Genomic DNA, 72089 nt, shown 5'->3' with positions numbered 1-72089 from the left:
GTCAGACACAACTGATGTGACTTAGCATGCATGCACAGCAGCATGATATAGCAGGTAAGGGTACTGGTGCTAGTGTCAGACTCTCCAGGTTTGAATCTGCCACTAAATTGTTATGTGATCCTTTGCAAGTTACTGAACATTTCTGAACATCATTTTTACCTCTCTCCTTTAAATGATGATAATGGTACTTAACCTCATAGGGCTGTTGTGAAAGGTGCTTATTGGAGTATCTGTCATATACTTACTGAGTAACTCTAAAAACATTGGTTGTTACACTGGGATCTTGATTCTGGATCACCTATTGCCCAGGTTGGTTTGTCTCATCTCTTTTCAACTCTCTCACCTGATCCACCTACATCTGTCACAGTTAATGGAAATGTCACACTTTTCCTTTTTTCTTAAGGCACTGGGAAAGAAGTGAAAGGATAAAGATCTAACTCAGCCTCTGCTTGGTTGTGGGCACCTGGCGAAGCTGTCATCCTGCACCAAGTGATTTTTCTCCTCAATTTGAGGAGAACAAAGCCTGCTTCTTCTGGGAATTGGAATGACTTCTCTAAAAGGCACAGTAAAGGAAGATATCAATTCTTTTTCACTGGAAATCTTTCAAATCTCCACAGTAAGGTAGAGAGGGAGAAACCCATAACTTCTCTGCTGGGTGCTGGATAGAGACTATTCTCGGTACTAGGGAAGAAGGGATAAAGAAAGCACCTGGTATAGTGTTAAAGTGCAGGATGAACCTATGGAAAAGAACTTGGTCACAGGCTAGGCCTAGGATTCATTCAGAGAAGGCTTTTGCCATGGTATCAGGTGGCCTAGAAACCTGCTAAGAGTCCAACATTATGGATTCTGGAGTGCTCTAGGGCTCCAGGTAAGGTGATGTGCCAGAGGTCCAGAGCACTGAGTCTTTTCTCACCTGTAGCCTAGAAGTCTACCCTGCCCAGCACAGAAGCCCACACTTTTAGGATGAGTTAAGTTCTCCATATAGCTTCTGTTTCAATCTTGAAGCTATTGTCTAAAATTGCTACCATTAATTATTTCTTAGGGGGTTTTAGAGGTATTCATTGTAGCCTGATTAAGCTAATATATTTTGTGGGCAAGATAACACATTAATAGGAATTATTCAATGACTAATCCATTAGCATCCACTGACTCACCAGCAGAGAATGGAGATCTGGGAGACTTGTATGTACTTTGGACCTGAGATAGGTAGAGTTTGGTGCAGGTGGTGGTACAGAGTGGGGAGAATCAGGCAGGGACAGCTTTGACAATGTGGGCTTAGAAAATGGAACCTCGTTTTAACATCGGATGAGCAGAACGTAATTAGGGAAGTTAAATCTGCTGGTGAAAAAAAAGAGAAAATATATACACGATACCTTCCAAAGACGAAATAATTCTTGGATCACTCACAGTTTGAGATGAGCTGTACATTGGCTGTGCCTTCTTTGATTTTGAGCCCAGGGAGTAGAGTCTATCAGTGGGGAGAGCTGCGCAGGGAGCCAATAAAGACTAGAAGAAGAAGTGCTTGGGATTCCCTGCCTCTGCCTGCTCTTCAGTGAGATTTCAAACAGAACAGAAGTGGCTTCCTAGCCTACTCAGATCTTTCCTTATCTTCAGAGTTCAGCTCAGCAACCACGTCTTCCTTGAGGCCTTCCCCGCTTCTATAGCGCTCTCTCCTTCTGTCAATGCCATATTGGGTGTGGATGGGTATTTCACTTTGGAGGCTCTTTTATGTTTAATTTATTTTTGGCTGTGCTGGGTCTTTGTTGCTTTGAGAACTTCGTTCTCGGGCTGTGGTGGGCTGGGACTGCACTCTACGTGCAGTGCATGGGCTTCTCGTTGTGGTGGCTTCTCTTTGCAGAGCTCAGGCTCCACGTGTACAGGCTTCAGTAGTTGAGCAGCTGTCGTTAGCAGGCTCTAGAGCTCAGGCTCAGTAGTTTTGGTGCACAGGCTTAGTTATCCTGTGGTATGTGGAATATTCCCAGACCAGGAATCAAACCTGTGTCCCCTGCATTGGCAGGCAGATTCTTATCTACTGCACCAACAGGGAAGTCCTAGAGAATCTTCACGTGTTCACCTCACATCTTTCTGCCAGGAAGAGAAGCCCTTGGAAGACAGGGTCCATGGCTCATTCATGTTTCACATCCCACAGCATCTGCCACAGAGTCTACTCTCAGTAGATAGTTGAAATTTTGTCTAGGACAACCTGCAATTTTGTCTTTGCCCCTGAAAATGCATGCAGGGCTTTCCTTTCTTGTAACATTTACACTGTCATTGTAAAATTCAAATGATCCAGATGATGCTAAATTCTCTTTCACTTAACCACCCTCCTCATCCAGTCCTCTTTCAGGAGATAATCACAATTTATAGGTAGGGATCTTTCAAATATTTTTCTCAGCATTCACATCCATGTATATGCGTATATTGAGATACAGTAGTCTTCCCCAGTTCCCCTATCCATGGTTTTGCTTTCTTGCAGTTTCAGTGATGTATCGTCAACTGCAGTGCAAAAATATTAAATAGAAAATTCCAGAAATAAGCAATTTATAAATTTCAAACTGCATGCTGTTCAGAGTAGCATGATGAAATCTTGTACAGTCCTGCTTAGCTGCCTGGTCCCTTCCTGCTGCCCAGCCATTGACATCATCTGCTCCTGACATCCCACCATCAACACTGTCCTGGATCAATAATTCAGGACACCCAAAGCAGATAATCCTCCTTCTGCTGTATTGTCAGAAGGTCAATAGGAGCCTAATGCTATATCACAACACCTATGTCATTCACCTCACTTCATCTCATCATATAGGCATTTTATCATCTCACTTCAGAAGAGGGAGGGTGAGTATAGTACAAGAGATATTTAGAAAGAGGGAGAGGGAGAATGAGACCACACTCATATAACTTTTATTAAGTATATTTTAAATAATTTTTCTATTTTATTAGCTATTGTTAATTTCTCCCTGTGCATAATTCATAATTTAAACTTTATCGTAAGTATGTGTATAGAAGGGGAACGCAGTATATTTAGGACTTGGTACTGTCTGTGGTTTCAGACATCAACTGACAGTCTTGGAGCATATCCCCTGTGTAGAGATTTGTGTTTTCTGACAAATGTGTGTCACGTTGTATTCTGCAGCTTGCTTTTTAAATTTAACAACATGTTTTGGGGATCTTTCCAGGTAAAGACCAATTTCTTCATTCTTTTAAACTGCTGCGCTATATTTCTGCTCTATTAACACATGTTTAGTGTTTTCCCAATTTTGGATTTAATTATTACAAACAACAGTATAATGAAAAATCCTTATACACAGTTCCTTGAACACACACATAAGTGTTTCTCTAGAGAAAATGTCTAAAAGTAGAATTTCTGGGTCATAGGGTATTTGTTTAAAAAAAACTTTTTTTAAAATAAAGCTTTCTAGTGTGGATCATTGTAGGCCTTTCTGGCCCATGTGGAAGGAGCTGAGAGTGTCTTTTCCTAAGATGCACCAATTACAGCATCAATGGGATTATTTAAAAATAAATTTTTTTTGGCCGCACCCCAGGGCATGCAGGATCTTAGTTTTCCAACCAGGCTTTGAGCCCTCGCTCACGCAATGAGGCTTCCCTGGTGGCTCAGGTGGTTAAGAATCTGCCAGCAATGCAGGAGACCTGGGTTCGATCCCTGGGTTGGAAAGATCCCCTGGAGAAGGGAATGGCTACCCACTCCAGTATTCGTACCTGGAGAATTCCATGGACAGAGGAGCTTGGAGGGCTATAGTCCACTGGGGTTGCAAAGAGTCAACACGACTGAGTGAATAACACTTTCACTTCCACACCCCTGCAGTGGAAGTGCTGAGTCTTAACCGGTGGACTGCCAGGGAAGTCCCTCAGTGGGATTATTATTATTTTTTTTTACTCTTGTCACTTCAGTTCAGTTCAGTTCAGTTCAGTTGCTCAGTCGTGTCTGACTCTTCGCGACCCCATGAATCACAACAAGCCAGGCCTCCCTGTCCATCACCAACTCCAGGAGTTCACTCAGACTCACGTCCATCGAGTCAGTGATGCCATCCAGCCATCTCATCCTCTGTCGTCCCCTTCTCCTCCTGCCCCCAATCCCTCCCAGCATCAGAGTCTTTTCCAATGAGTCAACTCTTCGCATGAGGTGGCCAAAGTACCGGAGTTTCAGCTTCAGCATCATTCCTTCCAAAGAAATCTTGTCAATTAGGAGATAGTAAAACATTTCCTCACCTTTATGGCTGTTATTTGGAGACTCCTAAGCAGTGTATTTTACTGCCACTGTACAACTCTAGGTAGAATTCAGAGTGGTTTGGGGCTTGCAAGGCAACACAGCAGCTAGAGCAGTAGCAGGCAAGGCAAGGCTGCTACCCAGTGAAACTTCTTATGGGCTTTACTACCATGAGGCTCCGGTTGCTTTAATCTGTGCTTCAGAAAACCACCTGGTAGACAGGTTATTGTTAGCCTTGACAGGCAGTAAGAGAATGTATTTAGAAGGTTTAGGGACACATTTCTCTGCACTTGGGAAAAACAGTTGAAAGCTAAGCTTTGATGTCTGAAGGATGGTAAGCCATCTCAAAATATAGAGTCTGGCCCCAAACAGTGAACATTCAGCAGTAGTTTAAAAATAAATGCAGTTCAATTAAAATAATTATAAAATTAAATTTTGAAGCAATCTTGGAAATATGAACATGTGCTAGGTATTAGATGACACCAAGGGATTGTTAATTTTTGGAGTTTGATGCCATAATATGGGTGATGTGTAATAAAAATGTCTATACTATTTAGAGATGCATACTGAAGTATGTAGGGGCTAAATGATATGTTTGAAATTCGTTTTGAAACACTCTAAGTAGAGGAAAAAGTGATAGCTAAAGTGGCGGTTGTGCCATTTTGCTACTTGTTGTTTTGGGGGATAGCTTTACATGTGGTTCATTACATTATTCTTTACATCTTTGTACATTACAAAATGTTCATAATGCCTGTTTATAGAGAAAGCATGATAAAGGTTCACTTAGAGAGAAGACATGTCCAAAGCAACCTACCAAAGGAGACTGTGGATTCACCTAAGATAATTTGTAATGTACAGCCAGATATTCTGTTCTCTGATGGGATTTTCAGGTGTGTCAAAAAACCTGGGGTTTCATTATGTTGAAAGAGTGGGGGAAGGAGAGGGTAGGATGGACTTAGAGAGTAGCACTGACATATATACACAGCCATGTGTAACGACTGAGTGACTGAACTGAACTGAACTGATGTGTAAAACAGATCGCAGTGAAAAGCTGCTGTATAACACAGAGAGCTCAACCTGGTGCTCTGTGACAACCCCTAGGGTGGGATGAGGCGGGGGTGGGAGTGAGGTTTAGGAGGGAAGGGACGTATGTGTGCTTGCAGCTGATTCACGTTGTTGTATGGCAGAAGCTAACACAATATCACAAAGCAATTTTCCTCCAATTAGAATTTTTTTTAAAAAGACTGGGGGCCAGATTAGATGACCTTTGAATGTCTACTCTGGCATTACTGTTCTATGATACTTGAGGTATAGGTATCTGTAGTGAAACCTAAGGTAAGAAAATCTGAATTCTTGCAGATGTAAGAATTATTACATTTAAGACATTTTTCCTTTTTTTTTAAATCAGATGTATTTGACATATTGTATAATATTGTATTGGAGAAGGAAATGGCAGCCCACTCCAGTATTCTTGCCTGGAAAATCACATGGACAGAGGAGCCTGGTGGACTACAGCCATGGGGTCACAAAGAGTCGGACACGACTGAGCAACTTCACTTTCACTTTCACTTTTTCTTTCATTAACAGACTGCTAGTGACTGAGTGACTTCACTTTCATTTTTCACTTTCATGCATTGGAGAAGGAAATGGCAACCCACTCCAGTGTATAAAGGTCATTTTTAAACATTTAAGATTTATTTCAGAAGTCCTTTAAGTAGACAGTTGCCATTATGTTTTTTTGTTGATTGGATTTAAAACATTTTTAATAGTCAAATACTTATAAGAACATAGATAACATCCATGTGCTTAGTACATTAGCATGTGATCTTAGTTCCCTGACCAAGGATTAAACCCATGCCCCCTGCAGTAGAAGCATGGAGTTTTAACCACTGGACCGCTAGGGAATTCCCTTAACAAAGTAGCATATATTAAAATATACAACCTGATCGTTTGATATACACATATTTTTGAAATGATTACTATAATCAGGTTGATTAACATCCATCATTTTACAGGTTTTTTTTTGTGTGTGTGTGTGGCAAGAATGCTTAGGATCTAGTCTCCTAGCTAATTTCAAGTATGCTATACAGTATCATTTCCTATAGTCACCATGCCGTACACTGAATCTCCAGAACTTTTTCATCTAATGGCTGAAGACTTGTGCTCTTGACCACCGTATCTCCCCATTTTTCCCACTCCTCCAGCTCCTGGCAACCACCATTCTATACTTTGCTTCTATGAGTTTAACTTTTTTAGTTTTCATGTATATTTTTGAAACATATTATTTGGTTTTCTTTGCTATTAAGATTTAGAAATTCTTTATATACATATTGGATAATAGCCTCTTATCAGATAGATGGTTGCATATATTTTGTTCCAGTCAGTAGTTGCCTTTTCATTTTGCTGATTGTTTCCTTTGCTGTATGGATGATTTTTAGTTTGACATAGTTCTATCTGTTTATTTTTGCTTTGCTTTTGTTTCTCATGCTTTTGGCGTCATATCTGAAATATCTTTGCCAACACCCTTGTCAAGAAGTTTTTCCGCTGTTTTCTTCTAGCAGTTTTACATTTTCGGGTACATTTTAAGTTAATTTGGGGAGTGCTTTAAGATGGTGTCCTTTTTCTTTTTCTGTCTGGGGCTATCCAGTTTTCTGAACATAATTTGTTGAAGAGATTATCCTTTCCATGTTTTCTGTTGTTGGCACCCTTGCCAAAGATTAGCTGACCATACATGTGTGGCTTTACTTCTGGCTCTCTATTTTGTCCCTTGGGTCTAGGAGTCTGATTTATGCTAGTATTACCCTGTTTTGATTACTATAGTTTTGTAATATAGTTTGAAATCAGAAAGCGTGATGCCTATTCAGTTCAGTTCATTGCTCAGTCATGTCCGACTCTTTGCGACCCCATGAATCGCAGCACGCCAGGCCTCCCTGTCCGTCAGCAACTCCCAGAGTCCACTCAAACTCACGTCCATCCAGTCGGTGATGCCATCCAGCCATCTCATCCTCTGTCGTCCCCTTCTCCTCCTGCCCCCAATCCCTCCCAGCATCAGAGTATTTTCCAATGAGTCAACTCTTCTCATGAGGTGGCCAAAGTATTGGAGTTTCAGCTTTAGCATCAGTCCCTCCAAAGAAATCCCAGGGCTGATCTCCTTCAGAATGGACTAGTTGGATTTCCTTGCAGTCCAAGGGACTCTCAACAGTCTTCTCCAACACCACAGTTCAAAAGCATCAGTTCATCAGTGCTCAGCTTTCTTGATACTCCAACTCTCACAGCTATATGTGACTAGTGGAAAAACTATAGCCTTGACTAGACGGACCTTTGTTGACAAAGTAATGTCTCTGCTTTTGAATATGCTATCTAGGTTGGTCATAACTTTCCTTCCAAGGAGTAAGTGTCTTTTAATTTCATGGCTGCAGTCACCATCTGCAGTGATTTTGGAGCCCCCCAGAATAAAGTCTGACACTGTTTCCTCTGTTTCCCCATCTATTTCCCATGAAGTGAAGGGACCAGATGCCATGATCTTCGTTTTCTGAATGTTGAACGTTAAGCCAACTTTTTCACTCTCCTCTTTCACTTTCATCAAGAGGCTTTTTAGTTCCTCTTCACTTTCTGCCACAAGGGTGGTGTCATCTGCATATCTGAGGTTATTGATATTTCTCCCAGCAATCTTGATTCCAGCTTGTGCTTCTTCCAGCCCAGGGTTTCTCATGATGTACTCTGCATGTAAGTTAAATAAGCAGGGTGACAATATACAGCCTTGACGTACTCCTTTTCCTATTTGGAACCAGTCTGTTGTTCCATGTCCAGTTCTAAGTGTTGCTTCCTGACCTGCATATAGGTTTCTCAAGAGGCAAGTCATGTGGTCTGGTATTCCCATCTCTTTCAGAATTTTCCACAGTTTATTGTGATCCACACAGGCAAAGGCTTTGGCATAGTCAATAAAGCAGAAATAGATGTTTTCTGGAACTCTCTTGCTTTTTCCATGATCCAGTGGATGTTGGCAATTTGATCTCTGGTTCCTCTGCCTTTTCTAAAACCAGCTTGAACATCTGGAAGTTTATGGTTCACGTATTGCTGAAGCCTGGCTTGGAGAATTTTGAGCATTACTTTGCTAGCATGTGAGATGAGTGCAATTGTGCAGTAGTTTGAGCATTCTTTGGCATTGTGTTTCTTTGGGATTGGAATGAAAACTGACCTTTTCCAGTCCTGTGGCCACTGCTGAGTTTTCCAAATTTGCTGGCATATTGAGTGAAGTACTTTCACAGCATCATCTTTCAGGATTTGAAACAGCTCAACTGGAATTCCATCACCTCCACTAGCTTTGTTCGTAGTGATGCTTTCTAAGGCCCACTTGACTTCACATTCCAAGATGTCTGGCTCTAGATGAGTGATCACACCATCGTAATTATCTGGATCCTGAAGATCTTTTTTGTATAGTTCTTCTGTGTATTCTTGCCACCTCTTCTTAATATCTTCTGCTTCTGTTATGTCCATACCATTTCTGTCCTTTATTGTACCCATATTTGCATGAAATGTTCCCTTGGTATCTCTAATTTTCTTGAAGAGTTTTCCAGTCTTTCCCATTCTATTGTTTTCCTCTATTTCTTTGCACTGATCACTGAGGAATGATTTCTTCTCTCTCCTTGTTATTCTTTGGAACTCTGCATTCAAATAGGTATATCATTCCTTTTTGCTTCTCTTCTTTTCACAGCTATTTCTAAGCCCTCCTCAGACAGCCATTTTCCTTTTTTGCATTTCTTCTTCTTGGGGATGGTCTTGATCCCTGTCTCCTGTACAATGTCATGAACCTCTGTCCATGGTTCATCAGGCACTCTATCTATAAGATCTTGTCCCTTAAATCTATTCCTCACTTCTACTGTATAATCATAAAGGATTTGATTTAAGTCACACCTGAATGGTCTTGTGGTTTTCCCTACTTTCTTCAATTTAAGTCTGAATTTGGCAATAAGGAGTTCATGATCTGAGCCACAGTCAGCTCCCAGTCTTGTTTTTGCTGACTGTATCGAGATTCTCCATCTTTGGCTACAAAGAATATAATCAATCTGATTTCGGTGTCGACCATCTGGTGATGCCCATGTGTAGAGTCTTCTCTTGCATTGTTGGAAGAGGGTGTTTGCAATAAGCAGTGCATTCTTTTGGCAAAACTCTATTAGCCTTTGCCCTGCTTCATTCTGTATTCCAAGGCCAAATTTGCCTGTTACTCCAGGTGTTTCTTGACTTCCTACTTTTGCATTCCAGCCCCCTATAATGAAAAGGACATCTTTTGGGGGTATTAGTTCTTGAAGGTCTTGTACGTCTTCATAGAACTGTTCAACTTTAGCTTCTTCAGCATTACTGGCCGGGGCATAGTCTTGGATTACCATAATATTGAATGGTTTGCATCAGAAACGAACAGAGATCATTCTGTCGTTTTTAGATTGCATCTAAGTACTGCATTTCAGACTCTTTTGTTAACTATGATGGCTACCCCACTTCTTATAAGGGACTCTTGCCCACAGTAGTAGATATAATGGTCATCTGAGTTAGATTCCCCCATTCCAGTCCATTTTAGTTTGCTGATTCCTAAATTGTCAACGTTCACTCTTGCCATGTCCTGTTTGACCACTTCCTATTTGCCTTGATTTACGGACCTAACATTCTAGTTTCCTATGCAATATTGTTCTTTACAGCATCGGACCTTGCTTCTATCACCAGTCACATCCATAACTGGGTGTTGTTTTTGCTTTGGCTCTGTCTCTTCATTCTTTCTGGAGTTATTTCTCCACTGATCTCCAGTAACATATTGGGCACCTACCGACCTGGGCAGTTCATCTTTCAGTATCCTAACTTGGCTCTCAGGTAGTGGTTTATTTGTGTTTTGTTTCGGAGTTTATCATTATTATATGCAGGAGGGTAGGTTTGTTAAGAGCTTATTTCTCCATGATGTCTATGACATATTGGGGAGTGAAATAATTTAAGGTACAAAATAGCGTAAATGAAATGATTCTATAGGTTTTAATAAAATCTGGACGATTATACACAACTTTTTCTCTATGGAGATGTAACACCACCAGGTGGCGCTAGTGGTAAAGAATCTGCCTGCCAAGCAAGAGACGGGGGTTCAGTCCCTGGGTTGGAAAGATCCCCTGGGGGAGCAGAAAATGCAAACCAGCTCCAGTATTCTTGCCTGGAAAATACCCTGGACAGAGGAGCCTGGCAGGCTACAGTCCATAGGATCCCACAGAGTGGGGCACAAGTGAAGCAACTTAGTGCATGCATGCGTGCATATACACATACACATACACACACACACGTTTGTATTATATGAGTGTTTACAGAGAACATGTATTACTTCTATAATCACAGGAACAATATATTTCTATTTTTTGTACATACCAAATGGCATGTGGAATATTAGTTCCCCAACCAGGGATTGAACTCTTGTCCCTTGCAGTGGAAGTTCAGAGTCTTAACCCACTGGACCACTAGGGAAGTCCTCCAGAAAGACTTCTAGTAACTTCCCGCTTGACTTCACTGATTAACCAGGGAAGTTCCAAGATATTTCCATTTTGAAAAAAAGAAAACAATGCTCCCAGAATAGGCTTTCATCTCAATCATTAAAATCACAACATATGGTGAAGTAAGTGTGTTCCCCCTGCCAGGTGTATATGCATCCTAAGGCATCTACTTACTCCATTGGAAAGTGACAGGTCTTATCCAGGGAGAAAATGATCTTTGTCATCGTGGGTCAGGGCAAGAACTTTTGGCAGTGAACCTTCCCTGGCCTTCTGAACCTCTCTTTGGGCCTGAGCCTGAATTGAGGTAGTTTTGGGTTGAGACTTTTGAACTAACTGATCTTTCTCCATGGAGCTATCACAGCATTGCTTTGCTTCCATTCAAACAGTAACCTGAAATATGTTAGTGACAGCAGGAGCATGAATCATTTTCCATGTGCTCTCATAGAAATAACATTCTGCAAGACCTCATAATGGACCTAGGAAAAATATATAATGGGTAAAAGTTGTCTTCTAGAGGGCCACTAAACCCTTTTTCCGACACTCTAGATGAGAGCTACTTCAGAATCCAGTGCCCTGATTTTCCCACATTGTATTGCCACTTTCTAATCTGGGTTCCTGGCAGCACATCGTGTCCTACTTCTTCCATACCTCTGTGGTGCTTCATTTTCTTAAGGTCCATGCTCCCAAGGTAATAGCAAACTAATCTGACACTGAGCGCCATACAAATGTATTGAAGAAGGAAATGGCACCCCACTCCAGTACTCTTGCCTGGAAAATCCCATGGACAGAGGAGCCTGGTAGGTTATAGTCCATGGGGTCACAAAAAGTCAGACATGACTGAGTGACTTCACTTTTACTTTCACTTTCTTTCACTTAGTACCCATGTATTGCTAGGTGATCCCTCTCATTTTGATCTATGTTTATAAAGCATAGCCTTAACCCAAATAAGTGGTTAAACTTGGAAATTCAGACAGAGTGGCTGTCTGTAGAGGAGAATTTTCTAAGTAAACAGGTAGGGAGGCGACATAGTCCAAACACAGTGGTAAGGCTTTAGAATATGGGGCAAGAGACAGGGAATTTGGAATGATCTGAGCCTGGCTTTAAAACTTTCCAGGAAGCCAGAGAAAGCTTTTTTTTTGGCCACAGCAACAGGGTGCATCTTGCGGGATATCAATTCCCTCATCAGGGATTGAACCCAGGGCCCCAGCAGTGAGAGTGCCAAGTTCTAACCACTGGACCACCAGAGAATTCCCCCAGAGAGACTTCTAATAACTTCCCACTCGACCTCACTTATTAATCAGGATTTACTCTTCATGTAAATCAGGCAGACCCTTCCCTCTCCACTGACAGGAAGACAGTTTTAGAACTGATGAGCCTCATGGGCTAAAACATATTCTTCTAGTTTTTCCTGCAAAACATAGGCAGGTAAGCTGCTTGCTCCACCAGGTCATTTATCTCTATAGAGGCGCTTGCAGCCTAAACTTGGAGAATGGAGTCTGGTCAGATAGCATTTGCTTTCATTAGAGGCTAGAGCCTTACTCTTACTGGTACCAGTGGTTAAGAAAAGACTTCAAGTGCCCCCTTGAGAAGGCCTTTTGTTCGCTACTAGTCACCACTGTTGCCAAACCATTGAGCTCACAGCCCGTCTCTTCTTTCAGTCCTGAATCCTTTGACTATATCCTTAACACATCCACGTCACTGCCTCTACCTCTCAACATTTCTCTGAAAGTGAAAGTGAAAGTCGCTCAGTCATGTCCAGCTCTTTGCGATTCCGTGGACTATACTGGAGTGGGTAGCCTTTCCTTTCTCCAGGGAATCTTTCCAACCCAGGGATCGAACCGGGATCTCCTGAGCATCACAGGTGGATTCTTTACCATCTGAGCCACAAGGGAAGCCCAAAAATACTGGAGTGGGTAGCCTATCCCTTCCCCAGTGGATCTTCCCAACCTAGGGAAACTGGGGTCTCCTGCATCGCAGGCAGATTCTTTACCAACTGAGCTATCAGGGAAGCCAACATTTCTCTGGGTTCCAACGTATTCTTTCCTCATCTGTATCCCCGCAAAGGATGATGTGCGCCTCACTCTTGCCTCCAAGGACAAGACTAGCCTTCAACCGCTCTTTGGAACCACCTTCTGATTTTATTTGTTCTTTTTCCTGTATCCACAGCCTTTCTGATTCCATAACTGATTTACCCTTGGCGAAGAAATCACAGAAATTTGTCCAAATAAACTAAATGCCTTCCCTAAAAACACCCTTGTCTCTTAGGGAGATTATGGGGAATAGTTATCCCCCTAAAGCTGTTATTCTCTGTCTCCGTCCTTCCATTTGCCAGCAAATTTCTCAAAAGAGTGGCCTACATTTCTTGCCTCTGTTGCCTTCCCACCCACTTGCCTCACCCCACTGCAGGGTGGTTTCTGCCTTCACCACTCCACTGGAGCTGCTCTTTTCAAAGTAACCAGTGGTCTCTGACATGTTCAATCCAGTGGCATCTTTTTAAGCCTTTAGTTTGATTGCATGCATGCGTGCTAAGTGGCTTCAATCATGTCCTACTCTTTGTGACCCTGTGGACTATAGTCCCACAGGCTCCTCTGTACATGGAATTCTCCAGGCAAGAATACTGGACTGAGTTGTCGTTTCCTTCTCCAGGGGATCTTCTTGACCCAGGAATAGAACCAGTATCTCTTACCGCTCCTGCATTGGCAGATGGGTTCTTTACCACTATCACCACCTGGGTAGACTTCCCTGGTGGCTCAGGAGGTAAAGAATCTGCCTGCAATGCAGGAGATCTGAGTTCCACTCTAGTATTCTTACCTGGAGTGTTCCATGGACTGAAAAGCCTGGTGGGCTACAGTCCATGGGGTCACAAAGAGTCAGACAGGACTGAATGACTAACACTTTCACTTTCTTTCACTTTCAGCACCACCTGGGAAGCCTTTAATTTGATTAAGGTTTCCTAAATACACTGATGTTTTCAGTCACTGGGCGCATACAGTCCCTCTTTCTGAGGAATAAATGAGAACTCATGACGACAGTGTTTGTTTCTGGAGTGGCACCAAGGCATGTGGAGGGGAGGTAGGGGGGAGTTGTGGGCTTTTTTTCTTTGATGTGACTAAAAACAAAATAGGCATTCATTTTTTTCATTGATTATTTGACATAGACTTTCATGTACCTACCGTATAGTGAGATACTGGCCCCCAACTCTCTGGGGTGCAGTGGAACTTCCTTCTGCTTCTGTAAGGAGCAAGAGATGAGCAAACCCTCAAATTGCCTTAGTATCTGAGTTACCAATGCCTGGTACTCTCTGTAGGCTTAGCAGCCAGTTGCCACACCTACTTGCTACTCATCAAGAGCAATGCTCACTTACCTGAGGCTGAATTTTAAAAGCCTCACCATTAGATATGAAATTATCCACATTGCATCATTTTTTAAATACCACTAAGATGAGGTGGGAGGAATGATCTGAGCGTAATTTATTTGAAAACTTGGTTCTGGCAGAGGGAATTTAAGTTAATGTTAGTAACAGAAACTCTTGAAAAGAGGTCAAGGGGGTAACATAGCTTTAAAAAATTCTGTTTCATAATCCTGTCCATTTAGAAGGAGGAGGAGTGCAGTTTGTCTGAAGGAGGCAAGGGGGAGCCATGGCCTCCGGTCCTTGCTTTGAACTTTTGAGCTTATTAGCAAAGGGACTCAATATTCAGAAAGATTTCACCACAAGTTGCAAAAACTTGGACTGTTCGTTCAATGTGATTACTTCCTACCCTCTAGCTGTCCTTAAGAGAAGCTCTTAAACACGCTGTTCAGACCTGATCAAAACATTAGCCAAGCCTTATGATGCTTGGACATGCTAGGCAACACTGGAGTCATTAATCACAGGGTTACTGACAGATGCTAAGTACAAGCATCTGTATGTTAAGATTTTTTTTAAACTGATCAACATTTAACAGGGCTCAAGTACTGAGAAAAAAAAAAAAAAAAAGATAAAGCACATTTGGAGATGCACAGTGCATGCAGATTTGACCTAGATTCAGAAACCAGAAAATAAAGTGCAAAACGAGAATCTTGACATTGCTAACTACATTTAAAGAGTACTAAACATTTTAATTCTCTTAATGATCCTGAACATTTTAAGGATAATTAACATTAGCTAAAATAAAAGGATCCGCTCTTCAAAATACACATGGTGAACATATTCTGAGAATATGAAATTATGCATTTCTCTTTCCCAGGTAAGGATTAATTGGTATAAAGAATCTACCAGTAGAAAAATGTTTATTTAATACTCTTATTTTAGACAGTACCTATTCCTTAGAAAACTTCTCAGTAACCAAGAAGAAGCTGCCTATATTATTATACCAGTCTAATAGATCAGCGTGTTCGTCACTTAAGCCTACAGGAAATGCATTTATTAGGGTGTAATCTATGTTATTAAGTACTCGAGGGAATCACTATTAAGTTATAAATCAGTGTCACTACTGATTCAGGAGAAAAACAAAAAACACAACAGTGAGTCTTCACAGATTTTTCTCACTGATCTCCAGGCATCTAAATCAAATGAAGAAAGCCTCAACCTTGGTGTTTAAAAGTGTGCATGAAATATGACTCTTCTAAAAGGAAGAATAAAAGTCCCTTCGGGGTTGGCATATTTTAACTCCAACTACATATATGAAATCATGAAAAATCTATTGTATAACTGTATTTGAGAAAAAATGGTTTGAAATGTCTTAAGAGGTTCACAGTGAAGAAAGGACAAAATTCTTTACAGAACTCAAGTTCAAAAACCAAACAAGTATGAGAATCAATTATTGGTAGCTGCTGCTGCTGCTGCTAAGTCGCTTCAGTCGTGTCCCACTCTATGCGACCCCATAGACGGCAGCCCACCAGGCTCTGCCATCCCTGGGATTCTCCAGGCAAGAACACTGGAGTGGGTTGCCATTTCCTTCTCCAGTGCAGGAAAGTGAAAAGGGAAAGTGAAGTCGCTCAGTCGTGTCCGAGTCTTAGCGACCCCATGGACTGCAGCCTACCAGGCTCCTCCATCCATGGGACTTTGCAGGCGAGAGTACTGGAGTGGGGTGCCATTGCCTTCTCTGGTAGCAACAGTTGTCAAACATGCTGGATTGGACAATGTAATTATTTAATACTTGCCTGTGTAACTGAGGTAAACAAAGAGAATCACAGGTGACACTAGATGGGTACTTCTGTGGTCCTCATTGAACTGTTTAATTATCCTTGTGACATTAAAGCAAATGGGCTCATGAAGAATAATTAGTTAAGAAGTATTGAGAGCTTAATGGTGTCAGGTTTCTCTCCTACATGTACTACCTCATTTAAGCCTTAAAAAAACTTTATATTTTAAGTACTATTATACTTCCCACTTTATGTTATCATTCACATTTTACAGAAGAGGTAACTAAGGCTCATAAAAACTTACCCAGGGTTACATATAATTAGCAAGAGGTGGAGCTGGGATTCAAACTCGGCACTCTAATTCTGTATTTATAACCATCCATGCGAATAGGGGTTCCCATGAATAGTGATGCTACTGCTCTTCATATTCTCCCGAAGGGAACCTTATAGATAATTTATACCAAGCCTATAAAACTCTCCCTGTATTGTGAGGATAGTGAGTCTGAGGCCCAGAGTGGAGAAATCGGGAGCCTAAGGGCTGTGGCTCCTGCTGACATATGAATTGCTAAGCTTTATTTGTTGCCAAAACAAGAAAATCAATAAAGCAGCTCCTGGCCACTTGGGTAGAATGCTATGGCTCTAGTTTTAATGACCTGTATGTCACGGTACTTCTGGGGCTCTGTGGTTAGCGAGTAAAGAGTGGAAGCAGCTTTGCCTTCAAGTCAGGGGACGCAGCCAGTGTGGGGCCACTGCGGACGGGAGGCTGCCTGATGTGTCTTTCTTGACTGGAAGTGAAAGTGAAAGTCACTCAGTTGTGTCCGACTCTTTGTGACCCCATGGACTATACATACAGTCCATGGGATTCTCCAGGCCAGAATACTGGAGTGGGTAGCCTTTCCCTTCTCCAGGGGATCTTCCCAACCCAGGGATCGAACCTAGGTCTCCCACATTGCAGGCGGATTCTTTACCAGCCTGATTCCAAGTTCCAGTGAGGCTGACAGCTCACGTTCAAATGGATTCTAAGAGGTCCCTGCTCATTGCTCAGGCTCCAAAGTTAGTGGATAGATGGAAGCATCTTTACCCTCCACCATCCCTCAGAGCCTCCCACTCTGATTCGCCCTTCTTCCCTTGTCACCGTGGAACTTGAAGAACCAGTTCAGAAGGAAAAGGCAAATTAATCTGCAATTGGAACAATTAGTCTTCGTTGACACCCCCACTCGTCTTTGGGCATTAAGAGAAAAGAAAAGAAGTGGTGAGCCCTGAGCTTGAAATCTTTTTTGCAACCAGGCTGCTTTTAAAAAAAGGAAGCCATTATTTTTAGGTTTGTCATGTTTGTCTCACCATGATAAAGCAAACCATCTAATTCGAACTGAGGCCAGAGAAACGAGCCCAGTGCAGCTGTCAAAGAAGCTTGGGAGAAAAGGAAAAAAAATCGTTTTCACGTGCTGTTCCTTCTGTCGCAATGCTCTTCTTGTGAGACTGCAACTCAATTGTCACTTCTTCAGAGAAGGATTCCCAGTGGTGGGTCACTGCCTCCTTCAAGGTCATGATCCCCTTCTACCTGTTTTCAAAGAACCAGATATTCCTTGGTGTCACCTGTCACAGTTGTGGTTTACTGGTGTAATTTTTTAAAGACGAATGTCTGTTTCCCATTTTAGACTCACAGTTTCATTAGGGCAGAAATATTTCCCCTGACTTTGAGGCTCCTCATTATTGGCATAATTCTTCATTCACATTAGGTGCTCAGGAGTGGTTTGATGGATACGTGGATACGTGAATGACACATCAAACAAGATCCAGTATATGAAAGTAGAATATTTCTCACCATTTACTCTGTCAAGAGAGGCAGTATAGCTATGAATGCAGATCTGGAGCCTGACTGCTGCTGCTGCTGCTAAGTCGCTTCAGTTGTGTCCAACTCTGTGCGACCCCATAGACGGCAGCCCACTAGGCTCCCCCGTCCCTGGGATTCTCCAGGCAAGAACACTGGAGTGGGTTGCCATTGCCTTCTCCAATGCATGAAAGTGAAAAGTGAAAGTGAAGTCACTCGGTCGTGTCCGACACTTCACGACCCCATGGACTGCAGCCCACCAGGCTCCTCTGTCCGTGGGATTTTTCCAGGCGAGAGTACTGGAGTGGGGTGCCATTGCCTTCTCCTCACTCTCAGGAGCACTAAATTTACTCTTTCATTTTTAAAACATAGCTTCCTAATTTTTCTTATATTGTTTCTCCACTTTATGTTGGGGGAGGGGAACTTATGAATACTCACATACAAAGGGCGATTCCTTCTTTCAGAATAGTACTGTTGGGCTCATAACTCACCTCTCATTTTCAGACACAAGAGCAGGAGAGTAACTTGGAATTTGTGGTCTTTTCTAAAGCCATCAAAGAAACTCTGAAGAATAGCTCTGATGTTTCCAGGCATGAGAAGGATTATTTTATGTGAATTGGGTGCCTCCAGTAAGCTAGTCACTAGTGGAAAAGTAGCTGCAAACTGCCTTCCAAAAGCTTGAACTCATAATGAACTCATGTGTGATCTGGGACAACTAAAACGGTCTATGTGAGATGTGGTTACCCGTGTGCACTTTGAAACCTCCTCTTCTTATTCACTGTGTGACCTTAGGTGGTTCCTTTCACCTCTCTGATTCAGCTTCTGGATCTGGCAGAGGGTGCATGAGTCCTGATCCTATAGGGCTGCTGTGAGAACTGAAGGAGATAATGCATGTGTGTTTATCTCTGTTCTTGGTATATGGATGTGTGTGTGTGTGTGTGTGTGTGTGTGTGTGTGTGTGTGTGAGAGAGAGAGAGAGAGTCGCTCAGTTTTGTCCAACGCTTTTGTGACCCCATGGACTGTAGCCCTCCAGGCCCCTCTGTCCATGGGACTCTCCAGGCAAGAATACTGGAGTGGCTTGCCATGCCTTTCTCCAGGGAATCTTCCTGACTCAGGGATCAAACCCAGGTCTCCTGCATTGCAGGCAGATTCTTCACCTTCTGAGCCACCAGAGAACTTTAGCACTTGGCAAATGTTAGCCATGATTATGCCAGATCTGGTAATAGTGTAAAGCAAGCTACATCCCTGACTTCTGGGGGCTTGTACTCAAAATGAGGTAAGATATAGAAGAACAACTAACCTTAACGTGGGGAGAAGGGCCAGGGCAGTGCCTTAGGCCATTGCTCATTCGTGGTAATTTCACTGAATTTTCCTGCCTTGCTACCCCCTCCTACCCAAATTGCTGACCTTTACCCACAGAACGAGGCATTCCTTCAGCTGCTTAGAAACCACTTTTCCTTTAATTTTCCCCCTAAGTGTAGTGAAGGGGGAGGGAAAGGGAGAGGGAATAAACACCAGCTGGGATGAGAATATGAAGAAAAGACAGGTTTCTTTTTTTTCCTTATTGAAAAAAAGGGTAGGGTAGTGGGGACAGGGAGAAAAATGTGTGGAGGAGGGGCTTCTGGGAGGTGCTGCACAGGCAGTTTCACCAAAGCATTGCTTCTTCTAATCATCTCGTCGCAGGCAACACTCTGGCCCTAGCCAATCATTTATTTACACCAAAAGGTGCAGACGCCAGAAGCAGGTGTCACAGCAATTAATAACACTCCTGGAAATGAATAGTTTCTCCCTAACTCTGCCAGCCTGAGGGGAGTTTGCTTCTTGGGAGAGCTTCTCATGAAACTGCTTCCACCCAGAGCAGTGGGGAGGGGCCCCTCTGAAAACATTTCTTACTGATCTGCAGCCACCCTCCAAAGCCCAGTTGAAAATGGGGGTAAAGCTTTGTCTTTTCAACAAAGTTGGTCTCAGCCTTCCTTGCAGCACCTGGCACCCCCACAAAGCAAAATCTTTGCTTAGAAATCTTAGAGCTTTTGTGCCCAGAGAAACTCAGAGGCAGATAGGGGACTTAAAATGGTGTCAGCTGCTGTTCTTTGGAGATAAATAAGAAATAAAGATGAATTCTAGAGTTGAGGATTTAAAATTTTTTTAAAAATATATCAGTTGAAACTAAGACTCAGGAAGTGTCTTGCTAAGTGATTCGCTCAAGTCAGTGGCCCAGCCACAATTTGAACCCAAGCAGTCTGGCTCCAGTACATGACACACACTGCTTTGCTGTCTCACGTTCAGTTCAGAGAAAGGGTTTTCTTTTCTTCACCCTACAGCCAATGGGTCCTGATTATAGCATGTAAATATCCTTTCTACAGCTGTATGTGTATTGATATTTATTTATCATTTCAGTCAAGAGTCTCTTGATGCTTTGAATACTTTCTCACCTGTCCTGTGAACAATGGCACATACTCTCAAATAATTAAAATGTTTTTCCTCTTGATTTAGTAAGCAGACATTGCTGTTCTTTTTGGAGCTGGGGTGTCTTAGTGCACTAGAATCAGAATTACAACTAAAATCAGGGGAGATGAATTCAGTTTTCACAGAATGCCTTTCCATTCTAGCTTTGGAATAGTGGGAAGGTATTTCCCAGGGACCCAACCTAGAAATTCTGTACCTGAGCTCTCCAGACTCATGATGATTCCTTCAGAATCATGGAATCATGTAAGCATCTGAATCTTGGGATTTTCAGCCTCTTGGAGAGTTCTTTTTCTTTTTCTTTTTTTCATTACCCTCTCTAATCTTGCTCAGAGAAAGCTGAGACTTGGGGAGTGGGGGCTTGAGCTAATTAGTTGTACTTAGTCAGTTCTTGTTAGGAGATTGATTTCTGGAATCTGCTCCAGAAAAAAAAAAAAATTGGAACCTCCAGGGCAAAAGACTTTGTGCTTCAGATCTCAGGGCCAGGTTCAATGTCTTCATAGGATTTAGGAGGTCAGAATTTCCTAGGCAAAATCCGCATTGAGCAGCCTTCCAAGAAGTTCCCATCACCTGCAAGATAGAATCACATTCTCCACGGAAGGTAATAGGTACTTGTTTCACATCTTGGCTTTCATTACAGACAGAAGCAGCAGCAACAGCAGTAACACAACTTTGGACCAACTGAGCATTTAATTGAACTTCACTTGATGGAGTGACATTTTGTTTCTCAGGCAAATCTGGTTGCTATTAAGTGGGAGACAGTTACCGTGGTTAAATATACTCTCACTGCAACGGAGTACTAGGGGAGCTTTTTAACATTTATGTGACAATAATTGATCTCTTACTACTGTCAAGTACTGCTAAAGACTTATCAGCTTGCTGCTTCAGCACCATATGTTGTAGCCAAGATGCGCTCCATGTGTCCTTCCTGTGCCTTGGGGAGACAACATTTGCAATAGATCAGAATAGAAAATAGTATGGGCTTCAGTAAAGTTCCTTGCTCTTTGTTTTCTCCTCAGTGACCGGGTATATGAGTTCTGACTGTAAAGTAATGAGATCGCCTCCCCAAACCACCTGTGAAATGAAGCCTGGGTCCTTAATTGTCCCCTTTCCCAGGTACGGGCCAAGAAAGGGGATGACCCAATTAAAGAGGATTCCTTGTTAGTTCACCTTGTAGTGCATATAACTTCTTTTTAATAGGCCATTTTGTGAAACCTGAAAGCCCACCCACAATTAGAATGTTCACATCTATCCCATTTGGTTTTTCTTAATGAGCCGTGTGCTGATTTTACTTGTCTTCAGGAAAAACAAAATTTAGCACACACATACCATAAAACCCCCAGGAACCTAACGAGTGGGCCTTTTACAAATTTTATTTGAGCCAAATTTTCATTAGGAATTGGTTTATGGGGATGAGTAAGCTATTTGGGGACAGATAGCTTAATTGCTTACAGCTATGAGGGTCCTCTTAGGTGAACTGCATCAGAGAATCACAGTGAGGGTCAAGGAGCCTGAAACATTGTCAGCGTCCCACAGCCAGATGCCCAGGGAGAGTGGTCCAGCAACTCTTCCTTCCTTTTGATTTGAGGTTATCCTGACTCGGATTCCTGTGACTGGAGGGTCACAGTTCCAGTGGATGAGGTTAAATAAGGCAAGTCTTCTGGTACATGCTCATGATAATATTTATATATTAGAAGCATCCTGACATAGTGGAAAATATCTTAAAGAACTGACATTCATAAGTCTTTCCTCAAACACATTATGGTATCACTTATAAAATGAGATCTTTCTGTTACAAAATCTAAACACAGCAAACATTTGGGGAAAAGAAAACTGGACATGCCAAACATATTAGAATGGTTTTTCCAAAAATCGGTGTGCCATCTTTTCTGGGATGAAGAATCTTCTTTTCTGTTCATCGCTTTGCTTGCTTTTAGGGAGGTAAGGGCAAGGGTGTTTTCCAAGTTATTTGAATGACAATTGAAGAATAATATGGACATTTAGCTCTTCTTCATGGGCTTACCCAGTGGCTCCGTAGTAAAGAATCCACCTGCGATGCAGGAGATGTGGGTTCGATCCCTGTGTCAGGAAGATCCCATGGAGGAGGATGTGGAAACCCACTGCCGTATTTTTGCTTGAGAAATCCCATGGACAGAGAATCCTGATGGGCTACACTCCACGGGGTCACAAAGAGTCAGACATGACTGAAGTGAGCTAGCAGGCACACATGAACCCCTTTTTCATAATTACTGATGCAAGCCTAAGAGAATAATTTCCTCTATTTATCTGGAGAATTAACCTTTGGGGAATTCTGGAAATAGGTTGCATGTGGTCATCAGGGACCGTGGGCAAATGATGTCTGTATATTTCTTAGACAATTTTCCAAATATTTGGAAAATCCTATACATAGCTCTAATGCCACACTCCAAGTGAATTATTTCTGTATTTCCAAGTGAATATAAAGCTCCTCTGGATAGTCTGTTCCCCTCTTTTTTTCCTTGATCTGAAAGCTTGGGTTTCTTTTTTTAATTAAAAAAATGAACTTTAAAATAGAAATTATTAATTCTCATGCTTTATTCTTTTTCTAAGCATTTTCCTATCCATAATGTGACCTGGTCCTTATAACACTTCTGGAATTGCACTTGATCATTTTCTTTGCCCGATAATGAAATTTAGTGACATTACAGCTAATGCCTAGCCTTTAGGTGTTTCTATTTCCAATGAGCTGACATCACTGACTTTGAATCTGGTGCAACTTTAATATCCCATTCTAGTTGCTACTCATTTACAGCCCACTCCTGACTACTTTCCTTTACCTGTGCAGTTAGGCAGCTTGCTAATTATCTAGGAACTTTTTTTTGGCCATGCCGTGAAGAATGTGGCATCTTAGTTCCCCAACCAGGAATTGAACCTGTGCCCCCCTACATTGGAAGTGTAGACTCTTAACTACCGGACTTCCAAGGAAGTCCCTATCTGGGAAAACTTGTGAAGAAATTACTCTTGATATGAAACTTTACCCCAGAAAACTGCAAACCCATTCAAAATTTTGTTCATGATTCCATTCATAGAGTGATCCCAAGGAAAGCCATGACCCAGCTTTAGAACCTCTTAGTTAGACAGTGGTGTACCTGTTTCTTTTGAGATTACAAAGTCTGTGAAGGTAGACCTCTTAGAAAAGTGATGACCTAGATCATGAATTAGCAATGTTTTTTTCTGTAAAAGGTCAGATAATAATTGTTTTCAGCTTTGCAAGCCGTAGGGTCTATGTTGGATTTACTCAGCTCTAAATGAGTAAGTAGCACAAAAGCAGGTGTAGATAATATGTAAACGAATGGGCATATAGCTGTGTTCCAATAAAACTTTATTTATGGACACAATTTGAATTTCATGTATTTTATATTATGAAATGTTATTCTTTTGCCATTTTTTCAACCATCTAAAAAATGTGAATACCAGTCTTAGCTTGTACATTGTAAGAAAACAGGTGGCCAGCTGGATTTTGCACCAGAGCTGTTGTTTTGCAACCCCTGCCCTAGCGCACATCAGGGGCACCAGGGGAGCCTTTAGAAACTACTGACCACTGGCTCAGTCTCTTGTGATTCAGACTCAGTGGTTCAAGGTCCTGCTTGGATATCAGTTCTTTTTAGAGGTTCTTAAGGTAATTCTAATGTAGTTCCATGGCTGAGAGGAACTGCTGGTCTAAAGCTGTGTTTTCTAGCTCCAGGTTTGGCCCAGATCTTATGTAAATCCTGGAACTGCAAATCCTTAAGGGTCTCAGCATACTCCATGGGAGAAAGCTGATATCCAAAAGAGATTTCTGAATCATTTGTAAATAGTGCTTAACTTACCCTTCTAGAGACAGTGCACTGTAGGGGAAAGAACACCAGATGGTATGATTTATATAGACAACAAAATAAAAAATAAAACAAAATATTTCTTTCACATATGACTATGTATATAAATGCATAGAATGAGTTTTCGAAAGCTGCACATCACTTAACTCAGGTTACCTCTGGAGAGGGGATTAGAGCTACAGGGATGACGGTGGGATCAAGAAGGTCTTTTTTTTTTTTTAATTGAAGTATAGTTGATTTACAATATTGTGTTGGTTTCAGGTATACAGCAAAGTGATTCAGTTTTATCTATACACACATATTTTTACATTTTCAAATTCTTTTCCATTTTAAGTTATTATAAGATATTGAATATAGTTCCCTGTGTTGTACAGTAAATCCTTTTTGTTTATCTATTTTGTTTATAGTAGTGTGTATCTGTTATTCCCATACTCCTAATTTCTGTGTGTCTATTTCTGTTTTGTAAATAAGTTCATTTGTGTCGTTTTTTAAGATTCCATATATAAATGGTATTTTATGATTTGTTTTTGTGTGACTTACTCCACTTATTATGATAACCTCTAGGTCCGTCCATGTTGCTGCAATTGGCATTATTTCATTCTTTTTTATGGGTGCGTAATATTCCCTTGTGTGTGTATGTGTGTGTGTGTGTATATATATATATGTGTTTGTATATACACACACACACACACAGGGAAGCTTATATACATATAGACTTCCTTGGTGGCTCAATTGTAAACAATCCACCTACCAATGCAGGAGATGTGGGTTCGATCCCTGGGTTGGGAAGATCCCCTGGAGAAGGAAATGGCAACCAACTACAGTATTCTTGCCTGGGAAATCCCATGGACAGAGGAGCCTGGTGGGCTCTGGTCCATAGGGTCACAAAGAGTTGGACATGATTTAGTGATTAAATAATAATACACACACACACACACACACACACACACACACACACACACACTCCCCACATCATCTTTATCCATTTATCTGTGGATGGACATTTAGTTTGCTTCTATTTCTTGGCTATTGTAAATAGTGCTGCTATAAGCATTGGGGTGCATGCTTCTTTTCTAATTAGAATTTTTCTCTTTTCTGGATATATGCCCAGGAGTGAGATTGCTGGATCATATGAAAGCTCTATTTTTAATTTTTTGAAGACCTTCCATATTGTTCTGCACAATGGCTACATCAATTTACATTCCCACCAACAGTGTGGGAGGGTTCCCTTTTCTCCATGTACTCCTCAGCATTTGTTATTTTTGATAATGGCCATTCTGACTGGTATGAAATGGCACCTTACTGTAATTTTGATTTGTACTTCTCTAACAGTTAGTGGGGCTTCCCTGGTGGCTCAGATGGTAAAGAATCCACCTGCAATAGTGGAGACCTGGGTTCGATCCCTGGGTTGGGAAGATCCCCTGGAGAAGGGAACAGCTACCCACTCCAGTATTCTGGCCTAGATGAGAAGGCTGGATGGCATCAATGATGCAAAGAATATGAACTTGGGCAAACTCTGGGAGATGGTGAAGAACAGGGAGGCCTGGCATGCTGCAGTCCATGGGAATCACAAAGAGTCAGACTCAACTGGCAACTGAACAACAACAATAACAACAATTAATGATGTTGAACATCTTTTCATATGCCTATTGGCCATCTCTATGTCCTCTTTGGAGAAATGTCTGTTTAGGTCTTCTGCCCATTTTTGATTGGGTTGTTTGGCTTTTTAATATTGAGTAATATGAGCTGTTTGTCTATTTGGATCATATCATTTGTAAATATTTTATCCTAGTCTGTAGATTTTCTTTTCATTTTGTTAATGGTTTCTTTGCTATTGAAAAGCTCTAAGTCTGATGAAGTCCCATTTTTTTTATTTTTGCTTTTATTTCTTTTGCCTTGTTGGGAGACATAGTAAGAAAATACTGCTATGATTTATGTCAGAGAATGTTTTGTCCATGTTCTCTTCTAGGCATGTTTATTGTGTTGTGTTTTATATTTAAGTATTTAAGCCATTTTGTGTTTATTTTTGTGTATGATATGAGGGAGTGTTCTAACTTCATTTATTTATATGTGCTGTCCACGTTTCCCAGCACCACTTATTGAAGAGACTGTCTCTTCTCTATTGTATATTCTTGCCTCCTTTTGCCAAAGATAGTTGACTTGTAGGTGTGTAGGTTTCTGAGAAGGACTTTTGATTTCAGCCTGCCTTGGTTCAGTCTGGATTCAGCCACTCACTAGCTATGTGATTTCACTTCTCTCCTCCTCAGTTTTCTCATCAGTAAATAAGGAAAATAGCAATACATATGTCATATGATATATCAGGGATATTGGTGAGTTATATATAGTAGAAAAAATTAGAGCTGTATCTGGCATGTAGTAAATGTTCAGTAAATGCTAGTCATTTTCATTTAAAAAAATGGTTTGGAAAATATAAAGTATTATGCTGATAATGATCAACCTGTTTTTTTTTCTGCCTCTACACCATTTTAGTGAGTAACTAGACTCTTTGAACACAGTGATTATCACCCAGCAGGATTACTCACCCCCTCAGGAGGCAGATTAGACTCCCTATAGTTAAATCTATGGCTTGAAAACAACCCTCTAGAGATTCCGATATTCATTCCAAGTGCACAACTCTCAGTCTCATGAATGAAATTATGTTTTCATTCATAGTAAAGTATAAGTCAACCCTCTCTCACAGAGAGTGTGCAAGGTTGGGTTCCCAGGGTCCAGGAATAAAGTGATGTAAGTATGGGAATTTATACAGCTTTAAAGCCTTACAGCTTACACCATCTTACTGCATACAAATACAGTTTCAAATAAAGATTAACTATATGCAATCAAAAGAAATATTGAACCACAGTACCCTCCTCTTAGTAGTCTTTAAAATACATGAAATCCCCAATTCCCAGCACTATGAATGACATGGTATCTCTCAGGGAGTAATTCAAAGAATGAAAAATGAATAACCTGAGTATCTTTGATTTTCTTTTATAGGAAGCATGTTTGTCTTCTTAATTATGATCTTATTAAATTGTTATAAATATGAGTTTCTGGTTTGACTGGGGGAGAAACTGGGAATGTATTTGGTGCTAAGAAGAACTTGATCTGAGAGGAAAATTTTGGTTTTCAGTGATCTATCAAGCATATAATTAAAGGTAGTCTGTGTATGAATTTGGTGAAGTGAGAGAGTGTATAAAAATTGTCAGTCTGACCATCCAAGGTGGTAGCTGTACCAGAGAGTTCAGAAGAAAGAGTGAGGCCGTGTGTTTTAGTAAAATAATACTCAAGTTTGAAACCTGGCATCTGATCCCTTCTGTTACTGATTTTTTTTTTTGTTTATTATTAATTTTTATTTTTTATTTTTTATTTTTTTTAATTTTTAATTTTTTATTTTTTTAATTTTAAAATCTTTAATTCTTACATGTGTTCCCAAACATGAAACCCCCTCCCACCTCCCTCCCCATAACATCTCTGTGGGTCATCCCCATGCACCAGCCCCAAGCATGCTGTATCCTGCGTCAGACATAGACTGGCGATTCAATTCTTACATGATAGTATACATGATAGAATGCCATTCTCCCAAATCATCCCACCCTCTCCCTCTCTCTCTGAGTCCAAAAGTCCGTTATACACCGCTGTGTCTTTTTTCCTGTCTTGCATACAGGGTCGTCATTGCCATCTTTCTAAATTCCATATATATGTGTTAGTATACTGTATTGGTGTTTTTCTTTCTGGCTTACTTCACTCTGTATAATCGGCTCCAGTTTCATCCATCTCATCAGAACTGATTCAAATGAATTCTTTTTAACGGCTGAGTTACTGATTTTGGATTCATCAGTTAAATTCTCTGGCCTTCATTTTTCTTCTCCGTAATTTGACAAGACTGGACTTGATGAATTGAAAGGTCCCTTTGGCCTGAATATTCTATTAATTGTTAATAGCAGTGTTCATAGCCATGAAGTTCTGCCTGGGGCCTTAGTCTCAGGCAACTATGTATGGCATGTGAGAGAAAAACAAAGCTCTCTGACAAACCCTCACCCACATGTGGAGCCAAATTAAACTTTGAGACGTCAGTTTTCATTGAAATTTCATGTTTAGACTGACTGCTTTTTATTAAAAAACAAAGGTCTTTTGATGCATCTTTGCATTAGTCAGCAATGGTGAGCCTTGGGAATGCTTTCTAAAATGATGGTACATTAGGCTTCTTTCTTTGGAATTAACTTCAACAAGACAGCTCTATTATTGTTGTAGAAGGTAAGCATGAAGCTGACTGAGGTGCCTGCCCCAATTCTATATGCTAGTGAAGGACTCTCCAGGGGAACCATGCTCTACCACCCCTTCTTCACTTCCTTTGAACTTCTTGCTATTGATGCTATTATTTAAAAAAACGTGATGTGATTCCGACTGCTGTGTGATGACTGAGAGATGCTGTGGGGCCTCTGGCTTAGCAGAATTTCCTTCTTCACATTCTTCATTATCAATCTACTTTCTGGCTCAAAGGCTCTCAGTTGTGGTGCTGGGTTTCTTTATCTACAATAGAGTTAGGTGACTATGGCATTGCACTGGTATTTGTTAACATTCTCTATTAAGGGCTCCGTGGTTCTTATTTGGGATAAACCTGAACTAGCTTGAACCAGGGATTTGCTTTCCTTTGCTTTAGTAAAAATCTTTTATTCTTAAAAAAAAATCCATGCAATTCTGTGAATTGCAAAAGGAAGGCTAGTTTAGTGAAAAACAAAAATAGTGATAATCCCCCTACTTCATGTAGCATATCTGTATTATTTTATTCTTCTCTTGGGACCAATGTGTGAGTAAGCGATGGTACCTCCATTTTATGGATTAGAACATTAATAAGTATGGTGACTTGCCCAAGAACTGCTAGTTATTGACTGAACTGAGACTCTAATCCTAGCCTTTGGTCTCCAAGTCTAGTGCTTGATGAGAATGATTACAGCCCTGCCTCTCTAAACTTTTCTGGCAGGAAGCCACAATGACATACTATTGTTGGGAAGAGGGTAGTGGGAGTGATCTGTCTAGGTGCAGACAGTAAGGGAGTGCATTGTAGAGAATTGGAGAACAATAAAACCAATTCCAAGTCAGTCTTCTCTCTATTATCATGATGCCTCAGCAACTCTAAACAGTATCAGCAATAAAATAATTGTTGCTGCCAGAGTAAACCATTTCCACCACTCACTCCTGGGAGGCAGTTCTCCTCAGGCTGTCTATCTAGTGCCAGAGATGCTGCTTAGGGCCAGAAGGGGACATGGGAAGCCAGGCTTTAGACTGGAAAATCCCCTCCACTGGAGTATTGAATCAATTAGAAGTGCTTATTGAACCCTGATTCTTTGCACAGTGGCACTGGATTAAGAGCGTAGGGGAAAGAGCAGTCAGGCATGGTCTTCGCCTCAAGGAGCTCACAGTTACCTTGAAGAGCTAAGAAAGGTTGAGGCTGCCGCAGCCCACACTTGACATAAGGAAATAATTAAGAGTGGGATGGGGACTTCCCAGGTGACTCAGTGGGTTAAAAAATCTGCAATGTGGAAGACACAGGAGACTTGGGTTCGACTTCTGGGTTGGGTAGATCTCCTGGAGGAGGCCATTCCTGTATTCTTGCCTGGAAAGCCTTATGGACAGAGGAGCCTGGTGGGCAACAGTCCATAGGCTTGCAAGCAGCCAGATGTGACTGAGCACACAGGAAGGGCAGACTGTATATTCTGTAAGAGCGCGTTTATTCACTGAAGGATGGAATCTAGATTTGATTCAAATTCTTTCTCCATCATTCTCTAGCTCTGTGATCCTGGGTAAGTGACTTTGTCTTTTTATGTCTCATTTTCCTCCCTGTAAAAACAGAGGGTGATAAACTAATTATAATAATAGCAATAAGATTCCTTTGAGGATTAAATGAGATATGAAGTGCGTAATAGATTTTAGTTATTATTTATTTGCCAAATATTTAGTGAAAATCTGCTGTTTGCTGTGCACTGTGCTAGCTGGAGATAAGGCTAGCCTTGAAGGAACTTTTGTGACTCATTCATTGTTACCCACAGGGGCCAGGTAGTATACTATACTGTCATGACCTAGAGCATAGGCTCTGACTCTGCATCACCTTGGCTCAAATCTAGTCTCTATTTTCTACCTGCATGGTCTTAGGTAGGTCACCTAATGTCTGTGTGTCTCATTTCCCTCATCTGTAAAATAGGGATCATAATAGTACATATCTCATTGGATTGTTGTGAAGATTAAATGAATTAAAACATACTAAATACTTAGAATCGTACATGGAATGCAGTTACCATTCAATAAGCTTTGCTTCTTACCATTAGTATGTTTTTTCTCTCTCACCAGTGCTAATGGAAATAACATTAATTTGGAGATTTAGTTACAGAAATGCTTGAACTTTGAGGTGATGTTTAACTTTTGACTGCACGCTGCTTACAGCAAAACCTTGATTATCAAATATGGAGTTTTATGTTGAGTTTAATTTTCTAGTTAACTAACCAAGGGTTGCTAGAATACGCTATTGATTTCAGCCCTCGTGGTTGAAAATCTTTCCTAAATGTCAATAGCTACTTTCTCCCTTTAGTAGAGAGTCTAGTGACTCTCTTCAAGTCTACAATAGAGGCAGAGGGTCCTCCAATGCCAAGGTGATGGCTTTGACATTAGGTAGTCTGTGAGTGCAGTAAGCATGCCCCCAGATGCCGTAGAATTCTTGGGATTGCTAGTTTTCTGTTTGGATTTTGCCAAGGACTGTAACCTGCAATATAGGGACAAGTTCATGGCTTTACACTTCTTCATGTCCCTAAAGTAAGAACTCAGTTGAAGGTTGCTCTGTTTCTAAAAGCAGGGGCCAAGCAGCTGTGTGTCACTTTGTCCATCTATTCTTATGGTTGGCAGGGGGCAAAAATGACTTTTTCGCAAAGGCTGAAGGTCTCTTTGGGTAGCAGCAGTAGAGAGTACATTTTGTACAGGCAAAAGATAGCTCACAAAGAATTCAGAATGGTCCTTTTGGTAGCTCCAGCTTTCCTACCAGTTTTACTAGCTTACTACCATGCCTGAATGTCCCACCATTAGGGTCAGTCTCCAGAGCAATCCACCCCAATGGAAATTTTTACAGTGATAGAAATATTTAAATCTGCACCATCCAATATAGTAGTCGCTTGCCTGGAAAATCCCATGGATGGAGGAGCCTGGTAGGCTGCAGTCCATGGGGTCACTAAGAGTCGGACACAACTGGAGTGACTTAGCAGCAGCAGCAGTAGTCACAAGTGATTACTGAGCACTTGAAAAGTAAATTTTAATTTAATTTTAATTAAAATAATATAGGTAGCATTTAGTGCTTACTATAACAGATGCTTTAGATAAATGTTTAACCATTACTTCCCCCTGCAATGGTATTGAAAGTCTTTAATAAATTCCAGGTATGATGCTTGGGGGAAGAGTATTAATTCATTTTATTCTGTTCAAAACTGTTGTGCACATTGGCTTGTTTGTTTTTATTACCTAAAGGAGCTCAGTATGAGATGAAAACAGGTTATTGGGAAGTATGAGTGGAGAGCATTTTAAGAGAGAAAGGAGACGGGCCTGGAGAACTTTCACAGAGTATAGGCAAGAGGGTACCACTGAAGGGACAAATTTGGAGCCTCATGTTAGATGTTAAGAGATGGCAAGAACAAAAAAAAATGTGTCCTAATTTACCTTAATATTTAGAGTTGGTGCAGACTTAGAGTGAGAAAGGGGACAGAGGCTTGGAAAGTGATCTTGGAGTTGTGTTGGCCTGTGTCTACAGCGCTTGTCTGGAAGTAGCTAGACCTGCACTAGAAACACCAGGACTGTGTCCCAGCAGCACACATTTGGTGAGTCATAGGCCAGAGAGCAGAAGGCAAGAGAGCAGGGGGTGACTATGTAACAGCTTCAACATTGAGAGACTTTAGCCAGATGCCAATAGAGGTGTATGCGTGCTCAGTCATTCAGTCATGTCCAATGCTTTGTGACCCTTTGGACAGTAGCCTGCCAGGCTCCTCTGTCCATGGGATTTCCCAGCAAGAATACCGGAGTGGGTTGCCATTTCCTTCTCCAGGGAGTCTTCCTGACCGAAGGATCAAACCTGCATCTCCCACATTGGCAGGAGGATTCTTTACCACTGAGCCCCCTGAGAAGCATAAAGGTACAGTCCATTATCTTTTCTTCAGTTGATATCCTTAGTACTTAGATGAAATGTCAGTCAGCAAACTGCTGCTTCTCTCTGGGATCCCTGAGGCTTTGCCAGTCAGACTGCTCACAGAGAAGCCAGCCTTTTTAGCATAAAAACAGGTGAGTGACTTTGTTATTTGGAAGTGTGATGTGTTGGATATATGAGAGCTATTTGTGGTGCAATAATCACTGTTTCAAATGTACTTGAAGCAATAAGCCTCTACAGACAGTATTAGTAATGCCCAGACTCGTGGATGGATGGGGGTCTTGTTTTACTAGAGACCATCAGCTTCTAGTGGTTTAAAATTTCCCTGATCCAGTTGAAGTATTTAGCATTAAGGAAGTCTTATGCTTCAAGATTTACCCTGGAACAGATCAACAACCACACGGTGAAAGTTAATAATCAGTGTTGAGAGCTAACCACATTCCCCCAAGAAGGGTGGGCACCAGGGTAACACAGATTTGAAGCTATTAGGTCAGTGAGAATGTAGTTGTGGTTTCGGGCTGTGATTTTAAATCACTATAACTAGATTCAAACACATCTTTATTAATCAAAAAAGGAACCATTGCAATCGACATGTTTTTGCCAACAAGAAATAAGTTTATTCCTATAGCATAAAAATCCACGCTTCAGGATTTGACAAATTCTTGGAAAGCATTTTCTGCCTCCTGCTCCTATGGAAGCATTTTCCCTGCAAAACATTGTCAAGATGCTTGAAGAAGTGCTGGTCAATTGGTGAGAGGTCAGGTGAATATGGTGGATGAGGCAAAACTTTGTAGCCCAATTCATTCAACTTTTGAAATGTGTCGGTTGTGTGACGTGTGGTTGGGTGTTTCATGGAGAAGAATTGGGCCCTTTCTGTTGACTAATGCCGGCTGCAGGTGTTGTAGTTCTCAGTATGTTTCATCGACTTCCTGAGCATACTTCTCAGATATAATGGTTTAGCCAGGATTCAAAAGCTGTAGTGGGTCAGAAGGGCAGCAGACCGCCAGTGACCATGACCTTTTTTTTTAGTGCAGGTTTGGATTTGGGAAGTGCTTTGGAGCTTCTTCTCAGTCCAACCACTGATCTGGTCATTGCTGGTTGTCATATAAAATCCAGTTTTCATTGCACATCACAGTCCTATGAAGAAACGGTTCATTGTTGTATAGAGTAAGAGGAGACAACACTTCAAAATGGTGATTGTTTTGATTTTTGGTCAGTTCACGAGGCACCCACTTATCGAGCTTTTTCACCTTTCCAATTTGTGTCAAATGCTAACTCAATGTCGACATTGAGTTCTTCAGCAACTTCTCATGTAGTTGTAATAGGATTAGCTTCAGTGATCCTCTCAGTTGGTCATTGTCAACTTCCAATGGCTGGCCACTGCACTCCTCATCTTCAATGGTCTCATCTCCTTTGCAAAACTTCTTGAACCAACACTACACTGTGTTTGTTAGCAGTTCCTGAGCCAAATGCGTTGTTGATGTTGTAAGTTGTCTCTGCTGCTTTTCCACCCATTTTGAACTCAAATAAGAAAATCACTCAAATTTGCTTTTTATGTAACATCATTTCCATAGGCTAAAATAAATATAAAATAAACAGCAAGTCATTAGCAAAAATCCATGAGGTGAGAAATGCACATTAAAGTGATGTATAACATAACCACATTTATTTAGAATGTATTCCAATATCAAACAACAAATTTCAACAATGCAAAAATCGAAGTTACCTTTACACCAACCTAATAGTAAATGGCCATGTCTTCCTGGTGGGAACCAAGTGTTGAAGGAAGGACAGGGAAGTGCTTGGACTATGTGTTGCCAGAGTCGAGCTCCAGCAGCCAGGGATTCAACCTGAAGACATGAATAGTGTCGGCGATGAGACAGCCTCTCAGTTTTCTTGGACTGCCTATTTATTTCAAGTTTAAGATTCTCTTTTAACTTTTACAAAAACATTAGGTCAGAGGCTTGACATTTTCAGTTCCCCCTCACCCAGATTTATTATCTCCATAAATCATTGTTTCTCTTCAAACAGAGTTCCTGCTTCAGGGATTCTCTCCGAATCAGCTTTACCATCTATTATCTACTTCCTCTTATGTGTCCTATAGTTAACTTGTGATTACATTGTAACTCATGCTACATTCCTCAGTTTATTTCTTATCTTTCTAAATCCTGTTTGCCCCTAACATCCTGAGCTCACTATCTCTTAAAAAGGCTTCTAGGTATAGTATGTCTAAAATTCCTAACCTCTATAAGCTATAGTAAAATATGCTAACATTACAACATTCCTTAAATCTTCAACTTCTTACTAGACCACCTAACCCGCCTCTTGAGAAATCTGTATGCAGGTCAGGAAGCAACAGTTAGAACTGGACATGGAACAACAGACTGGTTCCAAATAGGAAAAGGAGTACGGCAAGGCTGTATATTGTCACCCTGCTTATTTAACTTATATGCAGAGTACATCATAAGAAACGGTGGACTGGAAGAAACACAAGCTGGAATCAAGATTGCTGGGAGAAATATCAATAACCTCAGATATGCAGATGACACAACCCTTATGGCAGAAAGTGAAGAGGAGCCAAAAAGCCTCTTGATGAAAGTGAAAGAGGAGAGCGAAAAAGTTGGCTTAAAGCTCAACATTCAGAAAATGAAGATCATGGCATCTGGTCCCATCATTTCATGGGAAATAAATGGGGAAACAGTAGAAACAGTGTCAGACTTTTTTTTTTTGGGGGGGGTCGAAAATCAGTGCAGATGGTGACTGCAGCCATGAAATTAAAAGACGCTCACTCCTTGGCAGAAAAGTTATGACCAATCTAGATAGTATATTCAAAAGCAGAGACATTACTTTGCCAACTAAGGTCCATCTAGTCAAGGCTATGGTTTTTCCAGTGGTCATGTATGGATGTGAGAGTTGGACTGTGAAGAAGGCTGAGTGCCGAAGAATTGATGCTTTTGAACTGTGGTGTTGGAGAAGACTCTTGAGAGTCCATTGGACTTCAAGGAGATCCAATCAGTCCATTCTGAAGGAGATCCGTCCTGGGATTTCTTTGGAAGGAATGATGCTAAAGCTGAAACTCCAGTACTTTGGCCACCTCATGCGAAGAGTTGACTCATTGGAAAAGACTCTGATGCTGGGAGGGATTGGGGGCAGGAGGAGAAGGGGACAACCGAGGATGCGATGGCTGGATGGCATCACTGACTCGATGGACGTGAGTCTGAGTGAACTCCGGGAGTTGGTGATGGACAGGGAGGCCTAGTGTGCTGTGATTCATGGGGTCGCAAAGAGTCAGACACGACTGAGCAACTGAACTAAACTGAAGCCCTAAATTCAGTAAACTCCTTTGCCATAAACATTTTCCTCACAAATAAGCTTCAGATAGCAATCCCTCTCATGGCCTCAATCTACGGCCTATGTGCTCATCCTGGAACACTCTTTTGTAAAAGTCCTTGAACAAATGTCAAAGATTAACTTTATGAATTATTCTCTGAGCACAGCTGCAGAAGGCTTTGTGCCTTCTTGTGCTCCTCTCAAGAACAATAAGCACCTTAATATTCCTTTTCAGTCAACTCAGCCAAGGAGAGAAAAAAACAAGTCAGAATTACGAGGCCTAACTCCTTCATCCCGGGTCTGTGCCTGTGGAATGAGGAGAGGGGGCTGGGGCCGTGCCTCCATTTTGTCAGTAATGCCTAACGTGGCTCCCAACAATGTGTGAAGGAGAGAGGAGGTTTCCAGGGTAGGACACTTGTGAGGATGTTATCCTATTGGGAAAGGCCTTAGGGTTCATCCCTAAAGCAGATCTGCTCAATTACAGTTACAGGATAAAGGCAATGTGAGGAGAGCTTACATAAGAAACTTGCTGTGGATGTGGACAGTTTTTAGTTCAGTTCAGTTGCTCGGTCGTGTCTGACACTTTGCGACCCCAGCACGCCAGGACTCCCTGTCCATCATCAACTCTCGGAGTTTACCCAAACTCATGTCCATTGTGTCGGTGATGCCACATAACCATCTCATCCTCTGTCATCCCCTTCTCCTGCCTTCAATCTTTCCCAACATCAAGATCTTTTCCAATGAATCAGCTCTTCACATCAGGTCGCCAAAATATTGAAGTTTCAGCTTCAACATCAGTCCCTCCAATGAACACCCAGGACTGATTTCCTTTAGGATGGACTGGTTGGGTCTCCTTGCAGTCCAAGGGACTCTCAAGAGTCTTCTCCAACACCATAGTTCAAAAGCATCAATTCTTCTGTGCTCAGCTTTCTTTATAGTCCAACTCTCACATCCATACATGACTACTGGAAAAACCATAGCCTTGACTAGATGGACCTTTGTTGGCAAAGTAATGTCTTTGCTTTTTAATATGCTATCTAGGTTGGTCATAACTGTCCTCCCAAGGAGTAAGCGTCTTTTAATTTCATGGCTGCAGTCACCATCTGCAGTGATTTTGGAGCCCCCCAAAATAAAGTCAACAACTGTTTCCCCATCTGTTTCCCATGAAGTGATGGGACCAGATGCCATGATCTTAGTTTTCTGAGTCTCAAGCTGGAAAATATAGACAGAAAACATAGACTTAGGAGAGAATGTTTTGACTTAAGACTATTTTGGATATTCTCAGCATTATGGTTGATTTCACTATAGACAGCTCTCTTCTACCAAAAAGAAATTCTTCTTAGAGAGCCATCATCTCTACTTAATTAGAGAGGTTGGGAAATGGGGCTACACCCCTCTGCCTCTTCCATGTAATTTATAAGAATCAAACAGCATCAATGTGCAGTCTCATTCTCAAGCAAAAGCCAAAGTTATAAATGGAGGTACTTGGCCTGAAGCTAGCAAACTCCTGTCCCCTCATCTTTCTACTCCTGGCTCTCTTTCTGAAGCCCCAGAGGCCTCATGCACATGGATATGCCAGATCATATGTTCAAGTTCCATGCAGTGCTCCCCTATCTTAAACAAGTGCCTCTGGGTCGCCCAGCAGGCTTGGGTTGCACACAGCTCTGGTGTTGTCCACCTTTGGGAGGATGGTCATGGGGAAAAGGCCTGGACAAATCCCCCAGAATAGGCTTCATGCTTTTGGGCAGAGAATTATGAGCTTTATTTTAGTGGAATTTGGTCTAGTAGCTGAGAGTCTGGACTTGAAGAGAGCATGTCTCCTTGAATCTGTAGACTCCTCACTTTGAGGGGAGAGGCGCTACCAGAGGAGAGTCAGAATAGGCCCCTCTAAAATATGGGCCTTAGAACATGGCCTCTTGCCTGGGTCTAGCGCACTACTGTTAACCAGATAGCAGTATACTCACTGAAAAAATGTGGACAGACCACTGTGTAACTATTTTTGGTCAGAGACTCCATCAACCAGTGATGTAGTGTTGTGAGTTTTGTGAGAATAGCTTCAGTGAACTGTAAAGGAACAGACAGCAAGGACCAGCTGAGGTGGTTGGTAACTGTGGCTTCTTATGCAGCCAGCCATTCCCATGCGGAGAGGGGTGTCAGAATGAGACTCGAGAGCTGATGGTGGCTCCCTAGTAAGTAGTTAGCTGGGAGTAGGCATTTTACATGCAGTGAGGCAGGAAGAGACCTCAACAGCCTTGGCTTTCGGACACTGATGCCTGAAAAAATACTGGAATCACAGAAGAAAGGCTGAGCCCCTACTGTGGGGCTTGCTTCATGGAGCTCACTTCAGCACCATTCCTAGCAATGAAAAAATTACTGGCATTACTGGTGGAAGAAAGAATCCTGGGAATTGACATTTTGCCTTTGTCTTTTGGAGGTGATGGGAAGCTGACAGCTATATCTGTGCATAGGCTGAGCTCCTTTTCTGCCTGTCCTCATCACTGGTAAACTGCTGAGCTCAGAAGCACTCACTTCTGGGCAGGTGGTGGACAGAGCATCTGTACACTATCACTTCCTGTGTCCTCCTTCTCTGCTGTGCCTATCCCAAGGAAGCCAAACAGTTCACCTGCCTGAGGAATGCTTCTGAGAAGGACTTGTGGGTCTTTCATTAGATGATACTAATGATCAGAGTGGCTCCCACTGAATGGTTTTTACATGCCAGGCTCTGTGCTAAGTGATTAACATGCCGCTTATCATTGAATTCTCACAGCAGTAACATGAGAGTTTTGTTGTTATCATCCCCATCTCACAAATGAATAAACTGAGGTGGCAAGAGGCTAAGTAACTTGCTTGCCCCAACAACATGCAGCTATAAGTGGCAAAGTCAGTTTACAAACTCAGGCTTGCTTGGCTCCAAAGCCCATATCTGTGTCTGTCACCCTAACCTCCTGACTCTCTGTCCTCCATCTGGGCCTAATGTCTCTGCATAGAATTAACAATGAACTCTTTCTTACTTTTTATTTGGAGGCCAGGTCATCCAAATGCATTTGGTGAATTCTTGCTCTGTGCATCCATCCTCTGTGCTGTCATGGGAGCATGCAGAGTAAAGAGGGATGCTGAGAGCATGCTCAGCAGAGCTGAATGAGTTGAATTAGGCTCAGCGTCTTGGAACAGAAGTCTTGAAATGAGCTTGTAAAGGACAAAAGAGACATAGCTTAGCAAGGAGGGGGCATTTGATGTGAGGGGCTTGGCACAGTGTCTAGAACATTGCACACTATCAATTCCTACTTGTTGGATGCAGTGAGAGGCTTGGTAAGTAAGGGCAGCCACATCTTTCTCTTTTCTCCCTGGAAGAGAGATAAATTAAACTAAACTTTACCCCCTATGCCTAGCAAAGTACTCTTTCTCTCTCCTAGAGCTTTTGTGTCTAGCAGATGGCCACAGTGCACATAGCCAGGTCCCATGTAAATGGAAAGACCAGTGTAGACAGAGGGCATTGTAGGGAGAGGCTGGGTTTCAATCTCAGCTCTGTCATTTCTAGTTCTGTGACTTTGGATAATTTACTTAATCTCGTTAGGCTTCAGTTTTCACATGTATGAAGTGAAGGTCATAATGGTATCTACCTCATGGAGTTGTTATAAAGATCAAGTAAGCTATTTATGTAGCACTGGGCCTGGTATATAGCAGGCACTCAAGAACTGTTGGTTATTATTATTATTACCTTTCTTTAGAAACTTGATAACATCTATAATGTTTAAGCAACCTTCAAAAGTCCTTATCTCAAAATCTTTACTAAAAGCAAGAATGCATCCAGAATACACAGAAACTTGTTTTTGAAGATAGTTAAGATAGTATATATACCCCCATGTATATACAAACACATGTGTGAGTGCACAGTGTCTAATTTCATTTTAATAAAAGGCTGTATGATTTGAAAGCTGTGAGTTTTGTTGTAACACGCAAACTTACAATAGGAAGAGAGCAATGTATGAGTTAAAAATTGGATATCAGATTGGTGCAGGATAAATGCTCATTATTCAGTTCAGTTCAGTCACTCAGTCGTGTCCGACTCTTTACGACTCCATGAATCGCAGCACACCAGGCCTCCCTGTACATCACCAACTCCCGGAGATCACTCAGACTCACGTCCATCGAGCCAGTGATGCCATCCAGCCATCCCATCCTCAGTCGTCCCCTTCTCCTCCTGCTCCCAATCCCTCCCAGCATCAGAGTCTTTTCCAATGAGTCAACTCTTCGCATGAGGTTACCTTAAGTATAAAAGATGTGCTCTTAAAAAATCAAAGAAAATGCCATTTTGGAAACTAATAATCTGTTAGTGGGAATCAGTTTAATTTGAAAATGATTCTTCTAAAAGACAAATACAAGAGTTGAGGATAGGTCCTGGATCCTAGATTCCATCTGAGTCTGATATACCACCTAAACTGAGAAAAGTGATGAACCAGTTCCTTCCTTAGAGTCTTTAATATATTCCATGAAGTGACAATCACTCATTCATGTATAAATTCAAAGAATATTGCTCACTGACAGTATTAATGACAGCAGTGAAAGCAGGAGTGCTTAGGTCAGATAAGTGATTACTATATACATAGTGCTTGCTATATGCTAGCCACTGTCCTAAGCAATTTATGTAAAGGTCCATACAGTCAAAGCTATGATTTTTCCAGTAGTCATGTACGGATGTGAGCATTGGACCATAAAGAAGGCTAAACACTGAGAAATTGGTGCTTTTGAATTGTGGTGCTGGAGAAGACTCCTGAGTCCCTTGGACAGGAAGGAGATCAAACCAGTCCATCCTAAAGGAAATCAACCCTGAATTTTCATTGGAAGGACGAGGCTCCAATACTTTGGCTACCTGATGCGAAGAGCCAACTCACTGGAAAAGACCCTGAAGCTGGAAAAGATTGAAGGCAGGAGGAGAAGGGGGCAACGGAGGATGAAATAGTTGGATGGCATCACCGATTTAATAGACATGAGTTTGAGCAGACTCCGGGAAATAGTGAAGAACAGGGAAGCCAGGTGTGCTGCAGTCCATGGGGTCTCAAAGAGTCAGACACAACTTAGCAACTGAACAACAACACATGTAAGTTTCATAAAAACCCATTAAAATTTTCACACGAGGAAACTGAGGCAATGAGAAGTAAAATAACTTGCTCAAAATCACACTGCTCATAATGAGCTGACTGTCAATGAGCTGGCATTCTTGCTTGAGAGGTGGCACTCTTAAGATGCTACACTACACTGCCTCACCAAAACACAGGCTAAAGGGGATTTTGCTAAGTGTCTTATTCATTGGACTTGCCCACTGTTCTAGATATTTAGTGTAGTCTGGGCTTTCTGTGTGTCTTAGTGGTTTCTCTGCCCTAGAGCTTCAGCTGTGGATTTAAAGAAAGAAAGTCCTATATTTGATGGTTACTTTCAGAGTGTAGGAACCCAGGAAGTTTAGGAATTGAGATTTTTGCACTGTTTTTTCTACCCAAGTTCTGAAGCAATTGAATTGTAAAGCTGATGGAGTATAAAATGTTGCCTTTTGTCCTGAGAAAGTCTAGCTTGGGGTAGACAGCTAAGGATGTGAGCCAAACAGGTTTGCTTACTGAACTCCAGAATTAAGAGGGTGTACTTATCTAGCTAAAACTTTCCATGTTAAACTCGGTGCCTGGTCCAAAAAGTGTTCTCAGGTGGCAGGCTGGTTCACAGAGAGGAAGGAATGAGGAGTCAAGTCAAGCCTGTTTAATTTATTCGCCCTCATTTTAACCACTCAGCTGAGATCTCCTCTGACAGGGAACAGTGAGTGAAGAAGGTAAAGAGAGATCAGGAGTGTTTAGGGTGATGTTTTTCTCTTGGAAACTAGGAGTGGGAAAGATGGTCTGCTCTAACACTGGGCCAGGTCCCATATGATACAGTATTTTGGGGAGTTCCTGCTATGGTTGCTTCTTTCTGTTTCTAGACAAACATAGGATTCATGGATGTGTGCTTTTTGAATGACTCTGACCCTGTTGTGTTTCCATAAGGGAGTTATTTTGAGGCCACCAGGATCTGTATATCTGATATCTGAAGGACAGTGATAACAGCAGCCAGCAGTTGTGTTGCTCCTCTCAGGGTCATAGAACAAACTAACCACAAGCTCTACTATTTTTTTTTTTTTTTGCATCCAGCTCCCAGAGGTCTTGTTTTATCAACCCAGGCCTCTTGATGAGGGTGAAAGAGGAGAGTGAAAAAGCTGGCTTAAAAGTCAACATTCAAAAACTAAGATCATCTGGTCCCATCATTTCACTGCAAATAGATGGGGGAAAATTGGAAACAATGGCAGATTTCCTCTTCTTGGGCTCCAAAATCACTGTGGATGGTGACTGCAGCCATGAAATTAAAAGGCACTTGCTCCTTGGAAAAAAAGGTATGACAAACTTAGACTGTATTAAAAAGCAGGGACATCAATTTGCCAACAAAGGTCTGTATAGTCAGTTATGATTTTTCCAGTAGTCATGTATGGATGTGAGAGTTGAAACATAAAGAAGGCTGAGTGCTGAAGAATTGTTGCTTTTGAAGTGTGGTGTTGGAGAAGACTCATGAGAGTCCCTTGGACAGCAAGAAGATCAAATCAGTCAATCCTAAAGGAAATCAACCCTGAATATTCATTGGAAGGACTGATGCTGAAGTTGAAGCTCTAATACTTAGGCCCCCTGATGCAGGTCAGCTGACTCATTTGAAAAGACGCTGATGCTGGGAAAGATTAGTATAGGAGTAGAAGCGGGCAGCAGAGGATGAGATGGTTGGATGGCATCATTGACTCAATGGACATGAGTTTGAGCAGACTCTGGGAGATAGTGAAGGACAGGGAAGCCTGGCGTGCTGCAGTCCATGAGGGCACAAAGAGTCGAACATCACCAAGCAACAGAACAACAACAACAACAACAACAACAACGTATGTTGGGGGTAGGCATGTAAAATGGCAAGAAAATAATTTGACAATTTCTTTTAAAACTAAACATCTAACTATCATATGACCCAGCAATACCATACTTGGGAAATTTATCCCAGAGAATAAAAGTTGTTTTCACACAAAATCCCGTACATAGCAAGTTGTATGAGTTTGCTCGGGCTGTGATAACAAAATACCAAAACCTAGATGACATAAGCAACAGAAATATCTTTTTAAACAGACATGAGTTTGAGCAAACTCCAGGAGATAGTGAAAGACAGGGAATTCTGTAGTTCATGGGGTCACAAAGAGTCGGACATGACTTAGCAACTGAACAACAACAGACATATCCGTATTCCAATTTTACTTCTACCACTTCTGAACAGGATGACTTTGGATAATTTAGTTTTCTAAGCTTTAGTTTGCTCATCTGTAGAAGGGGTATAACAGCTTGGAAGAAAAGTTATGAGCAACCTAGACAGCATATTAAGAAGCAGAGATATTACTTTACCAACAAAGGTCTGTCTAGTCAAAGCTATGGTTTTTCCAGTAGTCATGTATGGATGTGGAAGTTGGACTATAAAGAAAGTTGAGCACCGAAGAATTGATGCTTTTGAACTGTGGTGGTGGAGAGGATTCTTGAGAGTCCTTTGGACTGCAAGGAGATCCAACCAGTCCATCCTAAAGGAAATCAGTCCTGATTATTCATTAGAAGGACTGATGCTGACGCTGAAACTCCAATACTTTGGCCACCTGATGCAAAAAATTGACTCATTTAAAAAGACCCTGATCTGGGAAGGATTGAAGGCCGGGGGAGAAGGGGACGACAGAGGATGAGATGGTTGGATGGCATCACCGACTCAATGGACATGAGTTTGAGCAAGCTCTGAGAGTTGGTGATGGACAGAGAGGCCTGGTGTGCTGCAGTCCATGGGGTTGCAAAGAGCCGGACACAAGTGAGCAACTGAACTGAACTGAGAATGCAGTGACACACAAAGTGCTTAAGATAGTGCCTTCCCTGTAGTAAGTTCTTAATGAATGGTTTCTATGATTGCTCATATTTTTCCCCTGCTTCTCTGCTTTGTGGAAGCCCATCTCCTTTGCCAGCTGAAAGTCTACATCTTATCAAACGTGCCTTTTCATCATCTTCTAGTGTATATGGGCCTTTTTCTTCTCTGGTCTCTGACCTTTATAGCCTGTATCAGACAATATCATATTATTGCATCATTAATAGTGTATATCATTCTGTGGCTGTTTTCAACTAGAATATAGCTGGAATCTTCATGGCTAGGAAGCTCATCTCATATTTCTTTAAAGTAATGTGAGATATAGAGCATGGTGACTATAGTTAACAATACTGTATTATATACTTGAAAGTTTCTCAAAAAGTATATCTTAAATGATCTCACCACACAAGAAAGGTAATTCTGTGAGGTGATGGAGGTGTGATTATTGTAATCATATCACAATATATATGTACATCAAATCATCACACTGTATTATAAACAATTACAATGTTTTATGTCAGTTATATCTTTATGAAACTGAAAAAACTACAAAAATACAAAATAATATATATGCACATAATATAGTTTCTGGCACATAGTAGGAGCTCAAAATATTTTTACTTCTTTTTATTCTTCCTCTCCTTCCTCTTTTCTCCTCTTTCTCTTTCTGCTCTCCCTCCTTCCTATCTACTGCACTGGAAGCACCCAGTGCAGTCCTGAAGGGCTCACAAAATGCTGGCACAATTCTGATCCACAATAATTGTTCAGTAAATATTTTAGGATGACCAGTTAAGTAAGCAGTTCGGCCATATCAGAATCTCAGCTGGTTTCACAGTAGAAATTGACATGCTGATCCTAAAATTCATATGGAATTACATGGTATTTATATGGAATTACATATGGAATAGCCAGAATACTATGCCAAATACTATACAATGCCAAAGAATGCTCAAACTACCACACAATTGCACTCATCTCACACGCTAGTAAAGTAATGCTCAAAATTCTCCAAGCCAGGCTTCAGCAATATATGAACTGTGAACGTCTAGATGTTCAAGCTGGTTTTAGAAAAGGCAGAGGAACCAGAGACCAAATTGCCAACATCCGCTGGATCATGGAAAAAGCAAGAGAGTTCCAGAAAAACATCTATTTCTGCTTTATTGAATATGCCAAAGCCTTTGCCTGTGTGGATCACAATAAACTGTGGAAAATTCTGAAAGAGATGGGAATACCAGACTACCTGATCTGCCTCTTGAGAAACCTATATGCAGGTCAGGCAGCAACTGTTAGAACTGGACATGGAACAACAGACTGGTTCCAAATAGGAAAAGGAGTACGGCAAGGCTGTATATTGTCACCCTGCTTATTTAACTTCTATGTGGAGTAAATCATGAGAAACGCTGGACTGGAAGAAGCACAAGCTGGAATCAAGATTGCTGGGAGAAATATCAATAACCTCAGATATGCAGATGACACCACCCTTATGGCAGAAAGTGAAGAGGAGCTAAAAAGCCTCTGGATGAAAGTGAAAGAGGAGAGTGAAAAAGTTGACTTAAAGCTCAACATGCATAAAACTAAGCTCATGGCATCTGGTGCCATCACTTCATGGGAAATAGATGGGGAAACAGTGAAAACAGTGTCAGACTTTATTTTGGGGGGCTCCAAAATCACTGTAGATGGTGATTGCAGCCATGAAATTAAAAGATGCATGCTCGTTGGAAGGAAAGTTATGACCAACCTAGACAGCATATTAAAAAGGAGAGACATTACTTTGTCAACATAGGTCCATCTAGTCAAGGCTATGGTTTTTGTAGTAGTCATGTATGGATATGAGAGATGGACTGTAAAGAAAGCTGAATGCAGAAGAATTGATGCTTTTGAACTGTGGTGTTGGAAGAGACTTTTCAGAGTCCCTAGGACTGCACAGAGATCCAACCAGTCCATCCTAAAGGAGATCAGTCCTGGGTGTTCATTGGAAGGACTGATGTTAAAGCTGAAACTCCAGTACTTTGGCCAGCTGATGCAAAGAGCTGACTCATTGGAAAAGATTCTGATGCTGGGAAAGATTGAGGGCAGGAGGAGAAGGGGACGACAGAGGATGAGATGGTTGGATGGCATCATTGACTTGATGGACACGTGCTTGGGTGGACTCCGAGAGTTGGTGATGGACAGGGAAGGCTGGCATGCTGTGGTTCATGGGGTTGCAGAGTCGGACACGACTGAGCGACTGAACTGAACTGAGTATAAGTCTTTATGTTACTCTTTCCATATGTCTCACCCTCTCCTCCCCTTTCCTCATGTCCATAAGTCTATACTCTATGTCTGTTTCTCCATTGCTGCCCTGTAAATAAATTCTTCAGTACCATTTTTCTAGATTCCCTATATGAGAGTTAGCATATGATAGACAGGGAGGCCTGGTGTGCTGTGGTTCAGTTCAATTCAGTTCAGTTGCTCAGTCATGTCCAACTCTTTGTGACCCCATGGACTGCAGCACGCCAGGCCTCCCTGTCCATCACCAAATCCCAGAGTTTACCCAAATTCATGTCCATCGAGTCGGTGATGCCATCCAACCATCTCATCCTCTTTCGCGCCTTCTCCTCCTGACCTCCATCTTTCCCAGCATCAGGGTCTTTTCCAAAGAGTCAGCTCTTTGCATCAGGTGGCCAAAGTATTGGAGTTTCAGCTTCAACATCAGTTCTTCCAGTGAACACCCAGGACTGATCTTTAGGATGGACTGGTTGAATCTCCTTGCAGTCCAAGTGACTCTCAAGAGCCTTCTCTGACACCACAGTTCAAAAGTATCAATTCTGCACTCAGCTTTCTTTATAGTTCAACTCTCACATACATACATGACCACTGGAAAAACCATAGCCTTGAGTAGATGGACCTTTGTTGACAAAGTATTGTCTCTGCTCTTTAAAATTCTGTCTAGGTTGGTCATAAATTTCCTTTCAAGGAGTAAGCATCTTTTAATTTCATGGCTACATTCACCATCTGCAGTGATTTTGGAGCCCCCCAAAATAAAGTCTGACACTGTTTCCACCGTTTCCCCATCTATTTGCCATGAAGTAATGGGACCAGATGCCATGATCTTAGTTTTCTGAATGTTGAGCTTTAAGCCAACTTTTTCACTTTCCTCTTTCACTTTCATCAAGAGGCTCTTTAGTTCTTCACTTTCTGCCTGCAGTTCATGGGGTCGCGAAGAGTTGGACATGACTGACCGACTGAACTGAACTGAACTGAATAGCCAGGGGTTTCCCTGGTAGCTCAGCTAGCAAAGGATCTGCCTGCAATACAAGAGACCTTGGTTTGATTCCTGGGTTGGGAAGATCTGCTGGAGAAGGGATAGGCTAACCACTCCAGTATTCTTAGGCTTCCCTGATGACTCAGCTAGTAAAGAATCCACCCCTAATGTGGGAGACCTGGGTTCAGTTCCTGGGTGGGGAAGATATCCTGAAGAAGGGAATGGCTACCCACTCCAGTATTCTGGCCTGGAGAATTCCATGGACTGTATAGTCCTTGGGGTTGCAAAGTGTCAGACACAACTGAGCAACTTTCATTTTACTTTCTGAATAGCCAAAAAAAAAAAAATCTTGAAAAAGAACAAAATAGAGAATTCCCACTTCCCTATTTACAAACTTACTAAAAAGCTATAGTAATCACAGTAGTATGTTACTAGCATAAGGATAGCCATATAGGTGAACAGGCTTCTCTCATAACTCAGTCGGCAAAGAATCTGCCTGCAATGCAGGAGAAGATCCCCTGGAAAAGGGAAATGGCAATCCACTCCAGTATTGTTGCTTGGAGAATCCCATGGACAGAGGAACCTGTCAGGCCACTGTCCATGGGGTCGCAAGAGTCTGACATGACTTGGTAACTAAACCACCACCAACCACATAGGTGAATAGAATAGAATTCAGAGTCCAGAGATAAACTCATAAGTCTATGATCAATTTATTTTCAACAAGGGTGTGAAAATGTTTCAATAAGGAGAAAATATGTTCTCCCCAACAAATGGTGCTGAGACATCTGAATATCCACATGCAAAGAAAATTTGGACCCTAGTCTCATACCATATGCAAAAATTAACTCAAAATGGATCAAAGACATAAATGTAAGTACTAAAGCTCCAAAATTCTCAGAAGAAACCATAGGAATAAATCTTCATGATTTTGAACTTGGCAATAAATATTTGATATGACATCAAAAGCATGAATGGCAAAAGAAAAACAATAGGGAAATTGGAATTCTTGGAAATTTTAAACTTTTCTTAATCAAAAGATAGTATTAAGAAAGTAAAAATACACTTGGAGAAGATGTTTGTAAATCATATTTCTAATAAAGGACTTTTATCTAGAGTATATAAAGAATATTTAATAGTCAGCAATATAAAGACAAGTAACTCAAAATAGGCAAAGGATCAGAAAGACTTTCCTCCAAAGCAAATAAGCAAATGGCCAATAAGTATCTAAAGAGATGCTCAACAGCATTAGTCACAAAGGAAATGCTAATTAAAACCACGATGAGATACTACTTCATACCCATTTGTATAGCTACAATCAAAAAGACAGTAACAATTGTTGGTAAAGGTGTCAAGAAAGTGGAAACCTCATACATTATTGGTGGGAATGTTAATTGGTGTGACCACTTTGGAAAATATTCTGGAAGTTCTTCAAAAAGTAGAATATAGAGTTACCATTTGGCCTAGCAAATCCAGTCCTAGGTATATACCCCCTAAACTGAAAAACATATGTTAATACAAAAACTGTACACAAATAGTAGTATCAGCATTACTATAATAACACAGGGTGGAAAGAATATGAATGTCCAACAACTGATGAAGAAACAAAATGTGTTATATTCATACAATGGAATATTATTTGACCATAAAAATGAACTAAGTGTTGGTTCATGGTATAATATAGATGAACCTTGAAAACACTATAGTAGTGAAAGAGCCAGAAATGAAAGGCCACAGATTGTATGATTCCACTTATATGAAATGTTCAGTATAAGTAAATCTGTAGAGTCAGAAAGTAGATTTGAATTTACCTTGTGCTAGTGCAGGGATGTAGGCTTAGACATGGGTGATGGTGATGGTTAAAAGAGTGAAGGATTTCTTTCTACTCACATAATTTTATTTAATTTTCACATATACCAAATAAGAAAGTATTACTGTTCACATTCTACAGTTAAGGGATCAAAATAGTGAACAAAATACTGATCAAAATACTGTAACTTGCTCATAGTTACACAGATAGTATAAGTTCCAAAATGGATTGTGATTTTGGTTGTACAACTCTGAACATACTAAAAGCCATTGAATTAGAAACTTTATTTTTTTGATAGATAGGAAGTAGATTTATTAATATCCTTTGTAAAGAGGTTGCATGGAAATGGGGTGCAAGATGATGGTTATCATCCCAGGTCTCGGATGAATTCCTGGGACAGGCTACTGAGTAAGCGTCCTTGGCTTCATTCAGTAAGGAGTTTCGGATAAGTCATAGTAAACTGAAAGCAAGAAACACATTCATAGGCAGAATGCAGTCTCTATCAGAAGGTGAGAGCCAAAGTAGACATATTAAATGAGTGAATTGGTTGCTATGTGGATTCTATCTCAGTAAGTCAGTTAGCAAAAAAAACCAAACCAAACAAACAAAAAAACCCAAAGTTTATGCTTAATAAGTGATACTATATTTATTCTTCCAATGAAAAAATCAGAAGATCTGAGTATGCCAGTAACTTTTAAAAGCTCTCCAATTGATTTTAATATGCACTTATAGCCAAGAGGCTCATCATTAAGGGAATGATTGATTATATTCTATGTAAACTGATTAAATGAATCAATCAATGGATGTCTGATGGAGGTCAGCTTTGCTTCTGTTGCCTAGAAGATAGCCACAGTGTATGGAGTAGAGGGAGCAGGAGGTGTTCATTTTATCCAAAGACCCAGCTCTTTCTCAGGCCCCAGAATGATGTGCAGGATATGACCTTGCCAAGCCCTTCCACTCCATACCTATCTGCACCTGGACCACAGGACTGTGCAAAAGAGACAGGACACATGTCTGAAGATTAGAGCTCCTTTCAAAGAAGGAGTTCTGTCAACACAAAGCACAATATTATTGCATTTTTCTAAAGCTGTGTGAATTTCCACATGCCATCTGCCTGTTATAAGTTCCTGCCTGAAGTAGGTTTGCATTTATGTTGACAGAATCTGAAGGCAAAATTGTCATGTTGTTCCTCAGAATTAGTATTGTGTTGTTTTACCAGTGGTGATTTTTTTTATTATTATTATGAGTTTTACTTTTCTCCCAGGGAGACCCTACATGAGTGAATCTAATGCATATAAATGAGGGCACTTAGATGCCATCCTTAGCACAAGGTGGTCAGACTGTCAAACTTAATGACTTAATGTAGTCTAATCAATCCAGCTTGTATAATTTAATAGAGATAATTAAAATGTTGAATAGAATAAAATATTTTGCATTTTGAACCATTTTTATTCTTTATCCACTTTCATTAAAGAGAAGTAAAAAGTGTATTGTTGTCATTTTACACTTCTGTTAGCCATGCTTGCTAACAGCAAAGCTATTGGGACAGGTACATAGAACTTTTTACCCAGAGATCTCGAAGCAAGCATTACCACTATTGATCAGTTAAAATTCAGTTACAGTTTGCAGCACACAGTGTTTTTTTTTTTTTAATCATAGAACAGTTGTGCTTTGTACAGTCACATGTTCAGCCAAGACACCTGAGAATTTTCCTGACCCTGGGTGCAGTATGATTCTTTTGAAAGGGACTGAAAGATCTTTACAGCATTCTGTGCCCCAGACAGAAGCCCTGAGGATAGGACTACTCCCCTCCAAATGCCAAGCAGGATCCCAAGTGCTCTGCACAGCACCTGGCATGATCTGACATCTTCCCTTCTCCAGGTCGCTCTTTGCTCTTTTGCTGCATTATTTCATTAACAGTCATCCTTCATGTCATCTGTTCTTGGGCCCCTTTGCTCTGTTAGGCCTGCAATTCTCACCCACTTGTCCCCAGATCTCATGGTTCCCTTGACCTGTGTCAGTGCATTTTCTTACAACATTCATGGCACAGTTTCCATCTGCTCAGGTTAAAGCAAGATGCAGGGATCTTATTGTACCAAAATTTTTTTCTTAAGCGCATGGACGCCCATGCACACACATGCACATGCAGACACATACACACAACTTTTCCTTTCCATTCTAACCTCTTAATCCTGTAGAGGCATACACTAAGTTTATAGAGGCAACATAGGAAAACTATCTAACTAGTCACAGAACCTTCAAATTCCAGCCCAAAGTATTACATTCTGTTTTTTTCTTATTTATAATGATATTATTATTTTGAAGTATAGTTGATTTACAATGTTGTGTTAGTGTCATGTGTACAGCACAGTGATTCAGTTATATATATACACATATGTATATAGTTCAGATTCTTTTCACACTATTATTAAATATTAAATATAGTTCCCTGTGCTATACAGTAGGTCCTTGTTTACTGTATATGTAGCAGTGTGTATCTACTAGTCCCAGACTCCTAATTTATCTCTCTCTCCCCCCTCTTTCCCCTTTGGTAACCATAAGCTTGTTTTCTATGACTGTGAGCCTGTTTCTGTTTTGTAAATAAGTTCATTTGTATAATTTTTCTTAGATGCCACATCAATTCAGTTCAGTTCAGTCACTCAGTCGTGTCCGACTCTTTGCGACCCCATGAATCGCAGCACGCCAGGCCTCCCTGTCCATCACCAACTCCCGGAGTTCACTCAGACTCACGTCCATCGACTCAGTGAAGCCATCCAGCCATCTCATCCTCTGTCATCCCCTTCTCCTCCTGCCCCCAATCCCTCCCAGCATCAGAGTCTTTTCCAATGAGTCAATTCTTTGCATGAGGTGGCCAAAGTATTGGAGTTTCAGGTTTAACATCAGTCCTTCCAATGAACACCCAAGACTGATCTGCTTTAGGATGGACTGGTTGGATCTCCTTGGTGTCCAAGGGACTCTCAAGAGTCTTCTCCAACACCACAGTTCAAAAGCATCAATTCTGCAGCACTCAGCTTTCTTTATAGTCCAACTCTCACATCCATACATGACCACAGGAAAAACCATAGCCTTGACTAGACAGACCTTTGTTGACAAAGTAATGTCTCTGCTTTTGAATATGCTATCTAGGTTGGTCATAACTTTCCTTCCAAAGTGTAAGTGTCTTTTAATTTCATGGCTGCAGTCACCATCTGCAGTGATTCTGGAGCCCCCCAAAATAAAGTCTGACACTTTTTCCACTGTTTCCCCACCTATTTCCCATGAAGTGATAGGACTGGATGCCATGATCTTCATTTTCTGAATGTTGAGTTTTAAGCCAACTTTTTCATTCTCCTCTTTCACTTTCATCAAGAGGCTTTTTAGTTCCTCTTCACTTTCTGCCATAAAGGTGGTGTCATCTGCATATCTGAGATTATTGATATTTCTCCCGGCAATCTTGATACCAGCTTGTGTTTCTTCCAGTCCAGCGTTTCTCATGATGTACTCTGCATATAAGTTAAATAAGCAGGGTGACAATATACAGCCTTGATGTACTCCTTTTCCTATTTGGAACCAGTCTGTTGTTCCATGTCCAGTTCTAACTGTTGCTTCCTGACCTGCATACAGATTTCTCAAGAGGCAGGTTAGGTGGTCCGGTAGTCCCATCTCTTTTAGAATTTTCCACAGTTTATTGTGATCCACACAGTCAAAGGCTTTGGCATAGTCAATAAAGCAGAAATAGATGTTTTTCTGGAACTCTCTTGCTTTTTCCATGATCCAGCGGATGTTGGCAATTTGATCTCTGGTTCCTCTGCCTTTTCTAAAACCAGCTTGAACATCAGGGAGTTCACGGTTCACGTATTGCTGAAGCCTGGCTTGGAGAATTTTGAGCATTATTTTACTAGCATGTGAGATGAGTGCCATTGTGTGGTAGTTTGAGCATTCTTTTGCATTGCCTTTCTTAGGGATTAGAATGAAAAGTGACCTTTTCCAGTCCTGTGGCCACTGCTGAGTTTTCCAAATTTGCTGGCATATTGAGTGAAGTACTTTCACAGCATCATCTTTCAGGATTTGAAAGAGCTCATGTGTCATATCATATGATATAGTGTTCAGTACTATGGAGAGTGCAACTGCCAAAATCAAGAGGGAAGAAACAAGAACAGTGGTGGAACACACAGCGTAGTAGATGTTCAGCAAGCATGTGCCTAATGGATTTATTTGTTTCACTCAAAGCTCTGACTTACTTAGTGATTCCATACAACCTTGGAGATAGAAAAATGATAAAAAACTTAAAGCAATAGGCGTTCTCTCAATAGCATATTTTATTTAAATGTTCAGAGAAAAAGGCAGAAGGACAAATGAGCACTTTCCCCAGTCATCCAGAAGGTTTATTTTGGACAATATTTCTTACACTGTAGCATGCATCAGAATTGCCTGGAGGGCTTATTAAAACAGATTGCCAAGTGCCACCCTCAGAGTTTCTGATTCACCATATCTGGGATGGTGCATTTCTAACAACTTCCCAGGTGATGCTGATGCTGTGGGTCACAGGGTGACTATCTTAGCTTGCCTGAAAGTGGGGAGTTTTCCAAAACTTTGGACTCTGAGTGCTTAAAACTAGGAAAATCCTGGGCACACTTACTGGTTAGGACCAGACTTTGAGAGCCATTAATCTTAAAGGTTGTATGGTAACCAGCAAGGTACTTTACATGTTCAGATAATACCAATATCCCATGATATCTCAAATCTAGACAGCCAAATGCAGTGATTGAGTCAGTCACAAAGGAGACACTTATAATTGGAAATTCGGTATAAGTGGACTGGTTTCTAAGCCTTCTTCCCCTCCCCGCCCATCCTCCACCCCAGTCCCTGAACTAGAAGAAATCTCTGGTTCAGCTCTTCCCTGCTCTCCAGGTTGAATCTGCTTTGAAGTAGGGGGCCTAGATCCACCCTGGGAGGCACTGTCTAAGTGCAACTCCTGGGTCACACAGACCTGTGTTCAAATCTGCCACTTCTAAGCCATGCAGCCTTGCTTAAGGCATTCAAGTTTTCTGAGCTTCAGTTTCATGTAGAAAATGAGTATTATTACTAAAACGTCTTCCTCATGGACTTCTCTGGTGGCTCAGACAGTAAAGCCTACAATGCAGGAGACCCAGGTTCTATTCCTAGGGTCAGGAAGATCCTATGGAGAAGGAAATGGCAACCCACTCCAGTACTCTTGCCTGGAAAATCCCATGGATAGAGGAGTGTGGTAGGCTACAGTCCATGGGGTCGCAGAGTCAGACACGACTGAGCTACTTCACTTCACTTTCTTCACAGGTATTGTTATGAGAACTGTTGTGAGGATTAAAATGAAGGTAAGAATTAAGTCATATGTATGGCTTTCCTGCTGGTTCAGATGGTAAAGAGTCTGTCTACAATGCAGGAGACTCATGTTCGATCCCTGGGTCAGGAAGATCCCCTGGAGGAGGGCACGATAACTGATTCCATTATTCTTGCCTGGAGAATCCCATGAACAGAGGAGCCTGGCTATAGTTCATGGGTTTGCAAAAATTTGGACATGACTAATTGAGTAACACTTTCACTTTCTTTCATGGTGCCTAGCACATAGTAGGCCCAAAATAAATAGGAAGTATAATCATAAAGCTCCCAAGGTCTAAGGCCCATTAATGGATAGTTTATGAACTCGGAAAAGATGGAAAGTTTGCCCTTCCCCAAAGAGCTATAAAGTCATTGATGTGAGGTACTTTGACTTCATTGTGTGACTTAAAGACCTGAGTCCTCTGAAACATGTACATTACCATATGTAATATAGAGGACCAGTTCAAGTTCAATGCAAGAAGCAGGGCACCCAAAACCAGTGTTCTGGGACAACCTAGAGGGATAGGGTGGGGAGGGAGGTTGGAGGGGTGTTCAGGATGGGGGGGAACGTGTATACCTGTGGCCAATTCATGCTGATGTATGGCAAAAACCATCACAATATTGTAAAGTAATTATTCTCCAGTTAAAATTAATTAATTTTCAAAAAAAAAATAGCTCAGTGAAAGAATAGAAGAGAATTCAAAGATAGAAATTAAGTGGCAAAAAAAATTCAGAGAAAATAAATTTTCTGCTTAAATAGAGACTAAGCAGGTCAGTGAATTAAGAATCATTTAAAACATTTTCAGTTAACAGACTTTCTCCCTACATCTACCTAACCACTCTCAGCCACATTTTTAAGTAGGCAAAGTTTGTTTTCCTCACTGGAATCCTGTGCTTGCCCAGGACCACCTTTCACATAGGGCTCAGTCTAGTGGGGTCTCCTTGTACTAGCTACTGGTAGGTGCTAAACATCCTACAGTGCATGGGGCTGCCCTCCAACAACAGAATTGTCTGGCCCCAAATGTCAATAATCCCACAATTAAGAAACGATTTTATGCTTTCAGTACTCAAATTGTTGACAGAGGACCATGTGTTCTACTTTGTAACCTCTGGGCCAATGTCTTCCTAGAACAAGTTTCATCCAAGATTCAGGACCCTTTTAGAAACATTAAACAAACATGAATATACTATGGTCTGGAATTCCAAACATTTTAAGATACAAGTCTTGTAAAAAGTTTATAAATATTAGCCACATAGTATTCTCGTGAGGGTGAAAAGTATTATGGTGGGCAGGTAGTAATACTTTTTTAATATGGTAAAATATATTCAAAATAAAATTTAACATTTAACCATTTTTAAGTGTACAGTTCAGTGACATTAAGCCCACACTCATTGTTGTGAAGCCCTCACCACCATCCATTGCCAGAACTTTTCATCTTCCCTAACTGAAGCTCCCGCAGGCATGGCTTGGTTTCAAGAATACACGGAAGAACTGTACAAAAAAGATCTTCACGACCCAGATAATCATGATGATGTGATCACTCATCTAGAGCCAGACATCTTGGAATGTGAAGTCAAGTGGGCCTTAGAAAGCATCACTACGAACAAAGCTAGTGGAGGTGATGGAATTCCAGTTGAGCTGTTTCAAATCCTGAAAGATGATGCTGTGAAAGTGCTGCAATCGATATGCCAGCAAGTTTGGAAAACTCAGCAGTGGCCACAGGACTGGGAAAGGCCAGTTTTCATTCCAATCTCAAAGAAAGGCAATTCCAAAGAATACTCAAACTACCGCACAGTTGCACTCATCTCACATGCTAGTAAAGTAATGCTCAAAATTCTCCAAGCCAGGCTTCAGCAATACGTGAACCATGAACTCCCTGATGTTCAAGCTAGTTTTAGAAAAGGCAGACGAACCAGAGATCAAATTGCCAACATCCACTGGATCATGGAAAAAGCAAGAGAGTTCCAGAAAAACATCTATTTCTGCTTTATTGACTATGCCAAAGCCTTTGACTGTGTGGATCACAATAAACTGTGGAAAATTCTAAAAGAGATGGGACTACCAGACCACCTAACCTGCCTCTTGAGAAATCTGTATGCAGGTCAGGAAGCAACAGTTAGAACTGGATATGGAACAACAGACTGGTTCCAAATAGGAAAAGGAGTACGGCAAGGCTGTATATTGTCACCCTGCTTATTTAGTTTATATGCAGAGTACATCATGAGAAACGCTGGACTGGAAGAAACACAAGCTGGTATCAAGATTGCCGGGAGAAATATCAATAACCTCAGATATGCAGATGACACCACCCTTATGGCAGAAAGTGAAGAGGAACTAAAAAGCCTCTTGATGAAAGTGAAAGAGGAGAGTGAAAAGGTTGGCTTAAAACTCAACATTCAGAAAATGAAGATCATGGCATCCAGTCCTATCACTTCATGGGAAATAGATGGGAAACAGTTGAAACAGTGTCAGACTTTATTTTGGGGGGCTCCAAAATCACTGCAGATGGTGACTGCAGCCATGAAATTAAAAGACGCTCACTCCTTGGCAGAAAAGTTATGACCAACCTAGACAGTATATTCAAAAGCAGAGACATTACTTTGCCGACTAAGGTCCATCTAGTCAAGGCTATGGTTTTTCCTGTGGTCATGTATGGATGTGAGAGTTGGACTGTGAAGAAAGCTGAGTGCTGCAGAATTGATGCTTTTGAACTGTGGTATTAGAGAAGACTCTTGAGAGTCCCTTGGACACCAAGGAGATCCAGCCAGTCCATTCTGAAGGAGATCAGCCCTGGGATTTCTTTGGAAAGAATGATGCTAAAGCTGAAACTCCAGTACTTTGGCCACCTCATGAGAAGAGTTGACTCATTGGAAAAGACTCTGATGCTGGGAGGGATTGGGGGCAGGAGGAGAAGGGGACGACCGAGGATGAGATGGCTGGATGGCATCATGGACTTGATGGACGTGAGTCTGAGTGAACTTTGGGAGATGGTGATGGACAGGGAGGCCTGGCATGCTGTGATTCATGGGATCGCAAAGAGTCGGACATGGCTGAGCGACTGGACTGAACTGAACTGAACCTCTGGAACTCTGTCCCTGTGGAGTTCCAGAAAAACATCTACTTCTGCTTTATTCTGCTTTATGGACTACGCCAAAGCCTTTGACTGTGTGGATCACAACAAACTGGAAAATTCTTCAAGAGATGGGAATATCAGACCATCTGACCTGACTCTTGAGAAATCTGTATGGAGGTCAAGAAGCAGCAGGTAGAACTGGACATAGAACCACAGATTGGTTCCAAACTGGGAAAGGAGTATGTCAAGGCTGTATATTGTCACCCTGCTTATGTAACTTGCATGCAGAGTACATCATGTGAAATGCTGGACTGGATGAAGCACAAGGTGGAATTAAGATTGCTTGGAGAAATATAAATAACCTCAGATATGCAGATGACACCACCCTTATGGCAGAAAGTGAAGAGGAACTAAAAAGCCTCTTGATGAAAGTGAAAGAGGAGAGTGAAAAAGTTGGCTTAAAGCTCAACATTCAGAAAACGAAGATCATGGCATCCGGTCCCATCACTTCATGGGAAATAGATGGGGAAACAATGGAAACAGTGACAGGCTTTATTTTCTTGGGCTCCAAAATCACTTCAGATGGTGACTGCAGCCATGAAATTAAGAACGCTTGCTCCTTTGAAGAAAAGTTATGTGAGACAGCAAAAGAGACACAGATGTAAAAAACAGTCTTTTGGACTTTGTGGGAGAAGCCGAGCATGGGATGATCTGAGAGAATAGCACTAAAACATGTATATTATCATATGTGAAACAGATCGCCAGTTCAGGTTCGATGAATGAGACAGGTTGTTCAGGGCTGGTGCACTGGGATGACCCTGAGGGATGGGATGGGGACGGAGGTTGAAGCGGGGTTCAGGATGGGGAACATATGTACACCCATGGCTGATTCATGTGAATGTATGGCAAAAACCACTACAATATTGTAAAGAAAGTAGCCTCCAACTAAAATAAATTAATTAATTAAAAAAAGAAAAGCTATGAACAAACTGGACAGCATATTAAAAGGCAGAGACATTACCAACAAAGTCTGTCTAGTCAAAGCTACAGTTTTTCCAGTAGTCATATATGGATATGAGAGTTGGACTCTAATGAAAGCTGAGTGCTGAAGAATTGATGCTTTTGAACTGTGGTGTTAGATAAGACTCTTGAGAGTCCCTTGGGCTGCAAGGAGATCAAATAGTCAGTCCTAAAGGAAACCAGTCCTGAATATTCATTGGAAGGACTGATGTTGAAGCTGAAACTCCAATACTTTGGCCACCTGATGTGAAGAATGGACTCATTTGGAAAAACCCTGATGCTGGGCAAGATTGAAGGCGAGAGGAGAAGGGGATGACAGAGGATGAGATGGTTGGATGGCATCACTGACTAAATGGACATGAGTTTGAGCAAGCTCCAGGAGCTGGTGATGGACAGGGAGGCCTGATGTGCTACAGTCCATGGGGTTGCAAAGATCAGACACGACTGAGTGACTGAATTGAACTGAACTGAAATGAAACTCTACACCCATTAAACAATAATTCCTTGCTTCCCAGCCCCTCACAACCACTTTTCTACTTTCTGTCTAGAATTTGCCTATTCTAGATTTCTCGTATAAGTGGAACCATACAATATTTGTCCTCTTGAAACTGTCTTATTTCACTTATCATAATATTTTCAAAATTCATTCATGTGGTAGCATGTATTATAATTTTCCTCCTTTTAAAGAATGAATAATATTTTTGTGAATATACCACATTTTTAAAAAACTTAATTCATCTATTGATAAACATTTAGGTTCTTTCCACCCATTGGCTATTGTGAATAATTTTGCTATGAACATGGTTGTACAAAATATGTTTGAGACCCTATTTTTAATTCTCTTAGGTATATACCCAGAAGTAGAATTGCTGGATTTCATAGTGATTCTATTTAATTTTGTATGGAACTACCATGCTGTTTTCCACAGCAGGGGCAGCAGCTCCATTTTACCTTCCCATCAATACTGCACAGGGTCTTCAATTTCTCCACATTCTTGCCAACACTTGCTATCTGCTGTTGTGTTCTGTTTTTGTTAATCATCTAAGTAGGTATGATGTAATAGTTCATTTAGTTTTGATGTGTAATTCCCTAATGATTTGTTGATGTTGAGCACTTTTTCTTGTGACTTTTGGCCATCTGTGTATCTTCTTTAGTGAAATGTCTATTCAAGTTATTTGCTCATTTTAAATTAGGTTGTTTGTACTTTGTTGTTGTTGTTGTTGCGTTGGAAATGTACAACCACTGAAGCAAAAACATTCTAGGTGTTCTCTGCTTTTCTGGCTTTGTCCCCGGAACACTGGGGTGGACTAGCTCCCTCACCTCTGTTTTTTTCAGTGAAGGCCCATAGAAAACCTTGGAGAATCTAGACCCTAAGACCTTGCTCTCAGCTCTTGGTTATCTGGTGATAAATTTCACACTAATAATTTCAGGCTAAAAATGGGCTAATAAAAGCTCATAATTGCATTCCAGAGTGTGGTTCTTGGATAAGATGCCCAAAGAAATGAGTTTCACTTGGCGAAATTTCTGGTACCTGGGGAAAATTAACTTTGAGTAGAGCAACTTTCAGTTTTATCTTCACACTGTTTAGGCAACGCTGTACTTCACTTATTTTTAATTTTCACACATTGCATGTCTTTTTTCCAACTCTTTGAACTTCATATGATAGAAAAAACTAATAACCTCTGCATTTGTGTTGAAGAATAGCCAGGTTCATCACAAAGAGCTTGAGGATATGTTTTTATTTAATTTCCTTTACCAACAGATTAAGATTTTGTATACAATGTGATTTTCTATACTTTTTAAAAAATGTGTTTAAATTTACTCCTGGGAACTGAGGAGGTTTGGGACAGAAGATTGTGTTTCTGCAGCTCAGGAACTCACTCTCCCCAAAATATGTTGGATTCTGTGCATGGGCAGTCAGTAGTTGCTATGCTGTTTTTTAGAGGTGGGACTCTGCCTCATTTGCACACATGATGTCTGTATTTTTTATGAGAGGATTAATCATAGCTATGAGTTCTATTGCTCTTACTGTGTACCAGGTGCTGTTGTAAACTCTTTCTCTCTCAATCTCTCAAATGGCTTGGAATCTATTTCCAGAGCATTCATAGGTCTCTTTCTAGGGTCTGGTCTCCCAAAGGCAGAATATACTGTTAGTGTGTATACATCTAGGCCCCAGAATGATATTGTGGGATGTGTGAGTAAATCTTTCACATTCAGCCTAGAGTTTCCACTCATATGTACCAGACAGGATAGTGTACTATGCAGACAGGAGTGGGAAGAGAAGGGAGGTAGGCCAGATTTCCTTGTGTTGCCAAATGTTTATGAAGAGTTCTAAGGAGCTCAAGAATTCTTCAAACCTAGACTTCCATGTTGTTATGTAGCAATATTTATCAAGCTAGGAAGACAAAACATATTTTATTTAACAGTTTGTTAAACTTATTTGGACACATGGTATATAGACCTCCATTTGTACACTTGTCCCCATTCCACACACATGTTGGGAACAGGCTTGCTTAACGCTATGGATATGGTGTAACTGGAAGGTTTGAATAGGCTATCAGTGAGGTGGGGTGGTAGTGGTTGGTGAGAGGAGGGGAAGGGAAGGAGGACACATACCTAACAGGCAAAATTATCACTGCTCCTCAGAGCTATGGACTTCCCAGGTGGTGCTAGTGGTAAAGAATCCACCTGCCAATGCAGGAGACATAAAAGTCATGGGTTCAATCCCTGGGTCGGGAAGATTCCCTGGAGAAAGAAATGGCTACCCACTCTAGTATTCTTACCTGGAAAATTCCATGGACAGAGGAGCCTGGTGGGCTATAGTCCATGGGGTTGGAAAGAGTTGAATGTAATTGAGCACACACACACACACACACACACACACACACACACACACACACACACAGAGCTATATATGGATAGCTTCAATAAGATGAGTGGTTTAATACAGAGTATTTTTTGTTCTTTTAGTCAGCAATTGAGGGCCACTTTATTTTTTTAATTTATTTGTTAGTTTTTGGCTAAGCTATGTCCTTGTTGCCACACTCCAGCCTTCTCTAGTTTCAGCGAGCGGGGGCTACTCTTCTTTGCAGTGCACATGCTTCTCATTGTGGTGGCTTCTCTCATTGTAGAGCATGGGCTTTAGTAGTTCTGTTGAATGGGCTTTGTTGTTCTGCAACACATGGCATCCTCCTGGACCAGGGATTGAACTCATGTGCCTTGCATTGGCAGTCAGATTCTTAACCACTGGGCCACCAGGGAAGTCCCAGTACATAGAGCTTTGAACCAGACTCTCTGGGTTTTAATCCTGGTTCTACAATTTGTTAGCTCTATAACCTTGAGCAAGTTGCTTTCTCTGTTTCTCAGTTTTCTTATTTGTAAAATGGGGATGATATTTATTGTATCTTCAGTTTAGTTCAGTTCAGTCAGTCAGTCGTGTCCAACTCTTTGTGACCCCATGGACTGCAGCACTCCAGGCCTCCCTGTCCATCACCAGCTTGAAAGGTTGTTGCTGAACCACGAAGAGACGCCAGGATTCTTGGCCTCCAGATGAGAAGTATTCAATCCGGGGCCAGAGATAAGGCTTGATCGCTCAGAGCTTTTGTGTAATAAAGTTTTATTAAAGTATAAAAGAGATAGAGAAACCTTCTGACATAGGCATCAGAAGGGAGCAGAAAGAGTACCCCCCTGCTAGTCTTCAGCTGGATGTTATATAGTCACTGCTGCTGCTGCTGCTAAGTCGCTTCAGTCGTGTCCAACTCTGTGCGACCCCATAGACGGCAGCTCACCAGCCTCCTCCATCCCTGGGATTCTCCAGGCAAGAACACTGGAGTGGGTTGCCATTTTCTTCTCCAATGCATGAAAGTGAAAAGTGAAAGTGAAGTAACTCAGTCGTGGCTGACTCTTTGTGACCCCATGGACTGCAGCCTACCAGGCTCCTCTGTCCATGGGATTTTCCAGGCAAGACTACTGGAGTGGGGTGCCATAGCAGTTTGTTAATGAAAGGAAGGAATGTCTTAAAACTCAGAATGGCACCAGGCCCCTCATCCATAAGATGTATTTTGGGATAATCTTGGCACCAGATAAGTCATCCCAGGCCATAAAATGATTGACTTGAATCTTGCAGAAGGGCAGATTACCATACAAATGGTTTCATTTACATAGATTAGGGGAACAATGTCTGAGTATAACATAATGGTTTGTCAAGTAGGTTCTGAGCCATTAGGCAGAACTGATGTGAAGACAGTCTGGAGTAAATGCATAGTACATTAATATAGCTTAAGACAAACATTTCCATAAGAAGAATGCATTAGTTAACTCAAGATTTGAGTTAACTTCATGTGGAACCAGGTGTCATTATGGCAACAAAGTATTTTAAGAGAAACCTCCTTTTAAATTTGTATAGAGAAGGAAAAAAGATGTCACTAGTTTGTTTCCTCATGCCACTTAAGAGAGATAAAAATGTCTGACACTTGCAGCCTATTTCCTCCGTTTGGAGACCCCTGGCCTTCCTGCATGTTACCCTCTCAAGCTCCTGGAGCCTGTTCGAACTCATGTCCATTGAGGTGGTGATGCCATCCAACCATCTCATCCTCTTCTCCCACCTTCTCCTCCAGCCTTCAATCTTTCCCAGCATCAAGGTCTTTTCAAATGAGTCAGTTCTTCAATCAAGTGTCCAAAGTATTGGAGTTTCAGCTTCAGTGTCAGTCCTTCAAATGAACATTAAGGACTGATTTCCTTTAGCTTGGACTGGCTGGATCTCTTGCAGTCCAAGGGACTCTCAAGGGTCTTCTCCAACACCATAGTTCAAAAGCATCAATTCTTTAGCACTCAGCTTTCTTTATAGTCCAACTCTCAAATTCATACATGATTACTGGAAAATCCATAGCTTTGACTAGAGAGACTTTGTTGGCAATGTAATGTCTCTGCTTTTTAATATGTGGACTAGGTTGGTCATAACTTTTCTTCCAAGAAGCAAGTGTCTTTTAATTTCATGGATGCAGTCACAATCTGCAGTGATTTTGGAGTCTCTCAAATAAAGTCTGTCACTGTTTCCACTGTTTCCTCATCTATTTGCCATGAAGTGATGGGACAGATGCCATAATCTTAGTTTTTTGAATGTTAAGTTGTTTGTTTTTATATTTTTTAAAATTTATTTTAATTGGAGGCCAATTACTTTACAATATTGTGTGGCTTTTGCCATACATTCACATGAATCAGCCATGGATGTACATGTGTTCCCCATCCTTAACCTCCCTCCCAGCCCCCTCCCCATCCCATCCCTCAGGGTCATCCCGTGCACCAGCCCTGAGCACCCTGTCTCATGCATCGAACCTGGACTGGCAATCTATTTCACATATGATAATATATATGTTTCAATGCTATTCTCTCAAATCAACCCACCCTTGCCTTCTCCCACAGAGTCCAAAAGTCTGTTCTTTACGTCTGTGTCTCTTTCACTGTCTCACATAAAGGGTCATTGTTACCATCTTTCTAAATTCCATATATATGCATTAATATACTGTATTGGTGTTTTTCTTTCTGACTTAACTTCGCTCTGTATAATAGGATCCAGTTTCATCCACCTCATTAGAACTGATTCAAATGCATTCTTTTTAATAGCTGAGTAATATTCTGTTGTGTACCACAGCTTTCTTATCCATTCATCTGCCGATGGACATCTAGGTTGCTTCCATGTCCTGGCTATTGTAAACAGTGCTGCAGTGAACATTGGGGTAAATGTGTCTCTTTCAATTATGGTTTCCTCAGTGTGTATGCCTAGAAGTGGCATTGCTGGGATCGTATTGCAGTTCTATTTCCAGTTTTTAAAGGAATCTCCACACTCCATAGTGACTGTACTAGTTTGCACTCCTACCAACAGTATAAGAAGGTTCCTTTTTCTCCGCACCCTCTCCAGCTTTTATTGTTTGTAGATTTTTTTAAAGCAGCCATTCTGACTGGCATGAGATGGCACCTCATTGTGGGTTTGATTTGCATTTCTTGTGATGTTGAGCATCTTTTCATGTGTTTGTTAGCCATCTGTATGTCTTCTTTGGAGAAGTGTCTGTTTAGTTCTTTGGCCTATTTTTGATTGGGTAGCTTGTTTTTCTGAAACTGAGCTGTAGGAGTTACTTGTATATTTTTGAGATTAATTCTTTGTCAGTTGCTTCATTTGCTATTATTCTCTCCCATTCTGAAGGCTGTCTTTCATTGTACAAAAGATTTTAAGTTTAATTAGATAGCATTTATTTTTGGTTTTATTTCCATTACTCTGGGAGGTGGGTCATAGAGGATCCTGCTATGATTTACGTCAGAGAGTGTTTTGCCTATGTTTTCCTCTAGGAGTTTTATAGTTTCTTCTCTGACATTTAGATCTTTAATCCATTTTTAGTTTATTTTTGTGTATGGTGTTAGAAAGTGTTCTAGTTTCATTCTTTTACAAGTGGTTGACCAATTTTCCCAGCACCACTTGTTAAAGAGATTGTCTTTTCTCCATTGTGTATTCTTGCCTCCTTTGTCAAAGATAAGGTGTCCATAGGTGCATGGATTTATCTCTGGGCTTTCTATTTTGTTCCATTGATCTATGTTTCTGTTTTTGTGTCTGTACCATGCTGTCTTGATGACTGTGGCTTTGTAGTATAGACTGAAGTCAGGCAGGTTGATTCCTCCAGTTCCATTCTTCTTTCTCAAGATTGCTTTGGCTATTCGAGGTTTTTTGTATTTCCATACAAATTGTAAAATTTTTCTAGTTCTATGAAAAATACCGTTGGTAGCTTGATAGGGATTGCATTGAATCTATGGATTGCTTTGGGTAGTATACTCATTTTCACTATATTGATTCTGGACATGGACATGATATATTTCTCCCTCTATTTGTGTCATCTTTGATTTCTTTCATCAGTGTTTTAAAATGGTACTCTTGCCTGGAGAATCCCATCGACAGAGGAGCCTGGTGCATGGGGTTGACAAAGAGTTGGACACAACTGAGAAATTTCACTTTCACTTTCACATATATAGGTCTTTTACTTCTTTAGGTAGATTTATTCCTAAGTATTTTATTCTTTTTGTTGCAATGGTGAATGGAATTGTTTCCTTAATTTCTCTTTCTGTTTTCCCATTGTTAGTCTATAGGAATGCAAGGGATTTCTGTGTGTTAATTTTATATCCTGCAAATTTACTGTATTCATTGATTAGCTCTGGTAATTTTCTGGTGGAGTCTTTAGGGTTTTCTATGTAGAGGATCACATCATCTGCAAACAGAGTTCTACTTCTTCTTTTAAAATCTAGATTCCTTTTATTTCTTTTTCTTCTCTGATTGCTGTGGTTAAAACTCTCAAGGGTCTTCTCCAACACCACAGTTCAAAAGCATCAATTCTTCTGTGCTCAGCCTTATTCACAGTCCAACTCTCACATCCATACATGACCACAGGAAAAACCATAGCCTTGACTAGACGGACCTTAGTCGGCAAAGTAATGTCTCTGCTTTTGAATATACTGTCTAGGTTGGTCAGAACTTTTCTTCCAAGGAGTAAGCGTCTTTTAATTTTATGGCTGCAGTCACCATCTGCAGTGATTTTGGAGCCCCCCAAAATAAAGTCTGACACTGTTTCCCCATCTATTTTCCATGAAGTGATGGGACCAGATGCCATGATCTTCATTTTCTGAATGTTGAGCTTTAAGCCAACTTTTTCCCTCTCCTCTTTCACTTTCATCAAGAGGCTTTTTAGTTCCTCTTCACTTTCTACCATAAGGGTGGTGTCATCTGCATATCTGAGGTTATTGATATTTCTCCCAGCAATCTTGATACCAGCTTGTGTTTCTTCCAGTCCAGTGTTTCTCATGATGTACTCTGCATATAAGTTAAATAAGCAGGGTGACAATATACAGCCTTGCCGTACTCCTTTTCCTATTTGGAACCAGTCTGTTGTTCCATGTCCAGTTCTAACTGTTGCTTCCTGACCTGCATACAGAGTTCTCAAGAGGCAGGTCAGGTGGTCTGGTATTCCCATCTCTTTCAGAATTTTCCACAGTTTATTGTGATCCACACAGTCAAAGACTTTGACATAGTCAATAAAGCAGAAATAGATGTTTTCTGAAACTCTCTTGCTTTTTCCATGATCCAGTGGATGTTGGCAATTTGATCTCTGGTTCGTCTGCCTTTTCTAAAACTAGCTTGAACATCAGGGAGTTCATGGTTCACGTATTGCTGAAGCCTGGCTTGGAGAATTTTGAGCATTACTTTACTAGCATGTGAGATAAGTGCAATTGTGTGGCAGTTTGAGCATTCTTTTGCATTGCCTTTCTTTGGGATTGGAATGAAAACTGACTTTTCCAGTCCTATGGCCACTGCTGAGTTTTCCAAACTTGCTGGCATATCGAGTGCAGCACTTTCACAGCATCATCTTTCAGGATTTGAAACAGCTCAACTGGAATTCCATCACCTCCACTAGCTTTGTTCATAGTGATGCTTTCTAAGGCCCACTTGACTTTACATTCCAAGATGTCCTGCTCCATGTTTGTATTTTTAATAGTTTTCTTCCTGTAGTTGACATCTAATCTTACCACATTTTGATCAGAAATGATGCTTGAGATGATTTCAATTTTTTTGAATTCACCAAGGCTACATGTATGGCCCAGGATGTGATCTATCCCAGAGAAGGTTCCATGTATACTTCAGAAAAAGGTGAAATTCATTGTTTTAGGGTGAAATGTCCTATAGATATCAATTAGGTCTAACTGTAAATTGTATCATTTAAAGTTTGTGTTTCCTTGCTAATTTTCTGTTTAGTTGATCTATCCATAGGTGTGAGTGGGGTATTAAATTCTCCCACTATTATTGTGTTACTGTTAATTTCCCCTTTCATACTTGTTAGCATTTGCCTTATGTATTGAGGTGCTCCTATGTTGGGTGCATATATATTTATAATTGTTATATCTTCTTGGATTGATCCTTTGATCAGTATGTAGTGTCCTTCTTTGTCTCATTTCCTGGCCTTTATTTCAAAGTCTATTTTATCTGATATGAGTATTGCTACTCCTGCTTTCTTTTGGGCTCCATTTGCATGGAATAATTTTTTCCAGCCCTTCATTTTCAGTCTGTATGTGTCCCTAGGTTTGAGGTGGATCTCTTGTAGGCAGCATGTATAGGGGTTTTGTTTTTGTATCCATTCAGCCAGTCTTTGTCTTTTGATTGAGACATTCAACCCATTGACATTTAATGTAATTATTGATAAATATGGTCCCATTGCCATTTACTTTGTTGATTTGGGTTTGAGTTTATAAACCTTTTCTGTGTTTCCTGTCTAGAGAAGATCCTGTAGCATTTGTTGAAGAGCTGGTTTGGGAGTGCTGAATTCTCTGAGATTTTGCTTGTCTATAATGCTTTTGATTTCTCTTTCATATGTGAATGAGATCCTTGCTGGGTACAGTAATCTGAGTTGTAGGTTTTCCCTCTTTCATCACTTTAAATATGTCATGCCATTCCCTTCTGACTTGAAGAGTTTCTATTGAAAGATCAACTGTTATCCTTATGGGGATCCCCTTATGAGTTATTTGTTGCTTTTCCCCTGCTGCTTTTGATATTTGTTCTTTGTGTTTGATCTTCATTAATTTGATAAATATGTGTCTTGGGGTGTTTTGCCTTGGGTTTATCCTGTTTGGGACTCTCTGGTTTTCTTGGAGTTGGGTGGCTATTTCCTTCCCGATTTTAGGGAAGTTTTCAACTATTATCTCCTCAAGTATTTTCTAATGGCCTTTCTTTTTGTCTTCTTCTTCTGGGACTCCTACGATTTGAATGTTGGGGCGTTTCACATTGTCCCAGAATTCTCTGAGGTTGTCCTCATTTCTTTTAATTCTCTTTTCTTTTTTCCTCTCTGCTTTATTTATTTCTACCATTCTGTCTTCCACCTCACTTATCCTATCTTCTGCCTCTGTTATTCTACTGTTGGTTACCTCCAGAGTGCTTTTGATCTCAGTTACTGCATTATTCATTATTGATTTACTCTTTTTTATTTCTTCTAGGTCCTTGTTAAACTTTTCTTGCATCATCTCAATCCTTGTCTCCAGACTATTTATCTAGAACTCAATTTTGTTTTCAAGATTTTGGATTGTTTTTACTACCATTATTCTCAATTCTTTTTCAGGTAGGCTCCCTATCTCTTCCTCTTTTGTTTGGTTTGGTAGGCTTTTATCATATTCCTTTACCTGCTGAATATTTCTCTGCCTTTTCATCTTGTTTAGGTTGCTGTGTTTGGGATGGTCTTTCTGTATGCCAGAAGTTTGTGGTTACTCTTTATTGTGGAGTTTCCTCCCTGTGGGTGGGGTTGGACGAGTGGCTTGTCAAGGTTTCCTGGTTAGGAAAGCTTGCATTGGTGTTCTGGTGGGTGGAGCTGGATATCTTCTCTCTGGAATGCAATGAAGTGTCCAGTCGTGAGTTTTGAGGTGTCTATGGGTTTGGCCGCCTGTATTTTTGTGCTTGTGGTTATGTTCCTGCATTGTTGGAGAATTAGCTTGGTATGTCTTGCTCTGAAACTTCTTGGCTCTTAGGTGGAGCTTGGTTTCATTGTAGGTATGGAGCCTTTGCATGAGCTCTTGTCGATTAATGGTCCCTGGAGTCAGAAATTTTCTGGTGTTCTCAAGTTTTGGATATAGGCCTCCTGCCTCTGGCTTTCAGTCTTATTCTTACAGTAGCCTCAAGACTTCTTCATCAATACAGCACCGATGATAAAATATCTAGGTTAATGGTGAAAAGATTCTCCACAGTAGGGGACAACCAGAGAGATTCACAGAGTTACATGGAGAAGAGAAGAGGGAGGATGAAAATAGAGGTGACCAGAAGGAGAAGAGCGGGAATCAAAAGGGGATAGAACAATCTAGCCAGTAATCAATTCCCTATTTGCTCTCCACAGTCTTGAACATCCAGAGAGTTTCACAGAGTTCCATAGAGAAGAAAAGAAGGAGGAAGAAGATAGAGGTGACCAGGAGGAGAGGAGGGTGAGTCAAAAGGAGAGAGGCCAGTCTAGCCTGTGATCAGTTCCCTAAGTGTTCTCCACAGCCCAGAACACCCAAAGACATTCACAGAGTTAAGTAGAGAAGAGAAGGGGGAGGGAGGAGATAGAGGTGACCTGGGGAAGAAAAAGGAGAGTCAAAATGGGAGAGAGCAGTGAAGTCAGTAATCACACTCCGAAGTAAAAAAGGGTACCGAAGATTGGATTCTTAAAAAGTACAGAGTTGATAACAAATACCAAAAAGCAAAGATTAAAAATCTAAAGTAGAGGTTATACTCTCAAAAATACAATATTAAAAAAAAAACAAAATAAAATTTCAAAAATTATATAAATATATATATAAGAAAATTGCTTTAAAAACAGGGTCTTTTTTGCTATGTAATAATAGGTTTTAAAAATGAAAATTAAAGGAGTAGTAAAGAACTTAAAAATAAAAAAAATGAAAAATGATAATAGTATAATATATCTAGGAATTTCTCTGGAGCTCCTGAGGCCAGTGTGGGGTCAGTTCAGTTTCAGATAATTCCTTGTTCCAGCTTATACTTCTTCTCAAGATCTATAGGTCCCTTCCAATGTAGCCAATGCTGACTACAGGGTTTTAATCTGTTGCACCTGTCACTTCCAAAGCCGTTTCATCTTATTTGTTTATTTTGGCTTCCTCTGTTTGCAAGTCTCTTCAGTATCTAACTTCTTCCCTGACATAAGGGAGCAAAGGTGGTCATTTATTTAGGCTCTCTTGTTTAATTGTGCTGCCTGGAGGGAGGAACACTGCAAACAAATATCACTAGCATGTGTGGAGTGCTTTCCATGTCTGGGCCACACTGGGTTTGCCTCCGCTCATGGTGTGTGTGCTTTCCTGGTCTACACTGCTCAGGTTCCAGGTTGCTCTGCAGGGAAACTGTTTAAGGCTTTCCCTGGATTGCATGCACTTCCCAGGTCTAAGCCACTCAGGTTCAGGTTTTCAGGTACTCCACAAAGGCACAGACTCAGTTGGGCCTGCGTTTTGTGCCCTTCTCAGGTCCGAGCAGTTCAGGTGACGAGGTGCTTGGTGAGTGCAGTCTCCCCAGGTGGGACAGTGCATCTTATCACCTCCCCCATCCCAGCCGCTCAGTTTTCTGGATGCGCAGTGGGAGTGCCGTCTCAGGTGTGCTGCATGTCTCTTCTGGAGAGATGATCTCTGGTTGCAACCCTCCTGGTGGATGTCAACCATCCAGGATTCCAGGAAGACTTGGTTAGCAACTAGGAGCCTGCTCGCAGTTTGGTAGCGGATGCCGTCTCCGGGGCCAGGTTTGCCCCTCGCTTTCCAGCTCTGGCTGTTGCCCACCTACCTCCCTGCCTCTGGCAGGGGATGGGCCAGTCTTCAGCCAGCTAGCTCTTCTCTGGTATTCGCTTAGTCCTTTGTTCTGTGAGCGGCCCTGCAGTGCCTTAGGTTAGAGCTTCTTGTGGGAAAGTTCTCTCTCTCTGTCTCTTTCCTCTTTTTTTTTCTCTCTCTCTCTCTGGATATCCCACCGTTTGGGTTGCTATCTCACGTTAGCTTCCTCAGATTGCCCTCAGGGCATTCAGGCCTGGTTCTTACCTTAAGCAATGCAGCCCGCACCTTCCTGTTCAGCCCCCGCTTGCTGCTGGCCTACACAAGCGTCTGGGCTACTTCTCCGCTAATAGTTGCAGTTAGGCGTGTAATCTGTGGGTTTTATTTATTTTTTCCTCTCGGTTATATTGCCCTCTGAGATTCCAGAACTCCCTACAGACCCACTGGTGAGAGGGTTTCCAGGTATTTGGAAGCTTCTCCTCTTTTACAACTCGCTCCGTGGGACGGGTCTCCGTCCCTAACTCTTTTGCCTCTCTTTTTATCTTTTATATTTTGTCCTACCTCCTTTTGAAGACAATGGGCTGCCTTTCTGGGTGCCTGGTGTCCTCCACCAGCATTCAGAAGTTGTTATGTGGTAATTGTTCAGCGTGCAAATGATTTTTTGATGAATTTGTAGGGGAGAAAGTGGTCTCCCGTTCCTATTCCTCTACCATCTTAGGACTGCCCCACTGAATGTGAAGTTTTAAGGCAACTTTTTCACTCTTCTCTATTTTATCTCTCCTCTATCTTTTCCACTCTTCTCTATCATTATATTCTATCTTACATGGTACTAAAATGCTTAAAGCAGTGTCTGGCAAAGATTATGTTGTATGTAGGTGTTCTTAAATTTGTTTCCTCTTTGGCTAGCTGTATGTGGTATATAGATGCGTGCATACTCAGTTGCTAAGTCGTGTCTTACTTTTTGTGACCCCATGAGCTGTAGCCCATGGGGCTCCTCTGCCCTTGGAATTTCCCAGGCAAGAATACTGGAGTGGGTTGCCATTTTCTTCTCCAGGGGATCTTCCCGACCCAGAGATCAAACCCATGTCTCCTGCATCTCCTACACTGGCAGACAGATTCTTTACCACTGAGCCATTGTGGATGTCATTGTGGTATATAGATATTCTGAGTGAATTCTTAGCCAAAGCATCCCTATTCTTCTGGCACTTTTCCCAGTTCTCAGGACAATATGCACATCCTAGAAGATGAGCAGAGTAGGAAGAGATATTCCTGAGATGAGCTTCTCTGTGAGGTAGGAGGAGGGGAATTTGGCCTGAGGGTTTTCCTCATTCATATTTGGTCTCACAGAGTAGAAGGAATGCCTGGCTGATGATCCTCTGGGGTGGGTGTTTGCAGTGAGAGTCCCTCAGAGGGTAGTCATATCTGCTTGGAAGGCTGGGTAGTTACTTGCCCTGTCATAGACTGAAAACTATGGAATGAACAGCAGTGGTCCCCTATTTCTGACATCTTTTATTATTGACCTGTGCATGTTTGGAATTAGCTTGACAGAGACTGTGGTAGTAGCCACATTCTACTAGTGGGTGTTCAAATAATATGCCACATAGCACACTCACATAATAGTTTCTAAGGGTCAGAGCCCCTAGGTGATAGTGACTTTAGCCAGCACAAACTTCAGGTTGAAGTGCTTTTTCCTAGGCACTTTATAGATCTCAGGTTGCAGAATCCTGGCTCAGACATCTGCATCAATAAGAGATGACTAGGAAGGATTTATGGACACCTACAGGTACCCTGGGGGTTTCTAGA

The sequence above is a fragment of the Capricornis sumatraensis genome, chromosome X (genome assembly GCF_032405125.1).
Source record: "Capricornis sumatraensis isolate serow.1 chromosome X, serow.2, whole genome shotgun sequence".
Lineage (NCBI taxonomy): Eukaryota > Metazoa > Chordata > Mammalia > Artiodactyla > Bovidae > Capricornis > Capricornis sumatraensis.
Note: the sequence above shows the minus strand (reverse complement) of the source record.